The following is a 72,089-nucleotide window of genomic DNA, read 5'->3' as shown; positions in this document are numbered from 1 at the left end:
CTCAATTTTGTTTATTTAGTGAAAATGGATGCTTTGAATGATGATACTAGGGAGCCTGGCCTGTGTAAAAGGCTTTCTTTCCTAGGAGCTATCTTTGCCTGCAAGTCCAAGCCAGAGCATGGTTCCTACAGGCAGATGGAGCTCTTCTCTGTGTTTTCTGTCTCTAGAGATAGGCCTATCAGCCTGTAATTGTAGGGTTCCACTCTCTTGTTTGGAACCTGGGATGGTTATATAAACACCCCAGGCTATACTTTGGGGACCTGAAATTCCCCTTTGGAGGGCATGACATCCAAATCTAACCCAGCACAAGGCTGAGGGGCAGGACACAGCTTTCCACAGAAGAGTGAGATCCTGCACCAGTCAGCAAGCTCTAGTCTGCATGCCCAGGACACCATCATGATGGAATGTTTGTCTTTTTTAAATTTGAAATTGGCTTGAAAGATTCATGTAAATGTTTTTCAAAAGTTCAGAGCTAAATTCCTCCTCCTCCTCTCTCTTTTTTTTCCTGCAAGTTATTTTAGGAGTGTCTTTATATGCTGCTGTTTTGGAAAAGTACTCTTGCCTTTGTGTTCCTGGAAGTGTCCAGAAAAATTGGCCATCCCTGGCTTTTATGCTGTATACAGTGAGGGCAGGCTCTACAGTTAGACAACCCAAGTCTTTACCCCACTGCTCAAATTTCATTGTGTGTTTCTGGGCAAGATGGTTATTCTTCCTGAGCCTTAGTTCTTTCCTCTGTAAAATGGGAATAATAGTTTGTGTGTGTGTGTGTGTGTTTTTTTGCCTCTGAGTTTAATACTTGGGCTCAGTGCCTGCACTATGAATCCACTGCTCTTGAGGACATTTTTCGTATTTTTTTTTTTTATTGGGTAGGACAGAGAGATATTGAGAGGGGATGGGAAAATAGAGGGAGAAAGATACACACCTGCAGACCTGCTTCACCATTATGAGGTGACCCCCCCACAGGTGGGGAGCCACGGGAACCTTGTGTGGGTCCTTGCGCTTCTGACTATGTGCACTGGTTACAGTGTGCCACCCCCTCACCACCACCCCCCCCCCCCAACCTATTTATAAGTCCTACAAAGAACTTACTGGTTCTGCCTGTTGAATTTAGAGTGTTAGGATCATCAGTGCCGTTTTACCTCTGCATTAGAGTTTCTCCAGATGTCTATGACTTCACTGCTATATTGTTTACAATAACAGAGACATGGAAGCAATCTGGGTGTTTACTGACATATGAATGAATAAGACTGCAAATATATGTGGTGTACAATGGAATGTTACTGAGTCATGAAAAGAGAGGAGGAAGTCCTACCGTCAGTGACAATATGGGTGGATCTTGAGGATGTTAGAAATAAAATAAGTCAGAGGAAGACAAATGCCATATGATCTCACATGCAGAATCTAGAAAGGTCAAACTCCCAGTAACAGAGACTAGAATGATGATTACCAGGGACTGGGGAGATGCTAACTGGAGGCACAGACTTCCAGCTGTGAGTTGAATAAGTTAGAGGGATCTAATGTATAGCACGGTGACTATAGCTAGCAATGTGTCATATACATGAAAGTGCCAAGAGAATAGAACAGAAATATCCTTACTACACACAGGAATAGAAATAGATGGTAATTAATGAAGGTGTTAACTAATATTAATGTGATAATCACTTTGCAATATATTGTGCATCAAATAAATATGTTGTATACCTTAAAATTATGCAATATCTTAACAAAGCTGGGAAAAAAATGGCAAGTATTGTTTCCAAACCTAAAAGATATCTTCCAAGGATAATATGAAAGACACGGCATTTGATTTCTTTCTTTTTAAATTTTTTATTATCTTTATTTATTTATTGGCTAGAGACAGCCATAAATTAAGAGGGAAGGGGGAGGTAGAGAGGGAGAGAGACAGAGAGAGAGACCTGCATCTCATGAAGCTTTCCTCCTACAGGTGGGAACCAGGGGTTTGAACCTGGGTCCTTGTGCACTGTAACTTGTGCACTCAACCAGGTGTGCCACCACCTATCCCCAGCATTTGATTTCACAAGTGATTCTATGAAACTTATCACTAAGTTTAGTGCATCTTTTTTTTTATCTTTTTGCTGCATACCTGATACTGACTTTGTGAATTATTTTCATGAAATAAAGCTAGGAAATCATCTCTAACTTGTATTCCTAGGCAACTCTTCTTTCCTCACTTACCTTCTCTCTTCCTCCCCCTTTATATCTGTATCTAATCTGTACTTATATCTATCTATAGAGATCAAACCCAGAGTTTGTATTTCAAGGCTCTTATTTTATTTATTTTTTTAATTTATATAATTGTTTTTTAATTGGGGGTATTAATGGTTTATAGTAAATATAGTTGTTGATACATGGGTAAAATATCTCAGTTTTCTGCAAAACACTGTCACCCCAGCCTAGGTCCTCCTCCACCATCATGTACCAGGTCCTGAAAGGGCCCCCGATTCCCTAGTCCTTTGCTCTTATTTTCACTTTACCTCATTTTATTTTATTATATATATATATATATATATATATATATATATATATATTAACCAAAGCACTGCTCAGCTCTGGCTTATGGTGGTGTGGGGAATTGAACCTGGGGAACTGAACCTGGGACTTTGGAGCCTCAGGCATTAGAGTCTCTTTGCATAACAATTATGCTATCTACCCCACCCCACTTTACCTTGTTTTTTAAAAATTTATTTATTTATTTATTTAAGAAAGGAGACATTAACAAAACCATAGAATAAGAGGGGTACAGTTCCATAATTCCCATAACCCGATCTCCATATCCCATCCCCTCCCCTGATAGCCTTCCCATTCTCTATCTCTCTGGGAGTATGGATCCAGGGTCGTTGTGGGTTACAGAGGATGGAAGGTCTGGCTTCTGTAATTGCTTCCCCACTGAACATGGGCCTTGACTGGTCTATCCATACTCCCAGTCTGCCTCTCTCTTTCCCTAGTAGGGTGGGGCTCTGGGAGTATGGGGAAGCGGAGCTCCAGTACACATTGATGGGGTTGTCTGTCCAGAGAAGTCTGGTCAGCATCTTGTTGGCATCCGGAACCTGGTGGCTGAAAAGAAAGTTAACATACAAAGCCAAACAAACTGTTGAAAAATCATGGACCTAAAGACTGGAATAGTGCAGATGAGGTGTTGGGGGGTATTCCCTGCATGCTCTTGTATACTTTTGCTTTCAGATATATATTTTTCCCCTAGTTTATGGGCACCTTGTTTTAATGAGAGGGAGTGTGGGGACTTGTGAGGGTACTGCTCCAACACCCATGAATCTCTATTCATTTTGCCTTTGTTGCTCTTTCATGTGGTGCCAGGGATTGAACAGAGGATCTTGTGAATGTGCTCTACTATTGAACTGCTTCCCTGGTTTCCAGGCAATTTCTCTGAGACAAGGAATGTAATCCAAGCTAGAAGGAGTAGAAAATTGCAGCAGTCCCTAGGACTAAGACATAAGACAAACTTCTTAAAATGAAGACATAATGGGAAAAATACCAAAACAAACCAGACTCAGCATCCTGCTTCACCAATTAGCAAATTACAAAGAATGATCCTCTATTATGTTTTTTTTTTTGAGATCATTAGTATTTTTAGATCTCAGTGTAAGAATCTGTGTAATAGGGAGCCGGCGGTAGTACAACAGGTTAAGTGCACCTGGTGCAAAGTGCAAGGACAATGGAAGGAGCCTGGTTCGAGCCCCCGGCTCCCCACTTGCAGGGGAGTAGCTTCACAAGTGGTGAAGCAGGTCTGCAAGTGTCTATCTTTCTCTCCCCCTCTCTGTCTTCCTCCTCCTTTCTTCACTTCTCTCTGTCCTATCCAACAACAATGACATCAATAAGACAATAAGGGCAACAAAAGGGAATAAATAAATAAATATTAAAAAAAGAATCTGTGTAATAGGTGGGTATTTTTACAGGAAAATGATAGAAAATGAACCAGACCTTGATTTTTTTTTTTTTTTTGCCTCCAAGATTATTGCTGGGGTTTGGTACCTGCACCATGAATCCACTGCTCTTGGAGAAATTGAGAGAGGAGAGGACTGGGTGGTGGCTCACCTGGTTGAGTGCACATGTTACAATGTGAAGGACCCAGGTTTGAATCCTCAGTCCTCACCTTCAGGGGGAAAGCCTCATCAGTGGTGAAATAGTGCTGCAGGTGTCTCTCTGTTTCTCTTCCTCTCTACCCCTCCCATCCCTTTTGATTTCTGGCTCTCTATCTAATAAATAAAGATAATAAAAATATATATAAAAAAAGAAGTTGAAAGAGGAAGGGAGGTAGAGGGGGGAGAGAAAGATAGACACCTGCAGACCTGCTTCACTGCTTGTGAAGCGACCCCCTGCAGGTGGGGAGCCTGGGTTTGAACCAGGGTCTTTGTAAGGGTCCTTGTGCTTTGCACTGTGTGCTCTTAACCTGGTTAACCTTGCCCCCTAGACCATTCTTTTTGGTCTCTCTTAAGTTTAATATCTTTAGTAAAGTCCATGGATTTAAGATTGTCCAAATTTAGGGGTCAGGCAGTAGTGCAGCTGGTCAAGTACACATGGTGCTAAGCACAAGGACTGGCATAAGAATCCTCGTTTGAGCCCTTGGCTCCCCACCTGCAGAGGAGTCGCTTCACAAGCGGTGAAGCAGGTTTGCAGGTGTCTGCCTTTCTCTCCCCCTCTCTGTCTCTCCTCCTCTCCCGATTTTTCTCTATCCTATCAAACAACAACATTAATGGCAACAATAACAATAATGACAACAAAAGCAACAACAAGGGCAACAAAATATGAAGAAATGGCCTCTAGGAGCAGTGGATTCATGGTGCAGGCACCGAGCCTCCAGCGATAACCCTGGAAGCAAAAAAAAAAGATTGTCCAAATTCAAAGTTTCTTCCCCTTTCTCATTTGTTTTTCTTTGAATTTAAATTGCATTCATGTACCTGCAGGGGGGGGAAGCTTCACAAGTGGTGAAGCAGGTCTGCAGGTGTCTTTCTCTCTCTCCCTCTCTACCCCTGCTCCTCTCTCAATTTCTCTTTGTCTTATCTGATAAAATGGTAAGAATGGCTGCCAAGAGCAGTGGATGTGTAATGCAAGCACCAAATCCCAGCAGTAACCCTGGAGGCAAAAAAAAAAAAAGAATTTTGTTCTGTACTCCTAGAGGGGTAGAGAAATGTTAGAAGAAAATGACTAGAGTACTCTGAACTCCGATTCTATCAAGACCCAGAAATAGAAGAGGGAAAAAAAGAGAGGACATTTGGAAGTAGTAACAGGTATAGGTATGACTTAGAAAGGAAGAGAAAAAAAGAGGGGGCAAATATAAAGAAGACAATTTTTTGAAATTAAATTAAATTAAATTGAATTAACTTTTTTATTTCCTTTTTGTTGACTTTTTTTTTTTTTTTTTTAAGGTAGTGAACCTCCTGGGATGGAATTAGAGAATACTATGAAAGGAAAGGTCTCACCTGAGTAATGAAGCTGAAGGGTTGTCATTCCACACCTGAAGTCTCTGGACACAGTCTGAGCTGAAGCATGTTGAGGTGGCACTCATTGCGTTGATTAGGTTGTGATCGGTGGATGCAATATTATATGATATGAATTGGGAGAAGCATGCAGGAAAGTTGGCCCTACTCTAAGGTTCCAGGACTGGGGGAAATATAGGCTCTATAGTGGAAATGTGAGGTTCCTACTGTCTTAGGGTTCAAGAAGACAGTGGATAGTTATTGTTATCATCACATTATTTAGTAACTGGGTTAACTTTGAAAAGTCCCTTTGTTAGGGTTTGCTGTAGCCCTTTTTTTTTGTTTATTGTTGTAGTTGTTGTTATTGATGTCATTGCTATTGGATAGGACAGAGAAAAATGAAGTGAGGCGAGGAAGACAGATAGACACCTGCAGACCTGCTTCACCGCCTGTGAAGCAACTCCTGGCAGGTGGGGAGCCAGGGGCTTGAACCAGAATCCTTGTGGCAGTCCTTGTGCTTCACACCACGTGCACTTAACCTGCTGCGCTACCGCCTGGACCCCCTTAATTTATTTTAATGAGAGACATACAGAGAGAAAGACACAGTTCTTCTTCTTCTAGCGTTTGCCCTTCTTCCATAGCCAGTCAACAGCATCAGGTTGAAAGCTGTCAGGAGCTGCTTGTTGCTGGCTTTGAAAGTGACTGGGATCCATGTGGATTCAGTCGGCTAGGAAGGATCGTCAGTTTCCCCAGTGAATGGGTACTCATGGGATGCACCACGAGAAGGTCGATCCAATGCAACCCAAAGACACAGTGAAAGACCAGAGCACTGCTCTGCTCTGGCTTATGGTGGTGTTGGGGATTGAACGTGGGACCTTGGAGTCTCAGGCATGAAGAGAAAAAAAAGGAGAGAGGTGAGGGGAAGGGGGAGAGAGAGAGAGAGAGAGAGCATTGCTTTGCCATCAATGCGGTTCTACCTGTTTTGTCTTGTCTTTGGTTCTCTCTGCAGTGCAGGTGTTGAACCCAGAACCTCATGTAGATATGTCATACTCTTATCACTAAGCCACCTCCAAAAGTCCAGATTATTTACTTACATCAGTGCTCTTTGAAGTGAAGTGCTGGAAGGAAAAAAAAAAAACAACTTTATTAAAGCAGAAGGAAGAAAGCAATTATCCATGAAGTGTCTGCAGGACTAACCTACTCATGTAGTTCTGATGAAGGGACACTAAGGAAGGGACTAGCTGGAGAAATGTGGGAGAGTTAAAGAAACAAAGGATGCTGAGGACAGCAGAGATGAGGAACAATGAGAATTACTTCTCTCAGACAGGGAGAGGGGTCTCGTTCTAGCTGGAATTGCTAGGACAGTTTATGTGGAAGAGGAATGCAGCCTTTGCTGGAGACAAGGGAGAGGACAAGAATGACTGTGCTCTGCCCCACTAGGGAAAGACAGGGACAGGCTGGGGGTATGGATCGACCTGCCAACGCTCATGTTCAGTGGGGAAGCAATTACAGAAGTCCACCTTCTGCACGCCATAATAATCCTGGGTTCATGATCCCAGAGGGGTAAAAACTATGCAAGCTTTCAAGGGAGGGGATAGGATACGGAACTCTGGTGGTGGGAATTGTACCCCTCTTTTTAAAAATATATTGATTTATTCCCTTTTGTTGCCCTTGTTTTATTGTTGTAGTTATTATTATTGTTGATATTGTTATTGTTGGATAGGACAGAGAGAAATGGAGAGAGGAGGGGAGACAGAGAAGGGGAGAGAAAGATAGACACCTGCAGACCTGCTTCACCTCCTATGAAGTGACTCCTCAGCAGGTGGGGAGCCAGGGGCTTGAACCAGGATCCTTAAGCCGGTCCTTGCACTTTGAGCCACGTGTGCTTAACCTGCTGCGCTACCGCCAGACTCCCAATTATATCCCTCTTATCCTGTGGTCTTGTTAATATTTTTTATTTTATAAATAAATTAATAATAATAAAAAAAGAATGGCTGGGGAGGCCGGGTGGTGGCACACTGGGTTAAGCACACATAGTGCAAAGTGCGGGGACCCGAGCAAGGATCCCAGTTCAAGTCCCCGGCTCCCCACCTGCAGGGGACTTGCTTCACAAGTGGTGAAGCAGGTCTGCAGGTGTCTATCTTTCTCTCCCCCTCTCTGTCTTCCCCTCCACTCTCAGTTTCTCTATGTCCTATCCAGCAACAACAACAATGGAAAAAAGATGGTTGCTAGGAGCAGCGAATTTGTAGTGCAGGCACCGGGCCCCAACAATAACCTGAAAGGCAAAAAAAAAGAATGACAATGACCTCTTTCCCTTGTTCTCTGATCTCTGATGGCACCTGCCATTGGATAAATCTGACCAGACATCAACTACAAGAGGGTATAGAGCTGGGCATGTAAGTGGTGAATGACTCTTTGGGGAAAGAGAACAACCAGCATAGAAGCTTTACAAATGGTTAATATCAAGATTGACAATGATTCTTTCTTTTGGGGCCGGGTGGTGGTGCACCTGTTTGAGTTCACATGTTACAGTGGATGCATTGGATCAACCTTCCCGTGGTGCATCCTGTGAGTACCCATTCATTGGGTAAACTGACGATCCTTCCTAGCTGACTGAATCCACATGGATCCCAGTCACTTTCAAAGCCAGCAACAAGCAGCTCCTGACAGCTTTCAACCTGACGCTGTTGACTGGCTACGGAAGAAGGGCAAACGCTAGAAGAAGTGCGCAAGGACCCTGATTCAACCCCCCACATCCATACCCATCTGCAGGGGGAAAGTTTTGTGTGTGGTGAAGCAGTGTTGCAGGTGTCTGTCTCTCTCCCACTCTGTCACCCTCTTTTCTTTTGATTTTTGGCTGTCTATCAAATAAAGATAATTAAAAAAATTAAAGAAAAATATTTAGTCACTTATTTGGTAGTGACTGAGAGAAACTGAGGGGAAGGATGGGGGAGAGAGAGAGAGGAAGAGAGAGAGAAAGAGAGACTCCTGCAACATTGCTTCAGCACTTGTAAAGTTCTGCAGGTGGGGACTGGGGGCTGGGGGCTTGAACCCAGGTCCTTAAAATATTGTGACTTTTATTCCATTATTAAAGGCTTCCCCCTAACTCTAATTATTCCTTCTAGGGGTTCCCTTCCCTAGCCCCCCCCCCCCCCCGATATTTTAAACCAAGAAAATAAAAAAGCACTTGCTAGAAAAGCACATGGGCCATTTGGGCAAAGATGGACGACTTCATGTGCCCATTTTTACTTCTAAGACTCTGCCCTTTCTTTCTTTCTTTCTTTCTTTCTTTCTTTCTTTCTTTCTTTCTTTCTTTCTTTCTTTTTTTCCTTCATGAGTGCCTGCACTACTGCTCCTGGAGGCCATTTTTTCCCTTTTGTTGCCGTTGCTGTTTATCGTTGTTATTGTTGTTGGATAGGACAGAGAGAAATGGAGAGAGGAGGGGAAGACAGAGAGGGGGAGAGAAAAATAGACACCTGCAGACCTGTTTCACCACTTGTGAAGCGACCCCCCCCCCATAGGTGGGGAGCCAGGAGCTTGAGCCAGGATCCTTACACCAGTCCTTGAGCTTTGCACCATCTGTATTTAACCTGCTGTACTACTGCCCACCCCCCCACTTCCTTTCTAAGAGACTGATAGACCTCTTATAACTTCTGGGTGTCCTTCCTTTTCCCTCTTCCCTTTCAGATAAGGAGAACAGGGCCTGACTTCCACAGGTGTTTTCCAGATTCTCTTCCCTCTTAGCTATTGGGCAAAAACAAAGGTTCCTGGTTATAAATGTTCTAGGTTAGGTTCTGGTGGAATTGGGGTTCAGAGTCCTCTACTCATCTTCCTCTAACATTCCCCCCTCTGGAAGTACAGACCAAAATTATTTTTGGGTTGCAGAAGGAAGGAGATCTGGTTTTTATAATTGCTTCTCCACTGGACATGGATGTTGACAGGTCAATCCATACCCCCAGCCTGTGTCTTTCTTTCCTTAGTGGGATAGGACTCTGGATAGATGTTTCCGGGACACACTGGTGAGGTCATTTGTCTAGGGAGGTCAGGATGAGATCTCATAGCATCTTGGTGGCTGAAAGGCTGTAAGATATAATGCAGGACAAAATGTTTAATAAACATTTTGATGAACAAGTAGGATTAGCGCCAGTAAGAATAGAGACCCTAGGGTGGAAAGAGGCTAGGATGTCTATTTTAGGTATGTTCCTAGGAGCCCAGTAGTTTAGTAATCTTTGCTTGTTGGCTCAATTTTTTCATCTTCAAAGCTAGCAAGAACAGAATGAGTTCTTTTCATATTGTACCACTCTGACCTTTGCTGTTGGCTGCTTTTAAGAACCTTTATGACTACACTGAGCCCACCTACATAGTCCAGGATAATCTTCTCATGTCCAAGTGATTATTTAAATCACACCTACATTTTCCTTCTGTTGTGAAACGTTTTTAGTTTCCAGGAATTAGGACTTGAACATCGTTGGGAAGCTATTATTCTGTCTACCATAGTGATCTATGCTTTCCATTTACAATATGCAGTTAGTATGAGATAGAATTAAAAAAAAATTTTTTTTCTGGATTTTTTTCCTTTCATTTCCTTTTGTTGCCATTGTTCTTTCTTTTCTTTTCTTTTTTTTATTTAAGAAAGGATAAATTAACAAAACCATAGGGTAGGAGGGGTACAACTCCACACAATTCCCACCACCCAATCTCCATATCCCACCCCCTCCCCTGTTAGCTTTCCCATTCTCTATCCCTCTGGGAGCATGGACTCAGGGTCATTGTGGGTTGCAGAAGGTGGAAGGTCTGGCTTCTGTAATTGCTTCCACACTGAACATGGGCGTTGACTGGTCGGTCCATACTCCCAGTCTGCCTCTCTCTTTCCCTAGTAGGGTGGGTCTCTGGGGAAGCGGAGCTCCAGGACACATTGGTGGGGTCTTCAGTCCAGGGAAACCTGGCCAGCATCCTGATGGCATCTGGAACCTGGTTGCTGAAAAGAGAGTTAACATACAAAGCCAAACAAATTGTTGAGCAATCATGGACCCAAAGGTTGGAATAGTGGAGAGGAAGTGTTAGGGGGGTACTCACTGCAAACTCTAGTGTACTTCTGCTTTCAGGTATATATTTTGCAGTAGTTTATGGATACGTGTGAACATATGCTCTCTCTCACAGAAACTGGTGTATATCTAGGTTTTGGGACTTTGTTAGAAAGTGAACCACCTGGGATGGAATTAGAGTATACTATGAAAGGAAAGGTGTCACCCGAGTAATGAAGCTGAAGGGTTGTCATTCCACACGTGACGTCTCTGTTGCCATCGTTCTTTTATTGTTGTAGTTATTATTGATGTTGTTGTTGTTGGATAGGACAGAGAGATGGAGAGAGGAAGGGAAGACAAAGGGGGAGAGAAAGACAGACACCTACAGACCTGCTTCACTGCTTGTGAAGTGACCCCCCTGCATGTGGAGAGCCAGGGGCTTGAACCGGGATCTTTATGCCGGTCCTTGCACTTATTGCCACCTGCGCTTAACCCGCTGCACTACTGCCCAACTCCCCTGAGATAGAATTTTATCCTTTTTTAAATTAGTGGTTTAATAGTGTTTTACAAGCTTATAAGATTATTGGGGTATAGTTTCACATCACACTTACCACTACAATTTTGTGCCATTCTCCACCCCACCTCACATTTCTTTGTGAGAAATGGTGATAACCACCATTTCTCACAAAGTCTTTGGCCATGTTGTTATTGCTGTTATTATTGTTAGGCAGACTCATGTGTTTCAGTTTCTTGTATTTCAGTCTATCTGGTAGTTGTGAGACAATAGAAAGATCTAATTTTAGAGTTGGCAAAGTAGTTGCTTTGGGTAGTGTACTGTGCCATGTGCATGATGCAGGTTCTAACCCAGCCCCCACTGCACTGAAGAAAGCTTTGGTGCTATGGTCTCTTTCACTCTATTTTTGCCTTTTTCTCTCGGTCTAAAAAAAAACAAAGGGTATAAGTTTACTGAGTTTACAATGTTAAAGTACTTTCTGATAATTTGAGGTACATTTACATTTTATTAAATTAATAAGTTGTTATTTATTGATTTTCAGTATTATTTTCATCAGTGATTTAATAATGATCTATAGAATTATAACATTCTAGGGGTTTAGTTTCACACTGCATCCACTTCCAAGTTCTGTGCTACCCCATAACCACCATAGTTCTCTTTTCTTTTCTTTGCCTTTATTCTCTTTGCTTTCTTTCAGGTGGAAGGTGAGAGACAGAGAGAAGTGGAAAATAGAGAAGAGACATACCATGGCACTGCTTGAGTGCCTGTGGAGCCCCCCCCCCTTTGCATGGTTCTCCCACATAGTGACTCAGGACACAAACCTAAGTCCTCAGGTGTGGTAAACTATGTACTCCACTGGGTGGGCTCTTAACCCCATAAGTTATTCATTTCACCCTTATTAGGGTTGAAGCTTATTATCTGAGTAGTTGTTTGAAATGCTTAAAAAAGTAGATGCATGGATTTATAACTGCAGCTTGAAAAGAGTTAAAGGAATTTTTATGAAGCTTATAAAAAAGTGCATGTTGGTTTCAATTTAAGTTTATCAAAAAACATAAAACTCTCTTATTTTGTACTAAGTGTGCTTAACCTGGTGCACTGTCACCCAGCCCCAAACTCTCTTATTTTGCTTGAAAATTTACCAAACATTACCAGACATTTACCAAACATTACCAAAGATTTAGGTGAATCTTAATGAAAGCTAGGACTCCACTTTTCTCCTCTTTATCAACTAAAATTCATTTTTAACCAAGCAATTAGAAATAGTTCTATCTACCTGCAGGGGAGGCGCTTCACAGGCGGTGAAGCTGGTCTGCAGGTGTCTATCTTTCTTTCCCCCTCTCTGTCTTCCCCTCCTCTCTCCATTTCTCTCTGTCCTATCCAACAATGATGACATCAATAATAACTACAACAATAAAGCAACAAGGACAACAAAAGGGAATAAATAAATATAACAAAAAATAAAAATATTAAAAAAAGAAATAGTTCTATCCATATAAACACATGCAGATCCTTATCCTAGTCAAGTATTAGAATAGTTGTGAAAATATTGAAAACATTTTATGAGTTAAGCATGGGGATACTAATTTATTCAGCCCAGGCACTATTAGCACTGTGACACAGTGACAAAGTAATGAAGTCCACATGCCTCAGAGTCTTACAGGGAATGCACTGTATTCCTTTGGAGGGGCTTCAGTGAGAAAGTGGACCCAAGATACAATAGATGATGTTTATCAGACAGAAGTGTAGGTAAGTAGAACAACTTAGCACAAAATACTTTGGGTTTACTTAGGGAATAGTGAGGTTTTGTGCATCTGGTGTATGCAGAAATTTACCTCTAGGTACCTAGGAAGTGGCTCGGTGGCTAGAATGCACAGCTTCCATGAAGGAGACTCTGGCTTTGAGCCCCAACACTCTATGTCAGCAACAAAGACAGATGGGTGAAGCTTTGTGGGTAGTGGAACTGTGTTTTGGTCTCTCTCTCTCTCTCAAAATACAAAAGTAAGACCATGGAGGTGTCTCATTTCTATCTTGCATGTTCCAGGCTCTGAGTTTGATTGTGGCACACATTAAAAAATATTTCTAGGGGGCTGGGTGGTGCTGCACCTGGTTGAGCGCGCATGTTACAATGCACAAGGACCCGGGTTTAAGCTTCTGGTCCCCATCTGCAGGGGCAGAACTCTGTGACTGGTGAACTAGTGCTACAGGTGTTTATCTCTATTCCTCTTTATCTCCCCTTTCCCACTTGATGTCTGACTATCTCTATCCAGTAAATAAATAATTAAAAACTAAAATTCTAATGGCTCTGTTTTTTGTCATTTAAAAAATTTCTTTCTTTTTTAATTTTTTTTTTTTCCTCCTCCAGGGTTATTGCTGGGCTTGGTGCCTGCACCATGAATCCACCGCTCCTGGAGGCCATTTTTTCCCCCCCTTTTGTTGCCCTTGTTGTAACTTCTTTGTGGCTATTATTATTGCCCTTGTTGACACAATTTGTTGTTGGATAGGACAGAGAGAAATGGAGAGAGGAGGGGAAGACAGAGAAGGGGAGAGAAAGATAGACACCTGCAGACCTGCCTCACCGCCTGTGAAGCGACTCCCCTGCAGGTGGGGAGCTGGGGGCTCGAACCGGGATCCTTACACCGGTCCCTGCGCTTTGTGCCACATGCGCTTAACCCACTGCGCCACCGCCTGATCCCCTCTTTTTTAATTTTTTTAAATTAATTTATTTTTATTTATAAAAAGGAAACACTGACAAAACCATAGGATAAGAGGGGTACAACTCCACACAATTCCCACAACCAGAACATATCCATATGAGTAGGAACATATCCATATCCCATCCCCTCCTTGAGTGCTTTCCTATTCTTTAACCCACTGGGAGTATGGAGCCAAGGTCATTGTGGGGTGCAGAAGGTGGAAGGTCTGGCTTCTGTAATTGCTTCCCTGGTGAACATGGGTGTTGATAGGTCGATCCATACTTTCAGGCTGCTTCTCTCTTTCCCTAGTGGGGGTGGGGTTCTGGGGAATCAGAGCTCCAGGACATATTGGTGGGGTTGTCTGTCCAGGGAAGTCTGATTGGCATCATGTGGAACCTGCATACAAGGCCAAACAAATTGTTGACCAATCATGAACCTAAAGGCTGGAGTAGTGCAGATGAAGAGTCGGGGGAGGGGGTTATCTGTTTTATAGAGAGCTAGTAGGCATATTCCAAAGGGCCTGTGGCTATACTAGTTTTTTTTTTTTTTTCCCTGAGCCTGCAATCTGATATGCAGGTGGATCCTAGTTATTGTCTGGGGAGATGGCTGGAAAAAGGACCAGAAAGTTGGATCAGGGAAGAGAGTAGCTCTCAAATATGGGAAAGGTATATTAATATTGTTGCCTGTAAACCCCATTGATTTGATGTGATCTGGGGCCCATATTCAGCTTAGGAGCCTATGTGACCTCTGCATCCCTGAAGATCTGAGCTCACATTCTGTGGTCATGAGTAGAAACATCCCAAGCTGTCCCAATATCAGAACCTATCTTCTTCAGGTGTAGCATAGAGTATGTTGTCCATCCTCCTATCGGAGGATGGAACATTTTCTACCGTTGTTGATTCAAGTTGAGGCCAAGGTCCTGTGGGGCCCCACAAAGGGGTCTGTTGTGTTGTTCCTGATAGGAATGACTGGTAACAATGGAGAGAGGGATTTATCCGAGGTCGAGGCCTATCATGTCTGTTTGGGAATCCCAAGACTCCCTGACTAGGGCCCCAGCCGATAGGGTGGCCTGATAGTGACTAAAGAGTCATGGTTAAAGTATGCCAGTCTCTTGCCCTTATTCAGCTTTTGTAGTCCTTGCTTTGATAAGGTTAGCTTTGGGCTCTATAGAAGAAGCAGGAGGTTCCTGCTGTCTTAGGGTTTAAGAAGGCAATAGGTAGTTATTGCTATAATCACATTATTTGGCAACTGGGTTAACTTTGAAATATCCCTTTGTTAGGATTTTCTGTATCATACACAGCATCACCATAATTTATGTCCTTTGACATTATTTGTATATAGCTGTGCCACTGGTTGCTTCTGTTTTCCCTGGTCTAAGCTTTTAAGAAGGTCAACATATTGAAGACTCAGACTATGGTCTATGCATTAAAAAGTTAGAGACATTCAATCAATTTTCCCCCTCTCATATTAATTAAAAAGTTATTTATATGACTATGAATTAATATGAATGTACATAAACACCATTCCCACCACCAAAGACTGTGCCCCATCCCCTCCCCCCACCGCATCGTGAAGCCGAACATCCACCATCTCACCCTCAACCCAGGGTTTTTACTTTGGTGCTCTACTCAAAATTCTTTTTTTTTTTTTTTTTTTAGTATTTATTTATTTATTTATTTATTTTCCCTTTGTTGTTTTAAAATTCTTCATTTTTAAAAAACATTTCACTGCTCCTGGAGGCTATTTTTGTTGCCCTTGTTGTTTATTGTTGTTGTGATTATTATTGTTGTTGTTTTTGTTGGATAGGACAGAGAGAAATGGAGAGAGGTGGGGAAGACAGAGAGGGAGAGAGAAAGACAGAAACCTGCAGACCTACTTCACCACTTGTGAGGCGATCCCGCTGCAGGTGGGGAGCCGGGGGCTCAACCGGGATCCTTAAGCTGGTCTCTGCACTTGGCACCATGTGTGCTTACCCTGCTGCACTGCTGCCTGACCCCCATCATTTTTTTTTTTAATGAGTTAATGGCAGGATCATGTTATGTTTCTTTGTGAAAGTAGGAAGAATAAGTCAGTTATGCACAAGTAAATCACCTGAGCAAATCATACCTAATAGGAAATGAAGTACAATACCTGACCCAATACTCAGGTTCTTGCTGTGCAGGGAATTATTACTATTTATAAAGTCGAGGATGGAGATCTAGTATAACAATTTACTTAACACACTTTCATGCTTAAAGCTTAGAGGTCCTAAATTCAATCCCTGGCACCATCATAAGACAAAGTTGAGTAGTGCTCTGGTAAAAAACAAATTTAACTTCAAGCACTTACATTTATTATTTCACTTAGCCTTCACAGCCATAGGCACAAATTCATTATCACTACCAGGGATTTGAGAGAGTCTAATTAAGTCACACTGTTGTGTGTGGAAAGGTGTAGTCTGAACCTTCCACTAGCCATTTCTTCTTTATGTAATGCTCATATCCTCTCTCTCCCTCTCTCTCTCTCTCTTTCTTTCTCTTTCACTGCCACCAGGGTGACAGCTGGAGCTGATAAATCTTTTTTTTTTTTTAATTTGATAGGAGAGAGAGAAATTGAAAGGTGGGGGAGGATAGAGGAGAGAGAGACCTGCAGACCTGTTTCACCTCTCATGAAGCTTCCCCCCTACAGGTAGGGAACTGGGGCTTGAATCTGGGTCCTTGTGCATGATAATATGTATGCTCAACTGGGTTGTACCACTGACTGGCCTTTGCCCTTATCCTTCTTAAGTTGACTTTGTCTTTCCCTTACCTTTTAGCGCTCAGCTTCAACATCACTGCTCAGCCTACCTTACACCCCTTCTTATTCTGCATCTCATTTCCTTGTTTATTCTCTTTTGTTTTATTTATTTATTTTTGCCTTCAGGGTTATTACTGAGGCTCGGTGCCTGCACTAAAAATCCACTGCTCCTGTGGCCATTTTTTTCTTCTATTTTTCTGGATAGGACAGAGAGAAATTGAGAGAGGAGGGGAAGATAGAGAAAGAGAAAGATAGATATCTGCAGGTCGTTTCACTGTTTGTGAAGTGACCGACCCCCCTACAGGTGGGGAGCCAGGGGCTCGAATCGGGATCCTTGCACATGTTCTTGCGCATCATACTATATGCGTTTAACCTGGTGCACTGTTGCCCAGCCCCCCTTGTTTATTCTCTTTACAGCACTTGTTTACAAAAAAAATTCCTCTACATTTTTGCTTTCCCCCAAGTAAGATCTAAATTCCATTGAATAATATGTTTTTCATCCTATTTTTAGTGCTGTGCTAAGGACCTAGCATCTCATTGCCGTTTAATAAATATCTGTTGATAGATAAATTGATACAGACTTCACAGTTCACAATAACTGTCCCAATATACAAAAAGTGGGACTATTCCACTTAAGCAGAATAGAGTATCACTGACTCAGATTGACATTTAGCAGAAAGTTGATTTTTCTACGTGTTTTTAGACATTTTACAACAGTGATAACACATTTCTGGGAGAAGGAATACAAGTCTATGCAAAAGTCAAGAAACTGCATGATAAAATACCAGTTGAATTGACACACCAAAAAACGTACCATTTGTGTGTTGTTGGAAAAACCTTTATTGCAATTCAGTGTCAACATTTTTTTTTTTACAAAAATTTGCCACTGTTGGTATAAACAACTACAAAAGTCAATTCTTCATGCGAGACAGGTGTGTGCAAATAATTTCTACAGAAGGACTAGCTTACAGCAATCTTAAGCATCATTGAGTGTAAATGCTCTACTTTTAGTTACAATGTCCAACCCCCTTAGTAGTTTTCATTAATAAATATAAAGCTTCTAAGCCTAGGATGTGGACGTATATATATATATATATATATATATATATATATATATACACACACATATATATATGTATATATATGTATATATCCCTTCCAATAGCCAGGGTGATTGACAATTGGTAGAAAAAAAAGATGGTGCTAGAGTCGTTCAAGTGTTCTGTTTACCAGACTCGTTCAAACTCTATATGTTCAAAAGAAACATATACAGTTTAAAGTTCAGAATGTTTGGGAAGTCATCCTTTTATGGCAAAAGGAGCAAGATTTCTATTTTAAAAGATTTTCTAGGAGTCTTTGTTGAGTAGTCAGTTAAAGGACTCTGAAAAATGTCTAGCCAGATAGTCACAAATACGATCCCTCGCGCATTGCTGCCCTGTGGAACAGTCAGTCCTCTGTTGCTTAAGTGAGGATGAAGTTTAGCAGAGTGAAAGCTCACTTTAGAGAAGCTCACTATCTCACATCAGGTGCCAGAGGACAGGGAGTTGAAGGGGACAGATTAAATGTACATCTTGGTCAGGGGAAAGAAAATATCTGCTTGGTCACCACCAGAACCTCAGTCTGTAGAAACAGGAAGGCTGCCCAGCCCTAGTTTATCTTTTTGAAGATCACTATTGTAATTAAATTGTAAGTACCCAAGAAAAAATGAATCTGTCCAAACATGTGGCTTGTTTGATTGCATGGAGGATGTATATTAGAATGCTGTAGTCACAACAGAGACAAGGTCTGTAGAAACATTAATTGGCTCATTAACTTCTCTAAGGAGAGACAGGGATTTAAAATATTTGGAAAAGTTTTGTCAGATGCCTAACATGGGACAGTTACACTTGTCTCCACAGAGAAGTACTTGTGAAGAATGAAGTCAGTTGTCACAAGTCTGCAGCCATGCTTGGGGTGGGGAAAAAGTCAAGGTCTCAAAAGAATAATCTGGGCCCACTGTCCTGAAAGGCAGAAAGAGAGCCAGATTTTATAATTTAGTCTCTAACACCCCTTCCAGCACTAAAACCTGGGTATGACTTTCCTTCCCCTGGAAAACCATGGAGGATCCAGGCTCTCTAGCAAAATAGAAGAAGCATCTACAGAAAACACTTAAAGGAATTGTGATCTTGATTGTTGAAGATACCAAGGGCTTTTTATCTGCATTTGCTTAGAGGTTGAGGATGTTTCTGAGCTCTGTTTAAACAATAACAGAATTTAGGCCAGCATCCAGTCAGAAAGGATGGCTCACAGACTTAGACAGATAGTTGGAAACAGATTAAAAAAAATAACAACAGATGTCAACATATAAAATGATGGTAGAGCCTAGTTAAAAAAAATTCACACATTAAATTACAGTTAAAAAAAGTTCACATGCACACAAAATAAGAGTGTTTGCATTGCAAGTCATTATTGTCCTATTGCCTGGCAGGAAAACATAAATACAGGTGCCCTGAAAAAATGACCAGCAATGTATTGAACACTAAGGATGACACATTGCTGAACATGTCTTGAAATGATTGGCATTCTTGTAAGTGATACCACTTGCTTAGACAAATGAAGTTCCAAGTGCTTTTTCTTCTAATAAAAACAGAAACAAGCAGTCTCTGCAAATTTAATCTTCCCATGGGAAACATTTTCAAGTCCATAAAAGTGAGAGCTGTGTTGCTAACATATGACACACTCATCATCTTATTACACCATCACTAGTAAAGTCTGTTCTTGAGAGGTTTGCACATGTGAGTCCAGCCCATCTAAAATATTTCACCTACACTGTTTCGGTAGAAAGCTGGTCATCATTAAAGCAATGGTAGCTTATGATGGGCACCCCCAAAATGCTGTTATACCTTGAAATTTCTGCCACCTACTGCTATTGGGATTGACCATCTGCCCAAAGTAACAGTTTAAAATTTTGATGCAATACAGTTTAAAGTATCATTGGCTTTTCCCCGTTTTATTATAAAGTAAGCACTACTAACCTTTCTGTATTCTTCTGGCCCCAAATGGTGTGTGCTCTGCTCTAGGCTGATTCTTTAGTGCATCTTGGGATTGGACCCAATTCTAACATCCCTGTGTACTTGCTGCCCTAGACAAAAATGCTTTCCTTCTATGGAAGGCGGCCTTCATTCATGTTTGATGCCAGTTTTAAATTCTACTTTACAAATTTGGGATGGATGGGGTAGGTAGGTACAGCAGAAAGAAAGCAGCTTCTCTTCCACCAATTTCTGCTGTTGACTCACAACAGTGTTGATACAGGATTCTGCTTGTCTTTATCTTGTTTCATGCTGTCCTGAAAGTTTTTTACAGAAATTCTAAAGGTGATTAGTCCCCAGAGAACACAGATCTGCTCTTAAACACACTTTACTTATGTGAGCCTTTGGCTTTGCTTCCCAGCTACCTCATGGTGCTGTCACAGATGTTCTTTGTATGCCTGTTCTGCTCTTCCCATTGCTCTCACACCAAAGCACCATCACTCTGCCATTCTTAACCTTTCCCCTCTCCCTCACCACCTGCTATTTCCTTCCTTATTCTTCTTTCCCAGTGAAAGAGAACTGGGAATGTTGGTTTCTTCTCTTCCTTAAAAAATGATTCTACTACATAACCACTTCCAATAATACCGAAGGAGACAGAAGCACCATTAAGGTAGACAGTTCAGAAAACTGTGGAGCCCTATCACTATCAGATGGGGTAAAGGGTCATCTTTTTTGGAAACCTTGCTGATGGGAGCATGACCCATACTCTTGAGCACTGTGGATAGTTCAAACAAGACTGGTTTGTTACTTTGGGTGGATGATATATACCTTCTGGGTTCACAAACCCAGGTATAGAGAAGGTACAGAGAAGTTTCCATCTCCTTCATCAGCATGAAGGCACAGAGGACAAGAGCTGATGGGGTAACATGGGAGGCCATGGTCCCTTAGATCTAACAATTTCAGAGTCAAAAGCATTCTCAACAACAGGCAGCTTTACTTCCCATCTTTAGGATAGTGGTGGCACTTGAAAAATGTCTTTAATTATGGAAGAACTAACTTTTTAAAATTTCAGTTTAGGTCCTGTCTATACTCCCAATGTGACTTTGACTCATTGGGAAGGGAAGAGTGAAAGGCAAAATGTCTTCCATTAAAAGACAAAACCAAAAACCAACCCTAGAGCCCTTGCGTATTGCTTAATATTACCTTGGCCAGCACACTAAGGCTTTATGGTCCTCCAAAACTCAACCTTATCCAGTAAGATCTTACTGTGTAATATTTACTTTCATCAGGGATAACTCACATTCAATTTAATTACTTTCTTCCTGGGGGAAGTCATAAAAAGATTCAGAAACCTTGGTGTAGGCACAGTATGGCAAAACAAGAAGCATCGAGGTACAGCTTGCTTCTTTTATTTGGGTTGTGCATAGAAAGAAGGATGTGAAGACATGATGTCCCTAGGCTGTCTATTTCTGTACATAGTCACCATCTCCCCCCCCCCCCATAATTCCAGGGTGCAAGCTCTATGGATATATACTTGTCATCAGTGTAGTTGTGAACACAGTTCCTATTTATTCTTTATGTGTTTGCCAATAGCCTGATTGGGTGGCACAGGTATTTACAAAGATCCCCAAACAAACAAAACCAGCCAACTTCTCCCCCAGAAAACCCTGCACAGCACATACAACTACAAAAATATGTACATTGTTGTAGAAAAGCAAAGTTCTATAAAAAAGTAAAAAAAACCCAAAAACATCCCGACCCACTCCCAATATTTGACAATGAGTCCATTCAGTCCCAAGATTTTCTTTCTTCCACAGTTATCTGCTGATATTTGCCCAGCAAGATCTACTGGGATATGAAGCAAATTTAGGATGAACTCATAGTACCTCTGTTCCCTATTTGGCTAGAATCCCAGACTTTATACTATTACCCTCATTAGAGGGCCTAGCTCAGGTTGACTACATAGTTTTGCTTCATGTAAAGAAAAGAAAACCCTTCATCTCATTACCAGCCAAATTGGTAAAACATTTAACTGATAATGTAAGAGATGCTTTTACAAGCCTTTATCAGCACTCTGGCTCCAACCAGCCCACAGAGATAAGCTTATCCATGGAAGATACCCCAGGAAGCTAGGAGCCAAGAAGTTCAACAGGAATAAGAAATTCTTCACAGCTATCAAGTGTCTAACTCTATCTTTTCTGTGGAAGGACTTCCTCTGGGACTGTTTTTGATTGGCCTTCTGTTGCCCTGAATGAGCTATAACATAAAAGGGGGTGGGAAGCATTTGTGATTTGGTGGTATTCTAGAAAGGAGGGAACACCAAGAATGGAGTTCACTGAAAGAGGAAGTCTGAAACATGAAAAGAACTGCCTCTGATACCTTTCCCCCTTTTAAATAATTTTCTATATGATGGAAAACTAGCTGTTTTGCCTACTAGACAACACACTTTGTTAAAGAGAGCACTGTATGTGTTTGGAGGTAGACTTTTGTGTGGTATCTTCCTAAGATAAGCCTTTTATACCAGTGTGGATGTGGGTTAAATGTGGTGTGTTTCCTTTGTCTTTTCAAAAAAAACCCAAAAGCCCAAAACAAACCCAAAAGCCCAAAGCCCAGGGATTTCTCTTATATTCTTTGTCTTCCTTCCTACCTTTCTCTTTCTTTCTTTCTTTCTTTCTTCCTTTCTTTCTTTTTTTCCCTTTCTTCTTTTCACAGATTCTCACATTGTAAACAAAGATTATTCTATCTTGCATTTGTATTTTCTGCCCCTTTTCTTCCACATCTCTAGGGAACACTAAAAGGAATTTCAGTGGACATGTAGAAAATTCCATTTTCACTGATGAACTAGAACCCCTGTCCTTAAAGTCTTGCTGTCAAATCATTAGGAAAAAAGTTTATTTACAGTATATTCTGCTTTCCCAGAGCAACTCTAACAAGAAGTCCATATGCCAGCAACTGCATGTCTCCCATCTAGGATCCTCTCAATGACTGATATCAGAAGTTCTGAATCAGTGTGTCAGATGTACACTATTTACAAAGGAAGTATCCAAACTCTGTATCCCCAACCAGCCGGTCAGGAAGGAGACACTTCTGAAGTGCTGTCATACGCCAGGATTTAGAACTTGAACAAGTTGATAAAGTCTTGGGGTGACAGTGAGATGGAGCAGCTCTCTGGGTTATTGGCTGTGCACGGGTGTTCAGTGCCCTGCAAAGGAACACCATGGTTAGGTCTGAGTTCTCAGAAGCATCTTGTTGATTTGTTGCACCCTTGGTAATGCCCAATTCCCCAAACAACATCCCTCTGCCAAGAATGTCTTAAATTTGCAGCAAGCCAGAGTTATGTGCAAGTGTGTGCACCTGTACACAGAGATGAGAAAATATGAGGCAGGTAAGTGGGTTGCAGAAGAGAAAAATCACACTTAAGTGCAGAGGGAAAGGAATGCCTTTGAAAGTTTCTCTCTCCAGGGGCTGATTCTATTTGACCTTCATCTTCAGCTGGGGTGGAAGTTATAAACATCAAGAAAAGATATGGCATTTTGATGCTGGCAACTACTGGTTCCTAGGGGTAGGACTAGGGCTGTGTGGGAGGACACACATACCTTCCAGGAAAGAATGTGACAGTGTCGGCAAAGTTGAAGGGTGTCTCCATACTGCTCTTTCCGTGGGTAGCACCGCACCAGTTTAAAATACATCTTCTTCCAATCCAGCTGTCCCTTGTCTGACAAAATTAATCGCTTGCGGATCTAAGTGGCCAAGAAGTAAAAGAAGTTTCAGGAAGAGTTCACCAGGAAGATAGTCTCTGCTTGTCTGGCTCTGGAAACCTTTGCTCCCACTGCCTGCCCCCCCCCCCCCCCCTCTCACTGACACCCTGGCAACACCCAAGGGGAAGGAATAGCTGAGGTATTCAGAAGTGCCTTCAGGGTTCTACCCAGTTAAACTGCAGCTTCTAGCCAGTCTAGAAAAGCAACAGGTAGCTTGAGACAACTTCCTAGTGACCTCTGCTAGCTTGTACTTGGATGGCCCATTGAAGTCTAGGTGAGCTCAATAAACAACTGCAGTCCTTCTTTGTTACAGACTTGAGTGATTTTTTCTAAGAAAGTATTATAATTTCTTGGCACAGAGGTTTTAATTTCTTTTTTTTATATTTATTTATTTTCCCTTTTGTTGCCCTTGTTGTTTTTCATTGTTGTTATAGTTATTGTTGTTATTGATACCATTGTTGTTAGATAGGACAGAGAGAAATGGAGAGAGGAGGGGAAGACAGAGAAAGATAGACACCTGCAGACCTCCTCCACCACCTGTGAAGCGACTCCCCTGTAGGTGGGGAGCTGGGGGCTCGAACCGGGATCCTTGTGGGTCCTTGCGTTTTGCGCCACACGTGCTTAACCTGCTGCGTTACCTACCACCCGACTCCCGGTTTTAATTTCTATACCTAAATATAAGTGCCTCCTTGTGCAGAACTTGTTGAACCAACATTTATAATTTATTATTATTTTAACTTTAAAAAATTTATTTATTCCCTTTTGTTGCCCTTGTTGTTTTATTGCTGTAGTTATTATTGTTGTTATTGATGTCATTGTTGTTGGATAGGAAAGACAGAAATGGAGAGAGGAGGGGAAGACAGAGAGGGGGAGAGAAAGATAGACACCTGTAGACCTGCTTCACTGCCTGTGAAGTGACTCCCTTGCAGGTGGGGAGCCGGGGGCTTGAACTGGGATCCTTATGCCCACCCTTGCGCTTTGCACCACCTGCGCTTAATCCACTGCTACCACCTGACTCTTGAACCCACACTTCTATAAAAAGCTGTTGGAGACAAGGCAGCATGAGGAGCAGAAGCAAGCCCAAGATGGGGATCTAAAGGGCCAGATTCAAATTCAAGATAAGTTTTCTCACCTAGAAAGTTGCTTCATTAATTTGGGTATTGGGCATTGGAAAAGTTATGACATATTTTTCTTTCTTTCATTCCTTCCTTCCTTTCTCTCTCCCTCTCTCTCTCTTTCTTTCTTCCTTTCTTCCTTTCTTTCTTTCTTTCTTTCTTTCTTTCTTTCTTTCTTTCTTTCTTTCTTTCTTTTTAAACCAGAGCACTGCTCAGCTCTGGCTTATGGTGGTGCAGGGGATTGATTCTGGAACTTCAGAGCCTCAGGCATGAAAGCCTTTTTGTATAACCATTATGCTATCTAAACCCCACCCATGACATATTTTTCTATGCAAATATTCATTATGACTTTTCATTATGACTTTTTCTTTTATATATTTAATATTTATTTATTCCCTTTTGTTGACGTTGTTTTATTGTTGTAGTTATTGTTGATGTCGTTGTTGTTGGATAGGACAGAGAGAAAGGGAGGAGGGGAAGACAGAGATGGGGAGAGAAAGACAGACACCTGCAGACCTGTGAAGCGACTCCCCTGCAGGTGGGGAGCCGGGGGCTCAAACCAGGATCCTTACACCAGTCCTTGCACTTTGCGCCACCTGCACTTAATTAACCCACTGCGCTACCTCCCAACTCCTGACAACCACATATTTTACTTAGCCATTTGTGGTCTTAATTTTATCTCTTTAAAGTAGACAAAATAACACCCACTCTAACCCTTGAGTCATTAGAATGAGATAAATAATACCTGTAGTATTTTGGCTAAGGCTGAGTGGTGGTGTACCCAGTGAAGTATACACATTACTGTGAATAAGGATCTAGATTCAAGCCCTTGCTCCCCACCTGCAAGGGGAAACTTCATGAGAGGAAAAGCAGTGCTGCAGGTATCTTCCTCTCTCTCTCTCTCCCCCTCCATCAAGTGTCTCTGTCCTATCAAATAAAAGAAAGGGGGGAAAAAGGAAAAATAGTTTTCAAAACCAGTGGATCCATAATGTAGGCACCTAGCCCCAACAATAACTCTGGTGGCAATAAAAAATAAAATATATTAATAAAAAAATACGTTAGCAATAAAATGACATAAAAGTGCAAGTTTCACTGTCATAGAAAATGACTGGGCTGATGCAGCTTTAATCTTCTTTAGAGTTTATCTGTTAAGAGAGAGGAGGGAAGAAAGAAAGGAGAGGAGAAAGAAAGAAACAGAATATTCTGGCAAATGTGATGTCAGGGGATTGAACTTGTGACTTCCTGTTTTCATGTTCAATGCTTAATCCACATGCTACCTCCTACATATTATTATTGTTTTTGAACAGGTAATAAAACATGAATAGGTTAAGAATGTAAGTCACCCCCCACCCTGATATCACCTAGAGAACTGCCATGGACTATTGTTTTATAGTAAAGCTGGGACCTTGCAAGAGTAGGAGTGCACAGATCAGGTTTGAGAGGCCTGCCAGGAGCTCAGGGTAGGGGCAGAGTAAGAAGAGAAGCAGGGGCGCCTGTCAGACCATACCAACCTGCCTCTCAGAGAAGTGGTACTGGCAAAGCCTCTTCCACAGTAGCCGGTCCTCGCTGAGCATGTGCAGGTCAGGGGCCACCTGGCCCAGGCTGACCAGGTCACGGCCATCACTCAGCCTCTGCATGATGTTCAGTTGTAGGCACAAAGGCAGGTCAGTGAAGGTGAGGCCTTTGAAAGCAGGCTGCAGGGAGATGGATGATGGTCAATTGTGGGACAAAGAATAGCAATTCACTTCCAACGAGGTAACTGTTTCCTCGTCCTCTACTCTCAAGTTGGTGTCCTGATCCGAGATCAAAAACAGCACATCTCCCTGTCCTCAGTGGAGAGAAGGAGCCATGATTCAGGCCCACAGCAAACAGCCTGGAGTGGCTGGAGCTGACTAGTGACAGAGGGGTTTTCAAGTTCCACAGAGTTTATACCCCTCTCTCCACATTTTTTTCATCATTGTTGGGGTTTCACCATTCTGGGCTGACTTTTTCAGATGGGAAAGAGACAAGGAGAAGAAGAGAGAGGGAAAAACACAAACCCAAATAACTGAAGCTTTCCTCAAAGTGATGGGGTCTGGGTTTTAACCTGGGTCAAGCACATGGCAAGCAAGTACTCTATCCTGGTGAGCTATTTTTCAGACCCTGAAGATTTATGTTTTTAAAGACTTCCAAAAGAATGCAAGCTAGGTTTTGATGCTTCACTTGATGCACTCCATTACAAGACTAGCTGCCTTCCTGAAGTGCTCACTGCCTTGGATGCAGCTCCTCTTACCTATCTCTTTGCTTTCATGTGGCCACTGATCTAAAGAAGGTCTTCTCACTTGCACTCACAAATGCAATCTGTTGTCCTCATCCTCCCCAGTCCTCTGCCTGCCCAGACGTTACTCACTGTCAGACCCAGTTCCAACCCATTTCTGGATGACCCTTTGAGCTTTTGTGACTACCTCATGCTTTATTCACTGCCTCTTACTGAATTTCTATGATCTCTTCTAGATATTTTTTACAACAACCTAAGGAAACATATATAGTGAGATTCTTTTCCTAAAGAAAACTCAGATGGAATATTCCTACTAGAAGGCACTCTGTGTGGAGGAATGGATACTTGTCTTTTTTTTTATTGCTGTATTCCCAGTGTCTAGAAGACTGCCTAGTGCACAGCACAGGCAGAATGGTTGTAACCCAGACAACTGAATAGGTAGACAGCAACAAGAAGGCTCTGCACTGGCTGATGTGTGCATATGTGTGTGTGTACATAGGCACACACACACTTTGGAAAAGGCTGATCCAGGATGTTCTGTACCAACCACCACCATTCACTTAAATCTAGGGCTCCATAGAGCATTTTTAAAACTATGCATAACATGGAGGCAATTAAATTGTCATCTATGGATAATATAGAGGCAATTGACCATTAATTTCTCTAGGATTCTTCAACTATATCTCTGACTTAAATCTAAGTTTCTTCAATGTTTAAAGTTTGATGAACTCATGCTACTTTTCCCAGATTGAGATCTTTGAAGACAAGGTCTAATTTTATATCCCTTACAGACACACACACACACACACACACACACACACACACACACACACACACACACACCTGGTACCTCTGAGTGGCTGCAAGGGTTCATTAGGTTGAGGAAAAAACCCCAAAACTTAAGCAAATAATTACAGAATGTTATATTAAATGCTATCAGGGAAGCAAGTACCAAAGTGCTATGGGGGCAATCTGTACACAAGAGGTGCCTAGAAATGTCTTGAGCAGCAGTTGGCTGCTGGCATCTGGATAACTCAGCACAATCACCCAAGACTGGTTCTCTGTTCTTTCTAAGAACCCTAACTTTGAACTACTGACATTTTTAGTCCACTGTCCTGTCACCTGTGGGGGTGGAGGTATCACATGAAAAAAGTACAGGATGAAGCAACTCTTCTAATGACTTGGAAAATGACTTCATCTATGACTTGTGGATAGGCATTGTATTCTCCTGATGTTTTAGGAACTGGATGGTATACAAAATACATGAAGACCTGAAAGCTTCTGGAGGTGGGGTATGTAGGAAGGTACTCAGTCTCAAAACCCCATTCTTGTGTCCCCACAAAATAAGACAGGTAGGGAGAAGGAATGTAGGCTGTAGCTCTTGGGAAAGAAGATTCTGCAGATGAAAGGGGAGAGGATGGGATGGACAAGAAACAATCTGGATGTCAGGTACCCCTGGCGAATCTGGTGTCAGTTTCACCATGCCCAGAATAAACTGGCTTAGAAGTTTCTGAAACTGCCTTCCATCTCTAGCAAACTCAGATTTGGAGCTGCTTCAGTCTCCTAACTCACTGAAAGTGTCCACAGACATGACAATTTATATTGCTCAGGCTGCTGGTTGAAGCCTTCAGTTGTTTGCTACATTTGGGACTTTGCCAGGCTGCAGAAGGCCCTAGACCCGTTTGCTATTTATCATCTGCTGCTGATCATAAGAGCTAATAAAACTGCCACAAAACGTTCGTTTTCTTTCCAGCACTTCAAAGCATTGACTTTTTTGGTTAAAACACCCAGGCCAATTATTACATGAACTTCTGTTAAAGTCCATTTGGCACAGTCTACTCTCAAATTTTCAAACCTGAACTTTTCCAAAATCCTTGCCCAGACCCCATGCTGAGCCCTTACTTTAATAAATGGCTTACTGTTTGCATGCCTTCTTTTAAAGATATAAACGTAGAAAATAAAATTCAGTCTTGTGAGAGAGTTCACCTGGGAAGGAGCTTGCTTTGCTGTCTGTGTGAATCTGGTCTAAGTTTGGCCACATCAGGGGAAACTTCAGTGCTGTGCTATCTTCTTTTTGTCTCCCCCTCTGTGTCTGTCTGAAAAAGTAAACCTAGAGTGCTCAAGCCCCAAAGATGACAATAAATAAATAAATAAATAAAAAAGCTTTTTCAACCGATTATTTGGCTGAAATACTTTTATGTCTACCCTTCCCCCGTGCTTTGAAAACACTGATTTGTTCATAGCACACTGTAATTCCATTTGATTATTTCCCCCTAAAAACAGCTCTCTTAGTTTTATTCCTTCATCCTTTATTACATTAATTATTTTACAATAAAAACTGGTTCTATAGGATTAGGTATAAATTTTTGAAAGAAAATAGGATTCCGTGTGGGGGAGATACTGATAGGATTTTGGCAAGTAGAGAGAAATTATTATAAATGTCACTTTATTATTTCCCATAATAAAATATATTTTTCTTTTTTCTTTTTTACTTCCAGGCTTATCACTGGGGCTTGGTGCCTGCACTATGAATCCACTGTTCCTGTGGTAATTTTTTATTTTTTATTGGATAGGACAGAGAGAAACTGAGAGGGCAGGGGAGATAGGGAGAGAGAAAGATAAGCACCTGCAGACCTGCTTCACCACTTGTGAAGTAACCCCCCTGTAGGTGGGGACCCAGGGGCTCAAACAGGGATCCTTGTGTGGGTCCTTGTACTTTGTACTATGTGTGCTTAACCCAGTGCACCACCGCCTGGCTCCCATAAAATGTATTTCTTTTAGTCAAACTCTCTCTTGGTGTGTGTATGTGTGTTTGTGTGTGTGCATTTTAAGCAAGTTTAAAATACAGTTTAGGGGAAGTGGCTTAGTGCAAGAGTGCATATCTTGCATGCCTGAGGTTCTTGGTTCTAAACCTGACACTGCATAAGATGACAGATGGTGCTTCTGTTTGAAGTCTCTCTCTGTCCCCACCTGCTACCTTCCCTACCTTCTGCTTTGGAGAGTTAAGCAAAAGCTCTTGTGTGGAAAGAGGATTCTCAGCACTACTCTAAGAGTCCAAGAGGATAAGTGGAGTGGGGAGGGGGCTGGGAGTGGGGACAGGGGTGGGGTGGGGGAGGTATAATGCACAGAAACACAGCATTTATACGCAAGTCTAGAGTCTATCTTTGAACTACTTACTGGTAGTGAGGAGTCAGCTAGATTATACTGAACTATGTACTCTGATTTTTCTCATTTATAACATGGGGACAACATATTTTGTAGAGCTGCGGGAAGGCGTAGTCATAGGGATACTTAGCAGAATGTCCAATAGCCATTATAATGATAATTACTTGGAGCTATGCTCTAAATAGGTGAGCCAGTAAATACAGGTGAAGAACTTGGAGGAGTCTGTCAGAATTAGCTTAATAACAGTTGCTGCATTCATAGAACTTACTAAATGAGGCACTGCTCCAAAACACCCTATATGTTAACTTACAAAATGTTATATGTGGGCTGTGGGATAGGCATTATTTTCCTTATTTCCCAAATGAGGAAACTGAAGCAAGGAGAAGTTGAATAACTTGCCCACAACTCTGCAGGTGATAAATTTCCATTATCATCCCTAATATAGGGTGATAGTTTCCAATTCTTTGCTTCTGACTACTGAACAGATAAAGTAGGTGACTTCCTTTAACCATTTTTTTTTTTTTTTGCCATCAGGGTTATCTCTGGGGATTGGTGCCTATACTATGAATCCACTGCTCCTGGCTGCCATTTTTTTCTTTAAATTTTTTCTTTGACAGGACAGAGAGAAATTGAGAGGGGAGAGGAGATAGAATGGAGGAGAGAAAGACAGATACATGAAGACCTGCTTCACTGCTTGTAAAGTGGACACCCTGCAGGTGAAAAGAGGGGGCTTGAACCTAGGTCCTTGTGCATGGTGATATGTGCACCATGGCCTGAAACTCCTTTAACCATTCTTTATCCAACAAGATCTTGCTGACTGCCTTCTGCTCTGGGCCAGGTAGAGGGAAGAAATGAATAAGAGATGACTTTCTTTGTGGCACTCATAAGCTAGTTGTTGGAGACAAAAAAAAAGACATACTAGGTAAATCCACTCTATAACTGCTTTGATAGTGGCTTCATTTGACTGGATGATCAGGAAGGCAACAAACTTAAAAGCTCCAAGACATGATCAGACCCAAGTGAGCAGAGAACAGCTGTGTTTGGCTGGAGTACCTAGGAGGGGTGGAAAGAGAAAGTGAACCCTGTAGAGTATATCCTGCAGGGGCTTCAGTGGATTTAAAAGGTTTGTGAAAAGCTGTAGCATAGGCAAAATAGTTGGAAGAAAACTGCATTAAAAAAAGTTTGCCCAGAGCCATCTACAAATATAATGTTATCCCCATCAAGATCCCAAGCACATTTTTTTAGGAGAATAGAATAAATGCTACAAATGTTTATCTGGAACCAGAAAAGACCTAGAATTGCCAAAACAATCTTGAAAAAAAAGAACAGAACTGGAGGCATCACACTCCCAGATCTCAAATTGTATTTTAGGGCCATTGTCATCAAAACTGCTTGGTACTGGAACATGAATAGACACAATGACCAGTGGAATAGAATTGAGAGCCCAGAAGTGAGCCCCCACACCTATGGACATCTAATCTTAGACAAAGAGGCCCAGACTATTAAATGGGGAAAGCAGAGTCTCCTCAACAAATGGTGTTGGAAACAATGGGTTGAAACATGCAGAAGAATGAAACTGAACCACTGTATTTCACCAAATACAAAAGTAAATTCCAAGTGGATCAAGGACTTGGATGTTTGTTGGTCTATTTGCATAATCATTGTTTTGTCTGAGACCCACCCTGTCTGTAGGGCATTGGTTTAATCCCCGTTGGTTCACACTCTCTTTTTGCTCCGCCCCCTCTCCTAGTCACATCCTGTTTTCCACCCTACCACTTCCTTCCTGGAAACTATAAATGCAGATTCTTTTCTCAATAAACACTGCACTGCTTCCCAGCTCAGCCATGAATCCCTGGTTGTCTGTCTCCCGCCCGCGAAGCTAGCCCAGCAGATGTTAGACCAGAAATGATCAGATACTTAGAGGAAAATATTGGCAGAACTCTTTTCTGCATCAATATTAAAGACATCTTCAATGAAATGAATCCAATTACAAAGAAGACTAAGGCAAGCATAAACCTATGGGACTATATCAAATTGAAAAGCTTCTGCACAGTAAAAGAAACTACTACCCAAACCAAGAGCCCCTCACAGAATGGGAGAAGATCTTTACATGCCATACATCAGACAAGAGGCTAATAACCAGAATATATTAAGAACTTGCAAATCTCAACTACAAGACAACAAATAACCCCATCCAAAAATGGGGAGAGGTCATGGACAGAATATTCACCACAGAAGAGATCCAAAAGGTCAAGAAACACATGAAAAAATGCTCCAAGTCTCTGATTGTCAGAGAAATGCAAATAAAGACAACAATGAGATACCACTTCACTCCTGTAAGAATGTCATACATCAGAAAAGGTAACAGTAGCAAATGCTGGAGAGGTTGTGGGGTCAAAGGAACCCTCCTGCACTGCTGGTGGGAATGTCAATTGGTCCAACCTCTGTGGAGAACAGTCTGGAGAACTCTCAGAAGGCTAGAAATGGACCTACCCGATGACCCTGCAATTCCTCTCCTGGGGATACATCCTAAGGAACCCAACACACCCATCCAAAAATATCTGTGTACACATATGTTCTTGGCAGCACAATTTGTTATAGCCAAAACCTAGAAGCAACCCAAGTGTCCAACAACAGATGAGTGGCTGAGCAAGTTGTGGGATATATATACAATGGAATATTACTTCAGCTATAAAAAATGGTGACTTCACCATTTTCAGCTGATCTTGGATGGACCTTGAAAAATTCATGTTAAGTGAAATAAGTCAGAAACAGAAGGATGAGTATGGGATGATCTCACTCTCAGGCCGAAGTTGAAAAACAAGATCAGAAGAGAAAACACAAGTAGAACTTGAACTGGAATTGGTGTAGTGCAACAAAGTAAAAGACTCTGAGGTGGGTGGGTGGGGATAATACAGATCCAAGAAGGATTCAGAGGACCTAGTGGGGGTTGTATTGTTATATGGAAAACTGGGAAATTTTATGCATGTACAAAGTATTGTACTTACTGTTGAATGTAAAACATTAATTCCCCAATAAAGAAATTTAAAAAATTACTAGAAATAGTTAACTCAGATAAGGAAAAATTTATTTTTCAAACATCAATGCCTGGCTGTCTGACATTAAAAAAATTTTATTTTAAATAAAAAACTGTTTGAAGGGGATAGGTGGTGGTGCACCAAGTTGAGCACACACATTACCATGCACAAGGACCCAGGTTCAAACCACTGGTCCCCACCTGCAGGGGAAAAGCTTCATAAGTGGTGAAACATTGCTGCAGGTGTCCCTTCTTTCTGCTTCCCTATCCACTTAAAAAAAACCACAAAAGCAAAAATTTGAGAAACAGCTGAAATTATTTTGTAGGCACCAAGTCTCAGCAATAACTCTGATGGTGAAGAAAAAAGGAAAAATTTGGAAAGTCACTGATGTTAACCCAACCCAACCCAACCCAACCCAACCCAACCCAACCCAACCCAACCCAACCAAACCAATCCAATCCAATCCAAACCAAACCAAGACTTTTACCATTTTCAGGAGTAAGGAGTCCAGAATTTTGGTCTCAGTCCTGGTCTTGTAGCTCAGGGAGAGTCTCTGAGCTTCTCTGACATATTCTACCTTGATATATAAAGATGGATAGCAACTGTAATAGCTACTTTCCAGGAATCTGTGAATCAACTAAGAAAAAATGAGCCCATGAAAATGTAAGGCTTGTGGATAGATGTGACCAAGGGAGACTCCTGTGAGGTGGTCAAAGAACAGAAATAAGTTTTGTGCAAGTAGGACCTTTCAAATGGGTGTCTCAGTGTTGCTGCAGGAATGATGTCCTTGAGACAAATGCAACTTGCTCATTTAAGTTACTGGCAGGTAATTTCAATGGGCATATTAAGTCCAGGATACAAAGAGTGTCAAAAATAAAAAAGAAGGTGGGACTTTTCTGTGACAGACAAACAGAGGGTTTGGTTTTCAAATTCATTTTATCAAACTATGCCTACACTTGAGAGATAGGATGGGCGTAAATTAGGAGAAAAATGTTCCTTATACTCACACTTTTAAAAGCAAATAATTAAGAAAACTTTTGAAAGATTATATGTGTCTCTGCTTCTGTTTTGTATACAAGACAGAAAGAAAGTTTTAGACTAAATGATTCTAAGGAAGTCACATAACTGAGGCTTTATATTATTTCCTGTGTTTCAGAACTAAGGCAAAGATTAGTTCTTAATAATAAAGTCGAGTATACTGCCTTTTGAAAACTTCATACAGGAAAATTATCTAGAAGAGGTTAGAGGGTGTGTGTGTGTGTGTGTGTGTGTGTGTGTGTGTGTGTGTGATTTTCTGGAGACACAGAGTATACCCAAACTTTATCAGCGTGGGTCCCGGAAACACTTAAAACAGTCATGGTTAGGAATTAGATAAGTAAGCTAAATGCTACATGAGCTGCCCAAGTGTGTTTCCCATTAGTGAGCCTTAAGAGATTACACCAGTACCCTCCCCACAGTTTCTGTATGTCACAGTCCTCTCCACTATTAAGAGGATAATAGTTGAGAGTCAAAAGTCACAATACTGGCTTTTTGTTCTTTGAGTAGGAATTGCTCATCTCTTTTCTTTTCTTACATGTCTGCTCACAGTCTTTATATAATGGCTTCCTTTGTGATAATTATTAGTAATTGGAATTAGAATTTTATAAGACTCGAACCAGTCCTTCAGGCCATCACAGCTCTAATGTATATTCTAAAGCTGTAAATATCACATTCTTAAAGAGGAGATGGGCTGAGAGACACCATTCTAAACCCTTTAAACGTTTTAGTGGCATCATCTAACCCTCCCACCTCCACCCCTTTAGCCAAGTTTCCAGTTGTCCTTCCATGCTTTAGTTGACTATCATCCTTCACAGACTTGGATCCTGTTTGGCTAACTATTTCTACCCATCCTCTCTTCCCTCTGTATCTAGAAGTTCTCCTACCACCCCAGCACCCAGGGGAGACATCAGATCAGAACAGTACAAGCCCTTCCATTACCAGAGAGGAATCACCATCTTGGCAAGATGACCCAGCATCTCAAAGGAGGGACCAACAGAAACCTTTCCTGCTAGCAGGAAGCCAGATCATTCCAGCTTACCCGGGTAATCTGGATGTTGTTCAGCTGCTGTTGCCAGTGTAGAATTGTCTCCATTCGATACACCCACATGTTAATGTTCCCGACAAGCACAGACTTGCCAACTCTTTGGACTAGGGTACATAAGGATGTGTAGAGTGTCTGGAGTAGTTCCCTTATTAGTCTAATGTTCTGCTGGTCTTCAAGGACTTAAGTGGGAAGGAAAAAAATAATAAGAGTTACAATGCTGAAACACCTGTATTTTATAAGTGGGCCTTTTCTTCTCCAGTCTGCTCCTATTACATGGGTACTGCTGCTAGGGATACAGTTTGGCTTCTCTCTGGTCCCACTTGGCTGAACTTTTGCTCTCAAGGCTATTGGGTAGAGTTTCCACTATCTAGGTCCCTTTTTGTTTTCCTCTCCCTAGTTTTCTACAAAGATCTGGTCTATTCAGTTTTCTACCAGCACCAATAACTCACATGAGATCAAAGCAGGTTCTTTCACTGTATAGTGACATCCTTTCTAGATGCTCAGTAGTAGAAACATAGACCTGGAAGGTCAGGCATATTGGTTTAAATCTTGTCTGGATAGTTATTTGTGTGATTATGAACAAATCACTCTGGTAGGACTCAAAATTCCCTAGACAGTAAGATATATGTGCCAGAGACCTAATATTCCTTGTATCTCCAATAGTTGGTTTTTATTTTACCATTTTCAAGAAATTTGGAATCCAGAAACTCTGTAGCCAAGACTGGAATATGTGCCTACACACTGAGAAACCTAGGAGGGTTACCTCAGGACTTAGGCAAGGTCCTGAGAAAAGGACAAGTGGACAATGAGCTGAACATGAGCTGGAACCTGCCTGAAATGTATTTGGTACTATTAATTTCTTTTTTCTATTATAAGTTAATTTATTTATTACTGGATAGAGACTGAGAAATTGAGAGGGAAACAGACAGAGAGACACCTGCAGCCCTGCTTTGAAACTTCCCCTCTGCAGATGGGGACCAGGGGCTTTGAACCAGGGTCCCTGCACACTGTCAGGTGTGTGCTTAACCAGGTGTGCCACCCAGTACTATTCATTTCCATCTAGTCACATTCCCTCTCAAATCTAGTAACACGTCTATTTATTGGAAAGCACATCTGTCTATTCCCATGGCAATCAAAATGAGTGAGAGTGAGAGAGAGCACTCACCTTTCAGTACCACTTTTTCCAAAATGTTCATGAAGTTCTTCTGGGCAATGCCACTCAGAGATGTGAGCTGTGACTTTGCTATCAGTTCCAACAGCTGTGGATAAAAATAGAAGTTTCCAAGCTTAGAATCCAGGGATGTTTTTCTCTTCTAATCTTTATTTTCTAGTCACATGACACAGACTGACTGATGAGGAGATAAATACCATGCAGGGCCACAGTGCAATAAGAGGCAGATGTTTAAAGTCAGAGGCAAATGGGGATAATTCAAAACCTAAGGATCAGGTTGAATTTTTAATTACCTTTTCCCCCTCTTAAATATAAAGAGCTTGGTTTGAGCTTGGTCTTATTCGTCCTACTCATCTTACTTTGCCAAGTGGAACTGACATTTCGTCTGGAGAGAACAAAACCTCCTTCGACCTGTGAAGGTTTGCTTTTTACATGACTACTCCCAGTGGGAATTCGTCCCCTGCCTGAATTTCCTCCAGGCTGGCACCTGCCACTCTTAGGCACCTACAAAACTTATGTTCAGCAGTGATGTGCAACTTCCAGGGAAGTGGCCATTCTTATCCAGAGATCCCCTTCATATGCAGCAGTCAGTAAAAATGTCTATTAATTAGCATCTTCCACTGCATTGGAAGAATTGATTACTTCTTTCTGGAGAAAGAGGCCATTCACAGAAACAGAAATAGACACGTATTATCATTACTGTGTAGTTTTTAATTTTAGGTTCTACTCTTGATTTGACCTGGACTGTGAGCAAGTTACTAAATTTCTTGGTGCTCCAGTTTCTTCCTCTAGACTAATAATATGTACGAGTCCCCACAACTGTTGAGAATTTTAAGTGGAAAGTTCCACATAAAGCTTCTGGGACAACAAATGCACAAATGAGCTGGAAAGTAAAGGCTGATTGGTTTATGGAAGCAGTAGCTCACAATCCTACCACCCCTAACATCACCAAACAAAAAACGAAGATGATAATTGAGGTTAGCTTAGTCTCTCTTCAGTGGCAAGATTTTAAGTAACTAAATTCTGATTGATAAAGGAAGGAGGTCTTTAGAGATTACAGAATTAAATCCAGTGAACAGATAAACAAAGGAGGCTCAAGGCTTATAGTTGGGGAGGTGGCTCTATGGGTGGAGTGCATAGTCTGCATACGTGAAACCCAGATTCAGTCTCCAGCGCTGCCAAATGACAGAGCAGAGTAGTGCTCTGCCCCTTCTCTTTCTCATTAAAAAAGGAGACACTTGGGAGTCGGGCGGTGGCGCAGTGGGTTAAGCGCACGTGGCGCAAAGCGCAGGGACCGGCGTAAGGATCCCGGTTCGAGCCCCCGGCTCCCCACCTGCAGGGGAATCGCTTCACAGGCGGTGAAGCAGGTCTGCAGGTGTCTATCTTTCTCTCCTCCTCTCTGTCTTCCCCTCCTCTCTCCATTTCTCTCTGTCCTATCCAACAACAAAAGCAACATCAACAATGGCAATAATAACCGCAACGAGGCTGCAACAACTAGGGCAACAAAAAGGGGGAAAAATGGCCTCCAGGAGCGGTGGATTCATGGTGCAGGCACCGAGCCCAGCAATAACCCTGGAGGAAAAAAAAAAAAAAAAAAAGGAGACACTCGTGGTCCAGGAGATGGAGCAGTGGTAAAGCTTTGGACTTTCAAGCATGAGGTCCCAAGTTCAATCCCTGGCAGCACATGTGCCAGAGTGATGTCTGATTCTTTCTCTCTCCTCCTATCTTTCTCATAAATGAATAAAATTTAAAACAAAAAAGGAGACACTAAACCTTACTTCACAAGCACAGAGAAGGTTCAGCACAGTCTGTCCTTTTGTTTGTTTATTATTGCTGGGACTTCCTTGCTTTGTACTGACTTTCTCAGATAGATAGAGAGACAGAGGGAAAGAGGGAAAGACACCACAGCACTGAAGCTTCTTCCCCCCAGTGCAGTAGGGGGTGGCCTTAAACTTAGGTTACACACATGGCAAAGCAAGCACCTCCCAGGTGAACTATCCTGCTGACCTTACACTGCATTTTAAAAAATATTTATTTATTCATCCCCTTTTGTTGTCCTTGTTTTATTGTAGTTATTATTGTTGTTGTTACTGATGTTGTCGTTGTTAGATAGGACTGAGAGAAATGGAGAGAGGAGGGGAAGACAGAGAAGGGGAGAGAAAGACAGACACCTGCAGACCTGCTTCACCGCTTGTAAAGTGACCCCCTTGCAGGTAGGGAGCCGGGGGCTCGAACCGGGATCCTTATGCCGGTCCTTGTACTTTGCACCACGTGTGCTTAACCTGCTGCGCTACCACCGGACTCCCACACTGCATGTTTTTATAGAATCAGCCAACAAAGGAGGCAGGTAAAAAGTAAGAATGATTAATTTTATCAGAATACTACAGATGCCCAAGTAAAACCAACTAGCCTAATACTTACAAAGTAAACTAGGTGTTGAGAATAAAGACCCTTCTTTACATTAAAACTTGAATTTCTTCTGAGGAGTTTTTGTCTCTGGGCCAGGCCCCAATTCAACTTCTTGAGGTCAATAAACAGTTAGTGTGACACTGTGCTTGGCACTGGAATTAAGGTTGAGGGAACTCGCAAAGTAACCAAAAACTTGGGTTGTAGAGAACTAAACTTTTGGGCCAGTGACGTAGGCAAGTCAAAGAACTTCTTCTTCGAAGGCATTTATTTAAACATTTGACCCTATAGCATCCCACAGAAGCCTGTCAAATCACATACAGACTTTTTAATTTCCCAAACATGATTTTACTTTAACTAGATAAAACAAAATAAAAACCAAACAAACCCCCCCCCCCGCCCCCTACCCCTAACCCACACACGCAGCAAGAAATCCAGTCATCTATCTGGGAGTAAGTGATGAGAAAAGGCTGGGGTTATGATTAACACTGACTGGTTAGCCAAAGTTGGAAATCAGGAGCTGACTGAGGGCCCACTAAGAGTGACAGAAAGTCAAAACATCAGTAGAGCCACATACATGGGCAGTGACCATGCTAGATGCCCTCTGCTTGCCTTGCTCATTTTTGTCATCAGCCAGCACGTGACAGTCAAGAGGAGTGAAAAATGACACAGGGACTGGCCAAATCTCTCATTTATCTTCTGACTAGCAACAAGATTCAGAAAGTCATGCCAAGATCTATTAATACCCCGAGTCTCACATGAGCAGCACAAAGCAAGATGAAAGAAAAAAGCCTCGAGTCTCACTCTCACAGAAGGGCATTTGGCTATGTGCTATGACTCATCATGGGTAGGAGTGGGTGGGCAGAGCTGTTTGAAACCCATCCCAAATCCAGATTCCATGTGACTACCATCTCATAAAGTTTTTAGTTCTAATCTTATAAAAAAAAAATCATCAATTAGAAAGACAACAAAACATTAAAAGCTATGGTTATATGTCTGAAGGAAAACAAAGAAAAAAAATGCTTGTTTGGTCTGACTGAAATGATCTTTGACAGAGGAAGAGGAAGGGGAGTACAGTATCAAAGTCAAGTGACAAAAGAATGACATGTCAACTGCTATGTTTTGGTTCTAGTGCAAGAAAAAACTCCCCCACCCCCTTTTTTTTATTGATGAGAAGCTCTGGGGTCAGGAAAAAGAATCCTAGAATAGAAAAAAAACTAGATTTTCCAACTGGGTGTATCTTTACAACTGTCATTCCTTTAGCAAGTGTTTTCCTAGTGCCCATTCTGCTCTAGTACTGTGACAGATGCCATGGCTATGGTGATAAAGATACATGATCCTTGCCAGACTCATGGAATTTCCCATCTAGTATGTCCTTTACCTTCTGGGTACCCCAGTTTCTCCATTTCTAGAACAAAAATAAAAACAATACTTACTTCACAGGATTGTTCTCAGAATTAAATGAAGTAAATATTTTAAAACTCAATATAAATACCAAATCAGGCATTTAAAAATATCAGCATTCATTTTTTATGATTGTTTTCTACAAGATTGTAAGATTACAATGGATAGTTCCATACCACACCCACCACCAAAGTTCTGTGACCCCACCCTCTCACCTCCAAAAAATAACAGATAACCACCAGAGTTCTTTTTTTTTAATTTTTAATTTTTTAAAAAATAGTTATTTATTCCCTTTTGTTGTCCTTGTTTTATTGTTGTAGTTATTATTGATGTTATTGTTGTTGGATAGGACAGAGAGAAATGGAGAGAGGTGGGGAAGACAGAGAGGGGGAGAGAAAGACACCTGCAGACCTGCTTCACTGCAGGTGAAGCGACTCCCCTGCAGGTAGGAAGCCAGGGTCTCGAATCAGGGTTCTTACTCTGGTCCTTGCACTTTGAGCCATGTGCACTTAACTCACTGTGCTACCACCCAACTCCCTCCACCAGAGTTTTTATAAAGTTTGAGAAACAGGTGACAAGTTCTCTCTTCCCCCTCCCTCCCTCTCTCCCTTCCTTCCCCTCCTCTCTTTTTCAAGTTAATATGTATCAGAACTCTAGATTCCACATGAGCGATACCATTAGGCAGTTGTCTTTCATCTCTTATTTCACTAAGCGTAATCACCTCCAGTTCCATCCATTTTGTCCCAAAGTACACAATATTGTCTCTCCCCCAAATCAAAGGCATTTTTATTATAAAGCATTATTTCCTTCCATTTTAAACCAAAGCATTTTGTCAACTTGGAAGTTGGCATATCAAGAGTTAGCAAATATTTTCTGTTAAAGGTCCAGAGAGCAAATATTTTCGGCTCTGTGGGTTATATACTCTGGATTGTAGCAACTTGGCAGTCACGGTGTAAAAGCAGCAAGGCTATGTCAACGATTGCATTTCAGTAAGGTTTAATTTACAAAAACATGTGGGTGGCTACATATAGCCCTTAAGTCGTATTTTGCCAACTTATTTGTACATATTCCATATAGACATCTGTGCGTCCATAAATTGTACAGTCCAAGAGTGGGATCTTCAGAGTTAAACTGTCTGTTCTCAGTTTCCCTATCTGAAAAAAAAAAACAAAACTACAATACCAGTCCATACTCTATAGTTGCTGCAAAGATGGACTATGCATAAAACACTGACAGATAGCTGGTTTAATGGGACAGACCCCCTAAACCATCATCATTAGTTTCTACCACAAGAGCCTACGAGACAGTAAAGTTACTAGGCTAAAGAAAGCACAATGAGTCAGAAGAGCAAAGAACAATTGGTTTAAAGACCTTCATAATCCTTGTATTTCAATTTTATGTATGTCAACTAAATGCTCCAATGTTTTCAGATTGCTAGAGTCCTTGCTGTCATTTTTACTATGCTATTTTAATAGCCGCCTGTTGATAAACGTAAATGACACATTTGATGACTTACATAGCTGCATCATGGAATCTTGTTTTGGTAATAATAACAATAATTAATGCCAACTACTGTACAAGGCATTTTATACAGATGACCCTCTTTCATTCCCATTGGCAATGTAGTGAGGTGATTCTCCATTTGGCAAAAGAGTAGACTATGGCTCAGAGAAGCTAATTAACTGTTGAAGTCATGCCAAGACTTGAGCCCACACTATCTAACAGAGAACATGTATTCTGATAGTGAGGCCTTCAGTTGGTCAAGGTCAATCCAATTTGCATTTAGGGCTAAACTTTAAAAATAATATAGTATCATTAAAGAGTCTTGGAATTTCATTATCAATATTACCTTGTAAAGAGCTTTTACTGTGAAGGGAGAAATAACACCCAGTAAATATTAATAACATATTTAAGACTGGGTAAACCATTCCAGCCTACTTTCTACATGAACATAACTCTCTAGGCCTAGTGCTTACAGGAAGACATGTGAGCTTGTGGGAAAGAATAAAATGTATAGCTTTTATTTCTGTGTTAAGATTGCAGTGTACCTAACAATCTACTTACCAAGATGAACTAACCAATTGAATTCTTTGCCCCTAGCTCTAAGAGGAAAGGAGAGCAGAGGAAATTATCTTGTTTGGAAATGGCTGTTTGTTTTCTACTGGACAAATATTAGTCCAGGTGCCAGTAGCCTGTGTCTGTGTATAAGGAGACACAGAGAGTGAAGGGGGAAGAAGGTGCATGTGTGTGTGTGGGGGAATCTAGGCTCATCCTCAATGCCAAAGCATCACTACCATGTGGACAGTTGGTAACTGGCATGACTTGCAATGATAGGGATGGTTCTGGGCCAGGCAGGATGGCATGTTGGTCACTGCATAGGGAAACCACATCCTGCTCTTCAGTGTTCAATCACTGAGTAGAGAAGCATCTAGTTGAAAGCAATATCATACAGCAAATCTCAGAGTGGTAATCAACCATAGTTTGTGACATGTGTGGCAGATGAATGGCAGAAGATTTCATTCTTATCTCACTTGAACTGAAGCTAAAAGCAGACTTTCTCTCTGTTCAGTTCACTGTGTAACATTTATGCTTTTCAGAATTTATCAGCTCAAATAATTTCCCTGCATGAAACCCTCAAATGATTTCCTTTTGCTTGAAGAAAAAAGAAAAGAAAATAATCCGCTCTACCTTGGTCCTCCTTGATTTGGTTTTGTTTTCCTTCCTTCTTTCTTTCCTTCCCTTCCCTCCCCTCCCTTTCCTCCCTTTCCTCCCTTCCCTCCCCTTCCTTCCTTCCTCCCTTTCCTCCCCTTCCTTCCTTCCTTCCTTCCTTCCTTCCTTCCTTCCTTCCTTCCTTCCTTCCTTCCTTCCTTCCTATAGAGCTTCTGGTGGTGAAAGGGACTGAACCTAGGACTTTGAGACTCTCAGGCCCTATAGTCTCTTTGCACAGCTGTCTATCCCACTTTTTTTTTTTTAAACTTGTTTTGTACCGCACTCCTCCAATTCCTGCTATTGTAGCTACACAGCTGATTTTGATCCCTGAACAGGTTCAGCGTATTCTTTAGCCTTTCAGTCTTCGTTTTTGCTACTCCTTTGTTTTGGTTTTGTTTGGAAAGGACAGAGAAATTGAGAGGAGAGGAGAAGACAGAGGAGAGTGAAAGACACCTGCAGACCTGCTTCACTACCTATGAAGTGACCATCCTGTAGGTGGGGATCCTTGCACTTGGTACTTTGTGTGCTTAACCCTGAGCACCACCACCTGGCCCCTTTGTTACTCCTTTGCATGCTCCACCCCAGCACTCAGGGTCCACCTGCAGCCCTGCTTCACCACTCATGAAGCTCTCCCCCTGCAGGTGGGGACCAGGGGCTTGAACCTGGGTCCTTGCATACTGTAATGTGTGTGCTTAACCAGGTGCGCCACTGGCCAGCCTCTAGTTCTGCATCATTTCATATATATGTATATATTTATCTATCTATATCTGTATCTATATCTATCTACCTATCCATCTATCTATCTTGTCTACTTTCTTGCTGTGTCTAACTAAAACTTCCAAGATAGCAGGGATTGTTCTGTTTATATCTGTACACCAATGTCCAACAAGTCTTTTTTATTTTTAAACAGAGATGAGAGAGAGAGAGACCCCATAGCACTAAAGCTTCCTGGGTTGTAAACATAGCAAAACAGCGCACTATCCAACTGAGATATTTTGTTGGTCCTCTTTTTTTATTTCTAACTTTTTAAAGAATCAGTGTTATAGATGAAAGGGGCCTAGGAAACAGTTTACCCAGATTCCCTCCTGCTTTAGATGAGGTAGCTTATGCAGTCAAATGACATAACTAATGCCAGTGGTAGATGGTCTACTGTTAGGCTGGTATTTATACAGGGTCTGGTCCTAGGCTAGTGGCTCCAGGAGAAAATTATAATTTAAACATACTGAAAACTCTCCAGGAAGGCAGGCACCTGATGAGATCTGGAGGGCAAGTGCTATGTATGTCCAAGGTCCTTATTTACTCAATGGATAAGACAGATTGAAAACCTGGAAAGTTTTGTCCTGACTTTGAGCCTGAACACTGACAGTTTGGAAGAGGGAACATTTTGAAGGCATTAATAACCTTCAGGCATGTTAAGACTGGCTAAATATTATTCGCAACTGAGACATCTCTCTGACTGAGGGCATTAAGATCCTAAGAAGGAGCACCAAGTTTACACAGATTAGTTATATTCTCAGATGAAAGCAGTTTGCCTCTGTCTTCCATCCATCCCAGCTCTTCTGAACTTGCAGTGGTGCCCTATACCCTGCTGTTTCAGTCTAAGCAGCTGTTTAACTCAATGATCCTGTTTAAATTGGCCTTTCCATTTACAACAGTATTCCTTATGAGTCTGTGAGGTTGGATGACATATCACCCTGAGACATTTGTCCACTTTCACTCCCCCCGCCTTCTTTCCCTTCCCATCTCTCCTACAAAACCTTCCATTTGTCTCTCCACCAAGCCAAACCCTGGCAGTTCTTCTAGGAAGGGAATCTCAGGTTCTAGCCCCTCCAAGAAGTTTTTCCCAGTGTTTCTTCTTCCATTTTTAGAGAGGACTAAACTCACTTTGTCACCTTTAATAGTTAAACCTTGTTCCCTGAAGGATCCCAGATCTCCTATTTAGCATAAGGCAGGTTTTTCTATGATCCTCAAGTAGTTAAGGCAACACTAGCTATATGGTTTAAAGAAAATACAGAAAAACCTGTTTAGGGACTTGGAAGTAGTCACTGGAAGTGTTGGTAAGAAAGCTTACCTGGGAAGGTACCTGCATTGCTATGACTATGACCACATTCAAGCTGGTCAACCACCCCTGCCCCTCTGCACTGGGGGAATTTTGGAGCTACGGGGTCATTCTCTCTGTCTCTGCCCCTGTTTCTATCTGAAGAAGTGAAGCTCTGCTGAGGACAAAACAAACAAAAAACTAAAAGTATTCACCTGAAGCAATTCTGATGTCACAAGGTAGATGCTGTCAAGTCCTTGCCATTGGAGAGCTTTTATAGTGGAAACAAGGTATCTCAGGATTCTGATCCACAAATGCTTATACTTGAGTTTCTGTAGACAGTCCCCCATGTGATCTCCCACTTTTGATGTCATACCTTCACATTTGGGAATGTTCTCCCTTTTTTGTGGGCACCTAGACATTGCAGGCAGGATCTGCTGGCTTGAATACTTATTTTGACCAAAATTGTCCCAGATCTGAAGAGATGCAGACTCTGCCACCCCCACCGCCCAGCCCCCGTGAAATCACTAGCAGCCTAGGCAGCTGTACTGACTGTCACCGACTGGTCCTGAGTCCTGCTGATGGCTAGCAGTGGAATTTGAGTTCATAGTCATTTCTTCAGGTCTTATTCAGATGGCCTTCTGGTTCTACTCTTTTGCCTGCTTCTGCTTCTGCTGTTGCTGCTGCTGCTGCTGCAAGAATTGCTGGCCTCCCTCCCTCCATCCCAGTTACTTGGTCCCAAAGGAAACAAACACACATAAAACCAGCACTAGTTTTATGGCCCAGGTGGTCAAGGCTGCCTCCCTCCCACTGAGGGAAGGTGGCCAAGTGTGTGCAGTACCAAATTCACCCAAGGTCACTGCAACAGAGGGACCTGGTGAAGGGGCCTGACTGTTCAAACAGATCACAGGCCACCAGGGGCTTGGCAACAACACACCCTTAATTTAAGGCCCTGGATTTAAATTTGAGTCACTGGGCCATATTTCAACTTTTTGTTTGCCAAACCACCAGTCAACTTAAACTAAAGCATGTTTTTGGAATAGACTTTTTGGGGGTGGTAGGAATGTAGCAACTTGCTGGGAACACTCAAATGGACATGGGGTGGTAAGGCAGAAGAAGAAAAAACTATGGTTGGTTTAGGTCATGATGTTCTTTTCTGTTGCAGAGGGACAGAGAATGAAGCAGCAAGCTTTTGTTTGTCCTTCCTGACCTAGGACTAGTATGTATGAGTCAGTTCATTCCAGTCAGGAAACTGGTACTCCAGGTTTTTCAGAACCTTCCTGGTCTGATGATAGCACTGACAGTTAGCATGCTGGCCACATACTTATCCCATAAAGAGAGCTGGGAGGAGCTGGGAGTAGCCAGATCAAAGGGCATTCTGGCCTTAAAGTCCTCCTTGGGTGCTCAAGTGTGCGTGTCTACAATATTTCTGTAATAATAAAAGAAGACAGGCTCCAATGTGCTATTCAAAGAATGTAGCAGTGGGGAGAAAGAACAGGTTTAGGTCCTGCCTTTACCCTCTATCCCTTTTGGCCAGGGACCTTGTACAAATCATATAGCTTCCTGGTCACCGCTTCCTTCTCTCTAAAATGGGTTCACAATGTCTGCCTACTTTACATTTGATTATTCTCATCAAGGAAGCCAATGCAAGGCGTGTAATTTGTAAATGACAAGATAAGACTTGTTTATTTGACTGTTGATGGCATCTGGGAATGTCAGAAGTCCTTCCAAATTTGGGGAGCCATCAAGAAGAGGCAACTTTCTAAAGCACTGTGTTTGTCAAGGGGCTCTGCTCCTCAGTTGATTTTTAGTCTCTTCCTGACCACTGCTAAAATCACATCAAGCAGTCTTTTCTAGTTAGATTTAAATGATTCATCATCACCAATGTTTCTGAATGTGGCATTTCATATATGAATATTCATATGTACAGAACATATTGTAAACTGCTTATCTCATTCCTTGTCATGACTTGGAGAAGAATCACTGTTTTATAGCCTGGCAAATGAAGCTTGTCCAAGATTAAATGCAACTAGCAGACCTCATCTGATGCTCTATTTCTTATGAAGCAGTGCAGATGAAATCCAGGGTCTTATACATGCACATTACACTCAGGCACCACCCCACCCTACTTTTTCTATTTCTAAAAGGAGAGAGATAGTGAGAGGCAGAAAGAGACAGAAAGAGAGAGAGCACACAAAACACTGCTTTACCACTGGTGGAGTTCATGTTGTTGCTTCTCTGTGGTGCTGGGAATTGAACCCTGAGCCTCCCCTAACTGAAGCAGGTGCTCGACCACTGGGCCATCTCCTGGCTGCCAAGTCTCTATTTTAAAGCACCCACTGTGTTCCTTTTGTTAAGACAGAATGTTCTGCTCACTGTCTCTGAACATACTTATGACTTGTCAGGCCTCATCATGTCTTCCTGAGTTCCACCCTCAACTCCAGACCAGTTTAAGTGGCTTTGTTCTGGTTCCTTCCTTCCTCCCTCCCTCCCTCCCTCCCTTCCTTCCTTCCTTCCTTCCTTTCTTTTTATTTAACATTTTTCTTTTTTTATATTTATTTATTTTTCCTTTTGTTGCGCTTGTTGGTTTTTATTGTTGTTGTAGTTATTGTTGTTGTTACTGATGCCACTGTTGTTGGATAGGACAGAGAGAAATGGAGAGAGGAGGGGAAGACGGGGGGAGGGAGATGAAGATAGACACCTGCTGACCTGCTTCACCGCCTGTGAAGTGATTCCCCAGGGGCTAGCCAGGGTAGCCAGGGGCTTGAACCGGGATCCTTATGCTGGTGCTTGGGCTTTGCGCTATGTGCGTTTAACCTGCTGCGCTACCTCCTGACTCCCTCTGTTTTTTTTTTTCATATCCCTTGTCCACAGATCCCATCTTCTGTCACTTTATTGCTCATCTGATTCTACCATGTCTCAGTACTTTTCAAATATTGTCTCCTTCTGTCCTGAGGCATGGAAGATAACTTCCTTTAATGAATATTTCTTTTTTTTTATTAAAAGTAGTTAATCAGTTTATGAAAACATTATTCATACCAATAAAATGTCATAACATGTTTTTTATCTTAAATTTAAAAAAATAATTATTTTCAAGATTGTAAGATAACAGGGGTTTAATTCCACACAGCTCCCACCACCACAGTTCCATATCCTATCGCCTCCACTGGAGTCTTTCCTATTCTTTATCACTCTGGGGATATGTCAGTGAATATTTTGTAAGTCACTAATTAGATGCCAGAGCAAACACTAAATCCTTAGAAGAGGATATCCAGAAATCACTCCCATTCACTGTTGCAGCAAAATCAGTAAAATACCTAGGAATAAACCTGACCAAAGAAGTGAAAACTTGTATATTGAAAACTATGAGTCACTATTCAAGGAAATAGAAAATGATACCAAGAAATAGAAAGACATCCCATGCTCATGGATGGGAAGAATTAATATCATAAGAACGAATATTCTCCCCAGAGCCATATATAAATTTAATGCGATATCCATCAAAGTTCCACTAAGCTTCTTTAAGAGAACAGAACAAAAATTACAATCATTTATCTGGGACCAGAAAACACCTAGAATCACCAAAACAATCTTAAGGAAAAGAAACAGAAACGGAAGCATCACACTACGAGATCTCAAATTACATTATAAGGCCACCATCATCAATACTAATTAAATGGCAGAGCAGGGACTACCAATGATTTTTTTTTTTTCCCCTGCAGAGGATCAGATACTAAATGCTTTAGGTCATAAGGTTATTGTAATTCAGTTCTTTACTCAACTCTGCTGCTAAGTATGGTATCAATCATAGACAACATCTAATGAATGAGCATGTTGTACTCCAGTAGAATTTTTCACGTAAGATACTTAGAAGTCAAGTTTCACATAACTTTCATGCATCACAACATATTACAAAAATTTTGGGGCCCAATGGTGGTGTACCTGGTTGAGTGCACATGTTATAATGCACAAGGACCCTGGTTTGAGCCCCTAGTCCCCACCTGCAGGGGAAAAGTTTTGCAAGTGGTAAAGCAGGGCTGTCTCTCTTCCTCTCTGTCTCCCCCTTCCCTCTTGATTTCTGGCTCTCTCTAATAAGTAAAGATAATAATAAAAATATAAAAAATTACTTCTTTTTTTCCTCTATCCATTAGACAATGTATAATTATTCTTAGCTTGTGGTTCATTCAAAGAGAACAAAGTAAGGGCTAGGAGCTTATTGACTGTTTAGCAGATTTCCAAGGCAGGGTCAAAGTTAATTTATCTACCTTTATCACAAGCAGCAGAGCCTGGTAGAAATAATACAGGATTTGGAGTAACACAAGTATGAATTCATCTTTCAGTTTTATTTAGCACAGCACTCAGAGAAAAGATTCTTATGAACTGTTGGTTCCATGCCCACTTATGCCATATTTTTTATATGTACTGCAGAATTAATTTCATCTTATCCCAATAATGCAGTCTTCTCAAGTGATTCATTAGGGAACAGGGTTAGTTATTTGAGTAATGTTGGCATCTTGCTGGTACTGAGTCTCAACCAAAGAGAAAATAAGAATTTCAAGATTTTATAACCATTTTAAGCCGTTTGGAAATCTCATATTTTTTTCTTTCTTCCTGAAAAGTCAGTCACAGTGAAGTTTGGAAAGTTACATAGCATTTTCTTTTTCTTTTTTTCATGTTTTCATACATGCCATTTTCATATGCTTTACCTTATCCTTCCACAGTCTCTTTGTATTTTTATAAAAGTGTGTCAGTATAGGAATGAATGCCTTAGATTTGTCATGATCTCTATTATCTTTATTATCTTGATCTATTATTGACCATCCTAGATGCATGCAAAGATGTATACTTACAGAGAAAAGTGATTCTCAAAAGGTACCAAAGCTTTTAAAGAGCTTTGAGATTTCAGTCAGAATGTGGGGGAGGTTTTCCTCTTTCCGTAACTGAATCCTAATACACTGTACACCCTGTACATCCTCACAAGTCAGACCGAGACTTTAAGGTCTCTGGATATCTTGTTTAAAAATTGAGAGTAGAGGGTGAGGGTAGATAGCCTGATGGTTATGCAAAAGGACTCTCATGTCTGAGGCTTCAAAGTCCCAGGGGTTCAACGCCCCACATCACCATAAGCCAGAGCTGAGCAGTGTTCTGGTAGAAATAAATAAATAATTTTAAAAAATAATTAGCCAAAAACTGAGTATGCAAAGAAAAAAAATATAACATTTTGGATCCCAAATAGTTTTTGGACTGGTTTGCAAGTTGGGATCTTAAATAGTTTCTGGTTGGCCTTTTGTTGGCAGATATGTTTAGTAGAACTTCTGAGCATCACCTTTAACCAATTACATCAGATGCTGGAAGGATAGCACTCATTACAGGTGACTGAAATGTGCAGCCAGGGCTGAGAACCATTGGGTCACAGCTGCTTACTTCAGAGAGTGGCGAGTTGGTGTGTGGTTTATTAGAGACCCAGTTTCCCCACTGACCTCTTTGTGCCATGCTGAGTTAGTCAGCACTGGTCCTCTGTTTACCAAGGTCCAGCCCTGCCACCTGCCCAGTCTCCAGACTCCTCTCTAGTTCCCCAGGGGAATTTCCAAAGTGTGCTGGTCATGAGACATGGTAGAAGGGAACTTTTATAAACTGGTAAGTTGCTGCTTCTAAAGATTAAATTTATCTTTAAGTGCCACCGAAGGAGTTATAAATCAAACACACAGCAATGAAGGCAATGTACGCAGTCTGAAGCCAATTAAAATAAGGTTCCAGGGGCTATGCTGTAGTGTGTGTGGTAGATGGTAAATGTTAAAATAAGGTACAAATGTTATATGGAAAAATCCCCTCCAATCTGGATTTAAACTTTTATTTTTTATTTATTTATTTTTTAGTTGCCACTAGGGTTATCACTGGGGCCCAGTGCTGGCACTGCAAATCCACTGCTCTTTTTTTTTTTTTTTGATATGACAGAAATTTATTTATTTATTTTTAAATTATTATCTTTATTTATTTATTTATTGGATAGAGACAGCCAGAAATCAAGAGGGAAGGGGAAATACTGAGGGAAAGTGACAGAGAACCACCTGAAGCACTGCTTCACTACTTGTAAAGCTTTCCTCCTGCAGGTGGGGGCCAGGGGCTCGAACCTGGGTCCTTGTGCATTGAAACATGTGCACTCAACCAGGTGCGCCACCACATGGCCCCATGACAGAAATTTAGATGGGAGAGGAGATAGAGAGGGACAGAGAAAGATGGACACCTGCAGACCTGCTTCACTGATCATGAAGTTTCTCCCCTGCAGATGGAAAGCTGGGGGTGGATGGGACTCAAACCTGGGTCCTTGTGCATGGTAATATGTGTGCTTAACTGGGTGCACCACTGCACTGTATTTACACGTTTTGATTTAAAATACCCCAGAAGATATTCATGCATAAAACGTGGCCAGCAAAGTAGCTCACTTGGATAATGTATAGTTGTATCATATGCGACTCACACTGAAGGATGCTTCAGTGCTATCTATGCTGTCTTTCCTTCTCTCTCTGTCTTGCACTTTCTTTTTTTTTTTAAAGGTTTTTGTTTTATTTATTTATTTATTTATTTTGTTGCCCTTGTTGTTGTAGTTATTATTGATGTCATTGTTGTTGGATAGGAAAGAGAGAAATGGAGAGAGGAGGGGAAGACAGAGAGGGGGAGAGAAAGACAGACACCTGCAGACCTGCTTCACCACCTGTGAAGTGACTCTCCTGCAGGTGGGGAGCCAGGGGGCTCAAACTGGGATCCTTCCGCTGGTCCTTGTGCTTAGCGCCACCTGCGCTTAACCCACTGCGCTACCGCCCGACTCCCTGTCTTGCTCTTTCTATCTGAAAAAAAGTGGTGAAGCCCCAGATGACTAAAAAAATTATAACATTTGTAGGCTTCATTTCTGACTATCTCTGTCTTCTTTACCTCCTTTGCATGCTTTGTCTTTTTTTTTTTTTCTGGAGATTATGATCAATATGAAGACATTTTTTAAAAAAGATTTTATGTCTGTATGTATTTATTTATTTATTCCCATTTGTTGCCCTTGTTTTATTATTGTAGTTATTATTGTTGTTGTTTTTGTTGGATAGGACAGAGAAATGGAGAGAGAAGGGGAAGACAGGGAGAGGGGAGAGAAAGATAGAAACCTGCAGACCTGCTTCACCACTTGTGAAGCGACTCCCCTGCAGGTGGAGAGCTGGGGGTTCGAACTGGGTTCTTTAATGCCGGTTCTTGTGCTTTGCACCATGTGCCCTTAACCTGCTGTGCTACCACCCGACTCCCATACTTTTTTTTTTTTTTAAGTACCTTGACTTTAAAAAGACTTAAAAATTTTGTTTTGATTTTTCAGAGTTGTGTCAGTTTGTTACTGCAACTAGAAGTTGTAGCATTAAAAGCCATTCGGTCAAAGTAATAAGATGAGGATAATGTACTGGCACAAGTTACCCTGCAAAGTTGGTTTAAGGATAAGGAGGACATATGAGAAGTGTATTGAGTTACTTAGAAGAAAAACCTCAAAACATGGTGTCTATCATTAAAATGTTTCAAGCTCTTTATAAAAATAACATGTTATTTCTCAAATTACAGGGCACTCTAAAAGTGAAAGGGGGAAATACTCTTTTCAAAATAGCAATATTTTTCCACCACTGCTGTATGTAAAATATTTGAGAGCATTCAGGATTTTCTCTAATTTAAAGATTGTATTTTAAAAATTTATTTATTAGAGAGAGAGAGAGATAAAAAGAGGGAGACAGAAAACACAAATCACTGCTTAGCTCTGGCAAAAGGGTGCCAGGGTCTGAACTTGTAGCCTCAGCCATGCAGACTGGTTCCCTTAACAGGCTATAAAAATTATTGAAGGGAAAGTACCCCGATATATTACAGTTAGATGCTATTAGACACAAGTTCAAGATTCCTATTATTATTATTATTATTTAGTTGCCACCAGGGTTATCACTGGGGCTTGGCCCACTATTTCTGGTGGCCATTTTTCTTTCTTTCATTTTTATTAGGTAGAATAGATAGAAATTCAGAGTGAGATGAAAGAGAGACACTTGCAGAGCTGCTTAACTATTCATGAAACTTCCCCCTTTGCTAATTTTTAAAGTAGGTATTTTTATCAACTAAATCAAAAAAGGCGAGAGTAGGGCAGCGGGTTAAGTGCAGGTGGCACAAAGCACAAGGACTGGCACAAGGATCCTGGTTTGAGCACAGGCAGTGAAGCAGGTCTTCAGGTGTCTATCTTTTTCTCCCCCTTTCTGTCTTCCCCATCTCTCTCCATTTCTCTCTGTCCTGTCCAACAACGATGATATCAGTAACAACAACAATAATAACTACAACAATAAAAAAACAAGGGCAACAAAAGGGAATAAATAAACAAATATTTTAAAAGGCATTTAAGGTAAAAAAAACAAACAATTTTGGTCAGTAAATAGATAATAAGTATTAGTAGCTCACTTTGTAGAACATGTTCTTTTATTAAAAATTTATTAATTTATTTATTATTAGATAGAAATTGAGAGGAGAGGAAGAGCTAGAGATAGCTAGATAGACAGAGAGACAGAGAGATACCTGCAGCTCTACTTCACCACTCATTGCAGCTTTGCTCCTGCAGGTAGGATCAGAGATTTGAACCTAGGACCCTGAGCACCACAGTGTGTGTACTTAACCAGGTACATACATCAATGCCTGGTCCCATAGAACAGGCTCTGACCTTCAAAATATTTCCACATATATCACTGAGTTTCACAATTACTCTGTGAAGTTGGAGTTATCCTAATTCCTTCTCATTCAGTTTCTTTTAAACAGGACTTACTTATTTAGTGGCTTATTAGTGAGACAGATCAAGAGGTACCAGAAACTATTCTGGCATATTCATTGCTAGGGATTGAACTTGGGGGTTCCATGCATTTAAGTCCTGTACCCTACCCACTGAACTACCTTTACAGCCTTTTAGGTTACTCTTATAAAGGGGAAGCTGGATCTTAAAGAGAAGTTGAAACAGATTGAACCTGAGGCTGGCATCTGGCTGCAGGCCACTATATTTTCAACCCTTGACTTTTAAGACTTCCCAGATTTCAGATCCAAAGTTTGTTGCTTATGTAGCTTAAGCACTTTAGATAAGTCATCTTACCTGAGCATTGCATAAATAGAAAAAGAAAAAAAGTATCTACACTGCATAGGTTTTTTTTTTTTTTTTTTTGCTTACAGGGTTATCACTGGGTGCTGGATGCTAGCCCTAGGAATCCACTGCTGCTGGCAGTCATTTTCCCCTTTTTTTTCCCCTCTCCATTTTATTGGACAGGGCAGAGAGAAATTGAGAGACAAGGGGGATATATAGAGGATAAGAAAGAGACACCTGCAGATCTGCTTTACTGCTTGTGAAGCTACCCCCCTGCAAGTGGGGGGCGGGGGCTGGAATCAGGATCCTTGCATGGGTCCTTGTGCTTCTACTATGTGTATTTAATTGGGTGTGCCACTGCCAGGCCCCCTGCATAGGGTCTTTAAAAAGCTCAAAGATGCTAATGCTCATAAGTACATGATTTTTGCAAAGATGATTCTTGTGTCTTTGCTTTCTTTCTTGTGGGTATCTTTCTCTAGCACTAAAAAAACAGAAATGACTCATATTCTTAGCAACAGAATCATAGATTTTTCTGGGCCTGGCTCCAACCTGCCTGCGCTAGGTCCTTGTGATCTCCCATAAGGTGGTAGAATCACTCTGAATGACATGGACATTTTGTTAAGAAGATCTCTTAGTCTGTATACTTCACTACTGAAATATGGTTCAGTTAAGAGTGGGCAGATATGTTTGTGTGGCTGTGGGTTCAGCCTAGACTTTATAACCTGTGAGACAGCTTGGGTTTGAATCAGGTCAGTTGAGCTGGCCAGGCCTGCATCTGCCCAGATGACAGGTGAGCCCTTCAGGCCTCAAGGGGGCTTGAATGTCATTGCTTTGGCTGAGGTTTTGCAATCATATGACTCAATGACATGGCACCAAGAAACACAACAACCCAAGAAAAGAAAAAAAAAAACAAAACAACAGTACAGGGGGAAAATTCCCTCCCTACTTCTGAGGCTAAAATCCAAACAGCTGCTAACTCTCAGGTTGAACCATTGACAAAAAACACAAAGGAAACTTAGGGAACACACAAGAATAAAGCAGTTAAAAAGAATTACTGAGTTAAAAGTCATGGCTAGATACATTAATTCCCCAATAAAGAAAAAAAATATTAAAAAAGAAAAAAAAAGTCATGGCTAGACTACTTTGCTTTCTTTAAATTTATTATTATTATTATTATTATTATTATTATTTTATTGGATAGATCCAGTCAGGAATTGAGAGGAAAGGGGGAGACAGAGAGGGAGAGGGACAGAGAGACACCTGCAGCCCTACTTCACCACTTGTGAAGCTTTCCCCCTGCAGGTGGGGGCTGACTGGCAGCTTGAACCTGGGTCCTTGCGCTCAACCAGGGGTACCACCAACCTACTTCGCTTTCTGCTCTTCATCTATAGTAGCTTTCTGAAGCTCATCAAAATTGAATTTTGTTCTAATATACGGGTGAAAATAGAATTACCCAAACAGTTTTAAGCTGTAGGTAAACCCTGACCATCGTTATCACTTGGGGGTGGGTGGAAAGGAGTCAAGGAAAGGAAACACTGAGATGCTCTGTACTTGTCCAGTTTTGTGTGCTAAACCAAATATGCCTTAGGGTCACCGAGAGTCAGCAAACACAGGCCAACTAGGAGAATACTGAGAACCATCAGAGGTGCAGTAAGTTTCTTAAAGCAAGCCAGGTGCTCTGTTTTGTTTACTGCTGAACTGTCTTGCAGATGTTGCTGCCAGGGCTAGCTGTGCCTGCTGAGTCTTCCTATTCATCTGGGGTTGGGCTGGAAGTGGCTCCTAGAGCTAGTACAACAATCTCTACCTGGGGCAATCTCAGGGACATCCTCAGAACCTGCTTAAGAACTTAAGTATGTCAGGGGAGAGGGAAGTTGAGGAATTTTTTCCTACTTCCCTCAACATTTCTAGGGTCCTAAAAATTAGTTTTGTGGGGAAACTGCTGAGATAACCAGAAAAGACAGTGGCAATGTGGGTTACTGAGACTCACCCGAACAACATAGTTAAATCTCCTGGAGTCCAAAATGGCTGTTGAGAAGTCCAGTCTGTTGAAAGCTTCTCCCAAAGTGCAATATCCGTGGCGCTAAATATGAAAACAGCAGGTGCAAAGGTTACTCCTAATATGAAGAGGTCATTCTCTAGAATAGTCCAACTGGACTCAACCCAACAAACTCAGTCTCTTTTTTAGGTTATCTGTGTGCTTCTTTCCTGTGTCTGGAAACCCTCACGAACCATGGAGATGGGCAGGATAGCAGACAGCTGCTCTAGTTAGTGATTCATGCATTACACAGCCCTCTTCATGACTTTGCATTTGGGCCCTGGTTCTATGCATGCACCAGAATGGGCATGATTGTGTAACCAGGAGAGGTTGAGTGCTGGCTATCTGAAATGTGAGATGATGATGGCCAGCCACACTAATATACTCCTGGGGAAGAAATTAGGCCCACCTACATCAACTCTTCCTGCCACCTTGCTTGCATCTCGGACTCCTCTCATCTTGATCATTTGAAGTGTTTTTAATGGCTTCATGAGAAGCAACAGGAGTTTTGATCTTTTACCTATGAACACACAACGAACTGGGAAGAGAGCCATAGTTCTAGTTCTATTCCAAATATCTGGGTGGTCTTGACACTTCTGGCCTCAAATTACAGAGGGAACTAGAATTCTCCAAGGTCCCTGATAGCAGTAGAAATTCTATCATTCCAACACACTGCCCTGTATTTTACTAGGTATGTGAGCAAATGCCTGTGTAGAGAGAAAAAAATTATATAAGATGGTCTTATAAAGTCCTATGCAAGTACAGTTGGTATGTCTTGTCCCCTCTTACAGCTAATCAACTACTGGGGTGAAATCTAAAGAGATCTTAGACCAATAATAAGGCACAGACCTGAGGGCAATGCCAGGGATTTAAAATAATGCATGTGGAAGTTCACCTACTAATTTGCTTTTCTCTTTCTGTAGTTGAAAGCTATGATGGATGGTTGGAAGGAGGTTGTAAACAATTACCACCCAAACCCAAGAAAACAGCCATGGCTTAGTGTAATACTGTTGCCAATTTAACCCCTATCTACTTGGGAAGGCATAAGCTAAGCATGCTTTGAGAATCAACAAATGGACAGCCTACCTCCTTAGTACTTCCTTTGTGAACATAAATCCATTTTTCTTGGTGGAAATCTATATAAGCAAACAAAACAAATGGCTTTATAATCTGCCACATGCCTAGCATTTAAAATTTGTCTTTTTCATTTTATTACAGAAAATAAAGTTTTGACAAAAAATACAAATACTGACAATCTAGAAGAGGCCAGTGCCTAATTTCCATATTGTATAAATGCTGGCATTCTAATTTACTTTATCAAAAGCAGTCCTAATCATTGAGTCAAATCTAGTACCCTGAAGTTCTGTATTAAAAAAACAATTGAATAGTCAAGTAAAAGCTTTTTTTTCCAAGTCAAATCTATAATTCAGACAGGCAATAATAAGTATAAATAGAAAAGAAATCATGATGAAGCCATGTATCCCAGATGAGTTAGACCAAATTTCTGTAATTCCTGCTTGTTAACAGAAATGTATATCTTCTATGTATATCTTCTTAATACATGTATACAGTATCTCAAAATGTTAATGGTATTTATACAAGGAAACTTACACAAGGAAATCTATTTTAAAACCTCAAAACATTGTTCAGAGTGAAAGTACACAGTGGAATTGATGACTGTAACACTGGACAATAATGATATTCACTAGATTAAGTGAATAAAGGGGAATAAAACCCCAAGAAGCAAATGATTTACTTATAGACAAGACTGTAAGAACACGTTAATCTTGTTCATAAAATGCACAGCCAGTTTCATGGATGTAAAGATCCCAGTAACCATTTCAGTGACATGTAAACATGAAAGCAGGTATCTAACATGTGAGGTGTGATTCCACCCCTGCCCCCAGAACAAATCATAATGATCTCCAAATAGCATGTTTCTTAAAGTCAATGCTAACAGCTTACACTGTGTTTTGGTTTTGCTGTTCAGTATGTCTTTCTTTCTCTTCTTGGCTGCAAGATCATAGTTCAGGCTGTTGAAAATATTTTCCTTATTGTATACTTCCTTGTTTCGGTAACTAGGAATAACAGAAGACAAGAGGGGGGCAGTGAGCGATAACAGCTATGCTTTAGTATGAGTTCTTCCTAGAAATAATTAATTGGACTATGAAACACAGGTATATAGTCTCCTCAAACAAAACAATAAAAATCACTCAAAAGAGACTGGAGGATAGCTTGCCTGGTAGAGCGAGTGCCTTACCATGTGTGAGGCCCTGGGTCTGATCGCTGGCACTACATAGGGGCACCATGAACAGTACTGATGGGGGGGGGGACTTCCATGGATGACAAAATGGCATTATGATGTCTTTCCTTTCTCTCATCTCTCTTTCTAAACACACACACACACACACACACACACACACACACACACACACACACACACACATCACTCAGAAAGAAGTATGTACAGGAGTCGGCTCTTCTAGGGTGTGATGCTATTACATCTTGGTGGAAGGCAGAGATGGGTCCTCTACTTCTTTTGAATTCCTCAACTGTGCCTGCTATTGTATCTGGCACACGGCTAGCTCTTCACTGAGAGCTATCTTTTCATTAAGAGCAATGCATGCTACTATCCTATTAATTCATGCAAAATTGGAGAAGGAGGAGGAGGAGGAGGAGGAGGAGAAGGAGGAGGAGGAGGAGGAGGAGAAGGAGGAGGAGGAGGAGGAGGAGGAGAAGGAGGAGGAGGAGGAGGAGGGAGGGGGTGGTTAGTCGATTGACTGTAATATACAATGCCTTCATTTTGCAAAAGCATCCAGTCCAGCTGCTTTAGAAAACAGCTTTAAGGAGTTGTAACTCTCACACTATACAATTCATCTATATAACATGTTCTTGAGTTTCTTTTACTAGTATCCTATCTTGTCTTTAAAACATGATCATATTTCCAAAAATCTGAGTACAAACTTCATTTCTAGATGTGTTTAGTGCACTGTGAGGGTTGTTTAGGTTTCATGAAATTTTTAAAAATTTCTTTATGGGGGCTTAATGTTTTACAGTTGACAGTAAATACAATAGTTTGTACATGCATAACATTTCCCAGTTTTCCACATAACAATACAACCCCAACAAGGTTCTCTGCCATCATGTCCCAGGACCTGAACCCCCCATTCCCACTCACCCCAGAGTTTTTTACTTTGGTTCAGTACACCAACTTCATGGAATTTTTTTGTGAAGACTTTTGGTCATACTGTGAAGACTTCTGGTCCTCAATGAAACAAACTGAATTTATAATCTATAAACTTATAGGGCTGAAAAAAACAGAACTGCATGACTCAGACAGATCTGAAGGATGTGAAGGTTTTATTTGGATTATCTGAGTACACTCAGTCGGGCTGAGTTCTATTCTGTTGGAATATGTAACTTCAGAGTAAATATCTTTAGAATTTCAACAAAAGGGATACAGGTGAAGCAGCTGAGAAAACATAGGAAGACAGGTCCCCATCTCTCTTAACTTCCATGGGAATATCTATATATCTATATCTATAGATCTTTATCTATATATCTATATCTATATATGGAGATAGAGAGGGGAGGAGGATATTTATAATGCCAGGTAGTGGTGAGATTTATAATGTCAGGGGAGGCTTTCTTATGATATCAGTATATTAGACTTCTTTAATTTTTTCTGCATTCAAAATGCTCTGATTGACATATACTGCTGCCATAATTCTGATGAATAAAATGAAGCACACTTATCCCATTCCATTCCACAGACATTGTATACAAAGACAAGAGGGAGGATCTGAAATGATCTCCTCTATCCTCCTGCTGCAATAATCTCACAGGCAGCACTTCAATTAGTACAATAACTAGCTTGCTAAAATGCTTACAGGTGACACCATCAACAAGCAACCATTTCTGGACTCACAGGGATAAACTAGCTTGCTGGATAACCAACCATTTGTTATTCTTCTCTAGCAAAACCTTGCTTAATTCCATTTATTGAGTTTCCTAATATCTTTAGCCTTCTCCCTTTTCATTCTGGGAAATGGGTTATTTTTAGGTTTCAGAGAGATTACCGCAGAAATACCCTCTCTTAGAGGAATTTTTTTTTTTTTTGCCAGCAAAGTTTTTGCTGGGGCTTAGTGTCTGCACAACTCAACTCTACCATTACCAGAGGCCATTTTTCTTTTCATTCCACTAGACAGGATGAGAGATAGAGAAGGAGAGGTAAAGAAAGGAGAGGCACTGCAGAACCAAACCACTGATAGTGAAGCTTCCCCCTTACAGGCATTCCCATGTGGTGGTGACCTGGGGCTTGAAAACAGGTCCTTGAACATATGTGTCCTCTACTGGGTGAGCCAACTTCTTGCCCAAGATACTTTCTTGATCAAGTTAAGGGTGAATGTCATGTGAGTGTTTTTGTCTACTTCCAAGTCTATTGGGGTGCAAATACACTGGCTAATTAGTTATTTGCTCCAAAGTCAATAGGAAAAGAGACAAAACAGAGTTCTTAAAGTTAAGAAATTTCAACCAAAGTTGATAAGAAGAGAGAAGATGGGAAATTAGCGGACCAATCCATGATGTACCAAAGCTGCGAACTGCTTTAGAAAGCAACACTAAACTCTGTGTGCAAAAAAGACCACGTAAAGGCATGGCTGATTTTAAGAAAACACACACATGCAACACAAACCTAAACCCAAACAGCATTCTATAGCCAGGGAACCATAGGATGACGCGGTCTTATTCTCAAGCATGCATTTAAGTCACAGCAGAAACTCTTGAAAGCCTGGACCATAGATTGTGACCATTCTTCAGAGATTTTGAATACTTACATTTCATGTTATTATTTTCTAATTGAAAACATTCCTCAAAGGAATTTGAGCACTTGCTTTCTTCACAGAAACTCCAATAACCTGCAATAAGCCCCTGTGACTCATTTCCAAAGCTAATTAAGAAGAATTTGACATAATTGACCATACTCTCCAGCTGCTGAATGTTGAAAAGTTTTAACCAAAGAGAAACTGCTGCACTTTTGGTGTGGTTATTAGGTTTTGGATCCAGAGGTAGGTCCTGGAAGGGAGGTCTATGGGTTTAGTTGTGTTGCCTGCTTATATCTTGTGTGTGTGTGTTTTAAAGCAATGATATATTCAGCTTGAAGCTATTTTGAGAGTTCAATTATGTTCATTACAAAGAAATGCAAAGCCAATGGAAAATTACAGCTGAAATTTTTAACAGGAAAAGCCACAACCATTTAGGAACCCTGAAATTTACTTAAATAAGTAAAACCATTGAAAGAGGTCACTTTTCTTCATTAGATTCAATAAGCCAGTGATTTTCTAGTTTGCAGTCAGTCATTACTGATCTTGATTTTATAAGCATAAGCCTAGAATAAGAAAAAAGCCCTCTTTTAGGCTTTCTCTACCATCACAGGTACCCCAAGATGCTGAAAGACAACTTCAGAAAAGGCGGAAATATTTCAAAATAAGACCATTTTACCTGCAGAGATAACAGAAAGAGAAGGTGGAAAAATTCCTTTTTTTTTTTTTGTTTCAACTGAAATTACAAGCCATTTCAGAAAACTATAGCCTATAGCCTGCCCCAAAGTATCTGTAAAAAGGCAAGATTTCTATGCTAATTTGCTCTTATACCCTGCTTGTCATATGCAGATGACAAGAACCAGAATTGCTCTTGTACACAATAAGCATTCATAAAAACCTCAACTATTATTTTTATTTTCATATGTACTACTCAGCTAGTGCACTGAGATAAACTTCCTGCTTCCTAGTTCAGTCTTAGTTAGACTCTTGGTAGAAAGCAACATCTGAGTTTTCTGAGAGTGTAGGTCTGGAGAAGAGCTACCCAGGCTCAGTTGAGATCAGTCATCCTAGGAGTAGGGTGGGGTTGAGCCCAGAGTTAGCATTGTGCTGTGTAGGGTGTCTCTTGGCCACTATTTCCTTGAAATAGTCTTGAATCACCTTGCTCTATGCACAGCCTTTTCTTTGAATTTTTAATCTTCTCCACCCAATTTAACACTTCTTCTCAGGCAATTTCTTTCTTTCTATCATTTTTTTTTTTTTTTTTTTGAGAAGGGATATCACTTTCAGCTTATCTAAAAAATGCTACCAGAGCTATGAGTTCTGGGCCCTTAGCTTCTAAGAGCTTTGTAACATTCAGTGTTGGAGGGGTACAGCGAGGGGGTGGGACCATGGAGAGGAAGGGCAGTAAAGTTTAGAGATATGACCTGCAGGCAAACAGTGGTCCATACTGTGTGCCCCATCTCCCTACTCCCACCCCCAGACTGAAATTTGCCACCTACAGCCCTTACCCCAGACTCTTGTTCCTCTTGCTTGGACAGCTCATACAATGGTACTTGAAATTAGACTAGTGTAGCATGCCTCTGTAGGCCTGTGACACACAGACACACACACAGACACACACACACTGTAGGCCTGTGACACACAGACACACACACAGACACACAGACACAGACACACACAGACACACACACACACACACACACACACACACACACACACACACACACACACATTTTTCATATGTTTTTAGTTTTTTCCTAACTGGATAGACATTTGACTTCATCTGTGCAGGTGGGCACTCAGCCCAATCCTGATATCACAGAGAAACATCTCAGGGCTGCAAACAGTGGGGGGAAATTTGAGACCAGGAACCTAGGACTCAAAAGGCCAATTGCTTTTAAGATGTTGTCAGTCTTCTCATGCTAAGTAGGGAAGGGATTGTTTACAATTGCTGGGGAAAAACACTCTGCAAACACATATCCAGCTGCTTTCCTAGGAGCTACTAAATAATTCCTAAACCCTGACTCATCAAGAACCCCCAGGCAGTCACTACACTGATCACCATTTGTGAGTGGAACCTCTAAGCTGAGTTGTGAAATTGGAAGGAACCTGAACCGGCTAGGTTAACCTTGTGTGTGTGATAAGTCAAAACCACCTTCAGGCCTTTCAGACTGTGGAAAGAGAGGCCACTATTTAACTATGATATTTACTTCTAAGAAAGAATGATACCAGCCTCTGCCACAAAGCATGTATAGTGTGAATATTTCTATGAACCAGAGAGTTTTGCATTTTGAATCCTCTCCTGCTGAACCCAACTGCCTGCTTTCTTTTGAGATGCATTCTACAAGTATGTTTGGGTGAGTTGTGACACAGATCAGCAAATTACTGTAACTTCCTAAAAAGAATCTAAACTGTTATACAGAAGTAAAGTCCCCAGATATTAGGTCATCATTCCTTAGGAACAGAAAGGGACGAAGGAAGTTTCTCATCTAGGGAGGATAGGCAAATTGGTAACTCAAGTACCTGAAAGATACAGCCTAGTGACAGTAGCGTCTTTAGTTTTCTATTCTTTTTATTTTTGTAAGTAACTTTATTTTTGGCATGTAAATTATCTGATATTCTATAAATAGGATTTCTTTATAGTCTTTCAAGATTCAATAGAGACTGATTCAAAGTATCTTTCTTTAATATTAAGGTCAATGTGATCTTGCATCTCCTATTATCTCCAAGATTAAATAATTTGTTCATTTATGGTTTTCAATGAAAAAAAAAAAACAACAAAGAGAGTTTGATGCATTACAAATAGCAGACATATGGGGAGGCACTGGAGGTCAAGTGGTCCAAAGAACCAAGTTTACATGATAGTTCTTGGCAAGTGGGTACAGGCCCTGTTACAGAATTCTCCAGTAAAGTTAATTCTCCAGTAAAGTTCTGGCTCCAAGGTAGCCAATGGCGACTGGATTGCAGATCCATTCTGCAACTGCTTTCATTTTTCTCTTTGCTCAGACCAATTAGTGTGCTCTGAAAGTCAGCTGATCCAAAACTGATTGATTCCAGACCACCTTTATTTTTAATTGTAAGAAAATACTTGTTTTTTTAAAGAGATATGGAATGAGAGAGATACCAGAATACTGCTCAACTCTGGCTTATGGTGGTGCTAGAAACAGAACCTGGGATGTTGGCGCCTCAGGAATGCCAATCTTGTGTTCTAGCAAGATGAGCTATCTCTCCAGTTCCCAGACTACTTGACTTACTAGTTCGAACACTTCTGTGTTATTAATCAAGTCGGACACTTGCCTAGCTGACCTTGGATTTTCCACCTGATTGGCTACTCAGATGAGACCTGGGACCAGGTACGTTTTCTGCTGTCCTCAGACACCATTTGCTGAGAGAGTGCAGTCACTAAAGCAAAAAGACCGACTGGAAGGATCACTAAAGGAACAGGTGCAAATGCTTTATCTTCCTAGAAGCTGAAGGCATGTGGGCTGAACCCCACACTCCCCTTTCCCTCTGTATCTCTGCAGTCTATTTATTTATATTTATTATTTTTATTTTTTAAATTTAGTCACAATTGCGCAGGTCGGCCTCCAGGCGACCATCTGGCCGCCCCCTCCTCGTTACTCACCCTCCCTCTTCACTCTGGCGGTGGAGTGAGAAATCTGCAGGCACTAGGGCGGGGTGAGGGGGTGGGGTAAGGCGAGCACCCTGCCCCCTCCCACAAACTGCTCGACCTTGTTTTCCTTAGGGCAAAGAACCCTGAAGCTGTGTTAAGTCTGAACAGGTCTTCAGAGGGGTACAGAATCCTGCCAGGAGTTTTGCCCCCTTGGCTGATCTTGTGCAATAAGAGAAAGCAGAGTCCCTGAGTCTGTGCTTGTGGGGGCAACGCACTCTCGGCCCTTGGCCAGGGCCCTCGATCCTCAGCAGTCGGGACCCTGGGTGCCCCTCCACACCCCAGTTCTCCCTCTCGGTCGCCCCCTGAGCCCAGCCCGAGTCTGCTCTGTTGGGTTGCAGCTTGGTGGCAGGTCCCCTCACCTGCTGAGGTCGCTCACAAAGTTGCCGCTCTTCTCATCCAGGAAGCGCTTCCAGCCGTCGGCCGTCTTCACCCAGCTCTGCCCGGGGGAGCGCCAGTCTTGCCCGAGGAAAGGCATGGCACCGCGGCCAGCAGGGCGGGCAGGGGGCGCACGGGACAGGCCCGGCGGCCTCGGGGACGCTCCCCTGGGAGGGTGCTCGGTGTGCGGGGTCGAGGCCGGGGTGAGCGAGGGGCGCAGCCTGGGTGGCTGGAGGGGCGCAGCCGGGGTGGGCGAGGGGCACAGCTGGGGCGGCTGGAGAGTCGCAGCAGGGGCGCAGCAGAGGGCGACTGCGCGGTGAAGGGGCAGGTGCTCAGGGGATGTGAGTCCCAGCGCGGGCAGCGGTCGGCGGTCGGCGGTCGGCGGTCGGCTGGCGCGGGACTCGCAGAGCCGGTGCCAATGCCTGGGTGCGGTGGCCGCGGCCGTATTTATCCCGGGCCCCTGGCCGCGGCTCTGTTGCCGGAAGAGCGGCTTGCTCTTAGCCCGGCCCCCGGCCGCGGCCACGTGGCTTTGTTGACAGGCTCGACCTGTTTTCGCGGCGCCGGGGGCCGCTCCTCCTCCTCCCGCTGTTGCACAACAGCGCGTGTGGAAAGCCGAGGCGGCGCAGCCAGGTCTGGGCCCTCGCCCCCCCCCCCCCCGGCCCCGCCGCGCCCCCGCGCCAGGGGCGCAGCTGACCGTTTCGCGCTGCCCTCCGCCCGGCTGTCCCAGAGTCGGCCCCCCTCCGCCCCGGAACTGTCACATGAGGCCCCAAGTCTGCACAGCCCCGGCAGCGGGGCTCTGGCACAGCATGACCGGGATTAGAATATTGGGGGTACACCTGGCTTCTCTCACTGCCAGCACCTGAGTCTTGGCGGAGGGGAGTCACCGCAAGGTGGGATGGACTGCAGTGATAGTGCTTTCTCACCCCATCCTGTCCCCCCAAATGTCGTCGAGTTCGCGCCTCTCTCCCTTCTGAGTGAGCAAGGGAGCTTAGACAGACTCCCCCAATCCAGAGCACCCTCAAGTTTCAGACCCCAAGCCTGGCCCTGCATTGCATCCCCAGGGAGCAAGTGTCCCAAGCATTGGTTTAGGGTTTTCTAGGACTGAGCGTTTGCTTCTTTTTTGACGATACTTTGTACCCACTTGCCCACCCCTGCCCCCCTCCCCCGTCCCCAGTCTCCCGTACCCCCGTTGAGTATCTTTCTGAACTGTTGAACCCTCTGAGGGAAACGTGAACAAGGCATTTAGTTTTAGTTTTAGGGAACTACAAGGGAGAGGGAGTGCCAGTCTGCCACCAAGAGTGAAGAGCCCATTGTGTATGTCCCGACAAAACCTCTCATCCACAGACCCAGTTTAGGAAGAAAATCTCAGAACTGCAGGGAACAGGCAGTGTGGGAGCTACTCTGCTTCCCTAAAGAGGGCAGAAGACTAGGAGAGGGTTAATGCTAGCTCTTACCCATGTCACATGACTGGTTTCTTGTATAGTCTGAAATGCCTTTTTTTCTTTAAGTAATCTACTTCCCTCTGAAGGATGTAAAGTCATGAGAGCTGGTTCATTTTGTTGGAGGGACAGCCCAGCCCTAGTACCTTGCCAGGCCCAGAATAGGTCTTTAGGAACTATTTGTTCTTGTATGAAGTGGTGAATGGGTATGAGAACATAAAGGCAGCTACTTGAGCTTCTTGACTGGATGCTTTGTAGACTGTTTCTTTTGGCCATTGATTGTACAATTAACTGTAAAAATTCCATACTCTATGAGGTCCCGAGTTCAATTCCCAGCAGCACATGTACCAGAGTGATGTCTGGTTCTTTCTCTCCTATCTTTCTCATGAATAAATAAATAAAATCTTTTTAAAAAAATGCCATGCTCTAGAACTAGTTTCAGACTTGATTCTTCTGTATTCTTTTCTGCAGCTGTCAGTGTCTTCTGCTCCACCAACTTCATGAAATTTTTGAGGCTCAGAGTAGCAGAGAATGTATGTGCCATGGAAGATCTGTATTGGAAAGGAAAGGACAGGAAGATGTTGGAGATTTATTTATTTGTTTATTGTCGTTAAGGTTCGGGGGCTCCAGCTGGCTGGGGACACATGGCTGGGCAGAGAAGCTTTATTCAGGAGCGGGCAAACATGTGCTCTCCTGTCTTTCTCCTCTGGCGGCAGAGAGAGACCCTTAAACTAACCACCAAACAGATCTCTCCAGCATCCTCTTTACACGGCTGCCAAGAACTCTCCAACTACTTAGCATAGGGGGCGGGGAGAAAGAGGGCCCGCGACACTAGCAAGGACCAAACCAATATGAAACATACCAACAGTTTATTTTTATTAGTGATTTAATAATGATCAACAAGATTGTGGGATAAGAGGGGTACAATTTCATACAGTTCCCACCATCAGAGTTCCATATCTCATCTCCCCCTTAGAAGTTTTCCTATTCTGGGAGTCCAGCGGTGGCGCAGTGGGTTAAGCACACGTGGCGCAACCGGCTTAAGGATCCCGGTTTGAGCCCCCGGCTCCCCACCTGCAGGGGAGTCGCTTCACGGGCGGTGAAGCAGGTCTGCAGGTGTCTATCTTTCTCTCCCCTCTCTCTCTGTCTTCCCCTCCTCTCTCCATTTCTCTCTGTCCTATCCAACAACAAAGCAACGTCAACAATGGCAATAATAACCGCAACGAGGCTGCAACAACTAGGGCAACAAAAAGGGGGAAAAATGGCCTCCAGGAGCGGTGGTGCAGGCACCAAGCCCAGCAATAACCCTGGAGGAAAAAAAAAAAAAAGAAGTTTTCCTATTCTTTTTTTGTTTGTTTGCTTTTAAATCTATTTTTATTTTTCAATTACTTTTTTAGTAATTAATGTTTTACATTTGACAGTAAATACAATAGTTTGTACATGCATAACATTTCCAGTTTTCCATATAACAATGCAACCCCCACTAGGTCCTCTGTCATCCTTTTTAGACCTGTATTCTCCCCCCACAAACCCCAGAGTCTTTACTTTGATGCCATGTGCCAATTCCAATTCAGGTTCTACTTGTGTTTTCTTTTCTGATCTTGTTTTTCATCTTCTGCTTGAGAGTGAGATCATCCCATATTCATCCTTCTGTTTCTGACTTACTTCACTTAACATGAATTTTTCAAGGTCCATCTGCTGAGTAGTATTCTATTGTGCATCTAGACCATTACTTGCTCAGCCACTCATCTGTTGTTGGACACTTGGGTTGCTTCTAGGTTTTGGCTATTACAAATTGTGCTGCTATGAGCATAGGTATACACAAATATTTTTGGATGGGTATCTTTGGTTCCTTAGGATATATCCCCAGGAGAGGGATTGCAGGGTCATAGGGTAGGTCCTTTTTTAGCCTTCTGAGAGTTCTCCAGACTGTTCTCTACAGAGGCTGGACCCACTGACATTCCCACCAGCAGTGCAGGAGAGTTCCTTTGACAACACAACCTCTCCAGCATTTGCTGCTGTTACCTTTTCTGATGTATGATATTCTCACAGGAGTGAAGTGGTATCTCATTGTTGTCTTTATTTCCATTTCTCTGACAATCAGAGACTTGGAACATTTTTTCATGTGTTTCCCGGCCTTTTGGATCTCTTCTGTGGTGAATAAGTTTTCCTATTCTTTATCCCTCTAGGAGTATGGACCAAAGAGCTTTATGGGGTGCAGAAGGTGGAAGGTCTGGCTTCTGTAATTGCTTCTCTGCTTGACATGGGCGTTGCCAGGGTAATCCATACCCCCAGCCTGTTTCTATCTTTCCTTAGAAAGATGGAGCAGAGCTCTGGAGAGGTGAGGTTCCAGAACACATTGGTGAGGTCTTCTGCCCAGGGAAGTCAGGTTGGCATCATGGTAATGTCTGCAACTTGGTGGCAGAGTCTTGGAGCTGGAGGGTTGACATCCCAGGCCTAGAGTCTCTGGATTCAGTGAAACATGTGGAGATGGCACTGGTTGCATTGATTTGGTTGAAGTCAGCAGATGCTGTATCAAATGGTGTGGATCAAGAAAAGTGTGGTGGTCTCAGTTGAGTCAGTTCTGCTGTTCCCTTGCTCCTTCTTTCTGCCACTCTGCCTACAAGCAGATCTGCTACTCAGGTAAGTACTTTGATGAGCACTACGAGTATCGTAGTGTTATGTTACCCAGAGAACTTTCCAAACAAGTACCCAAAACCCATCTGATATCTGAAGAAGAGTGAAGGAGACTTGGTGTCCAGCTGGGCTGGGCTCCTTCCATGATTCATGAACCTGGACCACATATTCTTCTCTTCAGATGACCTATCCCAAAAGATCAACAAAAAATGAAGTATAAGAGACCATCAGTTAAATCTTTTTCAAGTTTAATGTATATGTGTATATAAGATAGTATTCAGTAAATACTTGAAAAAAATGTACATACTGTTCATCCTACCTATGCATGACCTGTGTTATTCACAGCAGGAGCTGTGCCTTTTTGGCTTTATCTGCTAGTTTTATTAAATAAAATTTGTATATTGAATTTATAAGAGAGCGAGAGAGAGGAGCATGAAGGAAGATGAGCAAAGTCCCAGAGGTTTCAAGACTGGGAGAAATGTGGGTTTTAAAAAAAATTTATTTATTTATTCAAAAAAGGAGACATTAACAAAACCATAGGACAAGAGGGGTACAACTCCACACAATTCCCAACACCAGATCTCTGTATCCCATCCCCTACCCTGATAGCTTTCCTATTCTTTATCCCTCTGGGAGTATGGACCCAAGGTCATTGTGGAATGCAGAAGGTGGAAGGTCTGGCTTCTGTAATTGCTTCCCTGCTGAACATGAGTGTTGACGGGTCGATTTTATAGAGAATAAGGAAGGTTACTGAAGGCAATAGGCAGTTATTATTGTAACCAAGTTATTTGGGAACTTGGTTTACTTTGAAAATCCCACACTTAGGATTTGCTGTACCATACAAGACCTTACCATGATTTATGTCATTTAATGCTATTTACAAATAACTGTATCTTAGACACTGACAAGACTGGTTGCTTCTGGAGGGAGATGTGTATTTTTTAAAACTGTATTTTATTTATTTTTCTTTTTAATGAGAGATAAAGATACACAGAGAGAAAGACCAGAGCACTGCTTAGTTCTGGCTTATGGTGGTTCTGGGGATTAATCCTGGGATCTCAGAACCTCAGGCATGAAAGTCTTTTGTGTAACTATTATGCTACTTCTCCAGATTGAAAGTATTTTTTAACTTAAGAAATCAGACATAGCATAGTGCGAAACTTTATTCTTTTCTCTGTCTTCTAGCTAACAATGAATCTCTAGAAATTAATTGTGATCACTGAATCTTAACTGAAATATGAATGACTACTTTAGATTTTCCACATCACCAACAGTTGACATTGGGGTTGAAACATAGCTCACACTTTACCATGTGCAAGGAGCTGGATTTGAACCCATGGCCACCACAACGGAGCACTGTGCAAAAGAAATAGCCTCATGGATAGTGGCACTATGCTGTCTTGTCTCTATCTCTCAGCCTTTCCTTCCTCTTTACCTTACTTTCCTTTCCTGCCTCTCACCTTTTTTCCAAAAGAAAAGGAAAAAAAAAAGAAAAAAAGAAAGAAAAGAGTTCTCTGGGAAAAGCAGAATTGTGCTGGTAGGAACCCCCTGCAAAAACCTTAGCGGGCGGGGGGGGGGGGAGGAAGAAAGGAAAGAAAGAGAGAGAGAAAAAGAAGTCTAACTTGATACTTCTTTCAATACATTACTATTAGGGAGGGAGCCTTGTAAAGTTGGACTCCTTAGGATAAAGACTATTCTAGAACATGTCCCCAGTGGTCACTGTCACATTAGATGTTGGCTTGATGTTATAAAGGTTCTGTGATTGGAAGCCTGACTGTGGCAGAGTATTTGAAATCACAAAGGCCAAATATCTTTGTGAAAGCTTCAGCTTGAAAATAGAGAGGCAGAAGAATACTCAGAGAATTTTAGACCAGACACTGGGGAGGAGCAGGTTGACCTGACTGATGATTGGCCTAGTGCATACAATATGGGGACCATGACTGTGAGTTTCATTGCCCATGGAGCAAAAGACACTCCTGAACAGCTTCATGCAACATATTGTATAGACTGTATTCTGGGTGTCTGGTTTTCTCTTCTATGGGACTGTTAGCTATTGGTAGAACTGTATCTTAGGCAGTTGGTCACCAGAGAACCTATCTATCATGGTACTTGGTACATGACAGACAATCAGTATTCATTCAGTGCATCTTGTGTAATGACCCTGGGCTGCTATTACTTCTTTTTCTTCATCTTACTTTTCTTCTCTCTCTTTTTCTTTTTCTTTTTTTTTGCCTCCAAGGTTATTGCCAGCACTGTGAATCCACTGCTCCTGGAGGCTATTTTCCCCCCATTTTTGTTGCCCTTGTTGTTATTGTTATTGTTGTTATTGGTGCATTGTTATTGGATAGGACAGAGAGAAATGGAGAGAGGAAGGGAAGACAGAGAGGGGGAAAGATAGACACTTGCAGACCTGCTTCACCGCCTGTGAAGCAACCCTCGTGCAAGTGGGGAGCTGGGGGCTCGAACCAGGATCCTTATACCGGCCCTTGCACTTTGCACCACCTGTGCTTAACCTGCTGCGCTACTGCCCGACCCCCCTCTTTTTTTTTTAAATTTATTTTTATATTATAGAATTGCATGTTGACAGGGGTTTGAATCCACACCATTCCCACAACCAGAGCTCTGAATCTTCACTCTCCCCACTGTAATCCACCACAGTTCCCCTAAGGTTGTAGACATGGCCCAACCATCATCTCTATACTTGTACATAATTGTCTACATAATTGTGTACATAATTGTCTACATTTGTACATAATTGCCCCCTTTTCCCCTAATTCAATCCTTTCTTCCTCTCCAAGCCACTCATGACATCATAACTACCTCCATATGTCCCTCTCCCTTTTCTCTCTCTCGGGGTGCTGATGGAGCTGGAGTTCAGAGCCCTCTTATCTTCATCCTATCGTTTCTCCCCCACTGGGTGTATGGATCAAGGTTGTTTTGGGGGAGCAGAAGGTAGGATTTCTGGCTTCTATAATTGCTTCTCCGCTGAGCATGGGTATTTACAGGTTGATCCATACCCCAGCCTGCTTCTATCTCTCCCTAGTGGGTCAGAGTGGAGATGTGTCTCTTTCTCTTTATTTTTTAATTAAAAAATTTTAAAAATATTTATTTATTTTCCCTTTTGTTGCCCTTGTTTTATTATTGCTGTTGTAGTTATTATCATTGTTGTTATTGATGTCATTGTTGTTAGGACAGAGAAAAATGGAGAGAGAATGGGAAGACACAGGGGGAGAGACAGACACCTGCAGACCTTCTTCACCACCTGTGAAGCGACTCCCTTGCAGGTGGGGAACCGGGGGCTTGAACCAGCATCGTTATGATGATCCTTGTGCTTTGCACCACGTGCGCTTAACCCACTGCGCTACCGCTCAACTC

General features: G+C 41.9%; 1 protein-coding gene across 1 annotated transcript; it reads right to left on the bottom strand.

Annotated features, from left to right (window-relative positions):
• Window positions 1-22,119: 22,119 nt before the first annotated feature.
• On the bottom strand, window positions 22,120-65,296 carry FBXO32 (F-box protein 32). Its single transcript, XM_007520797.3, has 9 exons — window positions 64,623-65,296; window positions 57,736-57,848; window positions 56,857-56,906; window positions 55,723-55,815; window positions 36,049-36,142; window positions 34,878-35,062; window positions 25,852-26,034; window positions 23,064-23,207; window positions 22,120-22,669 (listed from the first exon to the last, which is right to left on the bottom strand). Exons 1-9 carry the CDS (start codon window positions 64,736-64,738, stop codon window positions 22,580-22,582), a joined length of 1,068 nt encoding a protein of 355 aa, XP_007520859.1. The 5' UTR covers window positions 64,739-65,296; the 3' UTR covers window positions 22,120-22,579.
• Between the last annotated feature and the right edge of the window lie 6,793 nt (window positions 65,297-72,089).

Source organism: Erinaceus europaeus, chromosome 1 (assembly GCF_950295315.1).
Source record: "Erinaceus europaeus chromosome 1, mEriEur2.1, whole genome shotgun sequence".
NCBI lineage: Eukaryota > Metazoa > Chordata > Mammalia > Eulipotyphla > Erinaceidae > Erinaceus > Erinaceus europaeus.
Note: the sequence above shows the minus strand (reverse complement) of the source record. Positions and strands in the feature narration are given on the sequence as shown.

What these genes read in the sequence shown, in the direction of transcription:
- FBXO32 (XM_007520797.3), bottom strand. Translation starts at nt 64,738, where the DNA reads ATGCCTTTCCTCGGGCAAGACTGGCGCTCCCCCGGGCAGAGCTGGGTG. An exon ending in ACAAAGGAAGTACTAAGGAG is followed by an intron (nt 55,816 to 56,856) that starts GTAGGCTGTCCA and finishes TTTCATATTTAG; the next exon opens with CGCCACGGATATTGCACTTT. An exon ending in GGAAAAAGTGGTACTGAAAG is followed by an intron (nt 35,063 to 36,048) that starts GTGAGTGCTCTC and finishes TTCCCACTTAAG; the next exon opens with TCCTTGAAGACCAGCAGAAC.